Source organism: Gorilla gorilla, chromosome 12, assembly GCF_029281585.2.
Source record: "Gorilla gorilla gorilla isolate KB3781 chromosome 12, NHGRI_mGorGor1-v2.1_pri, whole genome shotgun sequence".
In the NCBI taxonomy this organism is placed as follows: Eukaryota; Metazoa; Chordata; class Mammalia; order Primates; family Hominidae; genus Gorilla; species Gorilla gorilla.
In genome coordinates, this window is record NC_073236.2 from 139191331 (window position 1) to 139263419 (window position 72089).

Below are 72089 nucleotides of genomic sequence, written 5' to 3' on the forward strand. Positions count from 1 at the left end.
CCATTGGGTTCGAAGAAACAGCGCTCACTGGTTCCTCACTGACATCCTTCATTCTGATAATGCAGATTCCCTTCCTTGTGCTGCTGACGGCTCAATTTAGGAAGATCTCTTCCTTGACTTAGGAAGCTGTCAGTGCACACAAAGCAATCTTGTGTACTACTATGAATATGCCCAAAAGAACAGTGTGAGAAATAATAGGATCCTAATTATATGTTCTTTGGTAGATGGTGACACATAAATACAAAATCAGTTCCCATTTCCACCTGCCTGTAGAATATATCCCTTCACTGATAACTGTTCTTCAGCAGTACCTAGGTTATTTAAGTAGTAATATACTGCTACATATTGTTGATGATTTCTTATTGTTTTTGTTGCTTGTGCTTTGGGCATCATGTCTAAGACAGTAAGATATTATCCAATATCTCTGTTTTTTTTTCTAAGCCTTTTATGGTTTTACCTCTTATTTCATGTCTTTGATCCATTTTGAGTTGTTTTGGTAGAAAGTGTGAGATACAGGTCTACTGTCATTCTTCTGCGTCTGGATATCTGGGTGTTCCAGCAGTATCTGTTGAAGAGACTGTTCATTGTCAGGGCCGTGCTGGCCACAAAAACAAACAGTCAACTACAAATTTATCAAAACTAAAACCTTTTTGGTTTTTGCATCAAAGGACACCATTAGTAAAGTGAAAAGACAACCCACAGAATGGGAGAAAATGTTTGCAGATTGTGTATTTGAAGAGGGTCTACTGTTCAAAATATATAAAAAGACTCCTGCAACTCAAAAATAAAAAGACAACCCAATTAACCAATGGGCCAAGGACTTGAATAGACATTTCTCTGAAGAAGATATACAAACAGTCAACAAGAACATGAAAATATGTTCAATGTTAAGGAAATACCAGTCAAAACCACAATGAGACACCATTTCACAACCACCAGGGTGGCAATAATAGTAATTATAATTATAATAATAAAAGTGAGGCCAGCCGCAATGGCTCCCGGCCCAGCCGCAGTGGCTCACACCTGTGATCCCAGCACTTTGGGAGGCCAAGGCAGGCGGATCACTTGAGGTCAGATACAACAGCAGCCTGGCCAACATGGCAAAACTCTGTCTCTACTAAACATACAAAATAAATAAATAAATAAATAAATAAATAAATAATAAAAATTAGCTGGGCATGGTGGCAGGCACCTGTAATCCCAGCTACTCAAGATGCTGAGGCAGGAGAATTGCTTGAATCCAGGAGGCAGAGGTTATAGTGAGCTGAGATCGCACCACTGCACTCCAGCCTGGACGACAGAGTGAGACTCCACCTTAAAAAAACTAATAAATAAAGCCGGACGCAGTGGCTCACACCTGTAATCCCAGCACTTTGGGAGGCTGAGTGGGGTGGATCATGAGGTCAGGAGATCGAGGCCATCCTGGCTAACATGCTGAAACCCCATCTCTACCAAAAATACAAAAAAATTAGCCAGGCGTGGTGGTGGGCACCTGTAGTCCCAGCTACTCGGGAGGCTGAGGCAGGAGAATGGCGTGAACCTGGGAGGCGGAGCTTGCAGTGAGCCAAGATCGCGCCACTGCACTCTAGCCTGGGTGACAGAGTGAGACTTCATCTCAAAAATCATAATAATAATAAATAAAATAATAATAATAATAAAAAAACTGTTGATGAGAAACAGGAGCCCTTGTACCTCGCTGGCTGGAATGCAAAGTGACTCAGAGACTGGTAAACAGTGACGTGGTTCCTCAAAAAGTTAAACACAGAATTCCCGTGTGACACAGTAATCCCACTTCTAGGTATATATCTAAGGGAAATGAAAACATATCTGCACAGAAAAATGTACCCAAATTATAGCCACGTTATTTATAATATCCAAATGGTAAAAGAACCCGCACATTCATTAGCGGATGCATGAATGAATAATTAAGATACATATGTACAGAGGAATACTGTTCAGTTATAAAAAAGATTTAAATAGTATACCTGCCACGGAGTAAATGAACATCAGAAACATGGCAAGTGAAAGAGATCAGACACATCTCATTTGATGCTTTGCATATCTGCAGAGACAGAAAGAAGATTAGTAGGTGCCGAGCCTGGAGGAGGCAAATGGAGTCACGGGTCCAGGGTGTGCTGGGCTGATGAAAAATCTTGAAACTCGAGGGAGATGGTGGCTGTAGGACACTGGACACTGTAAAGTGGATAATTGTGTCTTTTATGAATTCAGTTTCAATTAAAAAAAAACAAAAGAAGTGGCAAATGGTGAAAAGAATTTTCTGTGAGAAAAAGAAATTGATGAATGTTATAAAGGCTCTGGTGTTTTTAAAAATAAGAATGGTAGAATGAATCAGTGCTTTCAATTATGTAAATGTGTACATGATTTAAAAGTAAACATTTAAAGATTAATCATTAACAGAGACAGACGTGGATGGAGACGCAGGACACAGGTTTGGGGGAGAAGACCCTTCTTCCTGCGTGGTGGACTGTGCAAGGCTCTGATGTGTGGACACCAGAAGCTCCGTGGCTGGCTTCTCAGCCTCCACTTTCTCTTGTAGAGCAGCAGCATCTGTGAATTTTCACAAAGTGGAGCTCCTGAAAGAGACCGGGCAAATGGGAACTAAGGAGGAAAAAACGAAAGGCGGACGCACTCAGTGACCTCAGGGGCAGGTGAGCGGTGGCCTCACCTGACACCCGCCCGCGGGGATGCACCCAGCATGACGTAGGGAGCTCGGCATCGTAAGCTCTGACTCTCAGATCAATGGGCACTAGAACTATGAACGCTTATTCATTAGGAATAAAAGTGTCCCAAGCGGGACTTTCTCAGCTGAGAGAAATGCTCCGTGTCTTGATGGGAATGTGAGTTTGTCGGCGGCCGCGTTGCCAAAGTCACTGAGTCACGCACAGAAGCACTGAGCATCTCACTGCGTGTAAATTCTGTCTCCACAACTGAGCAAGGGCTGAATACTAGTCACCTGTTTTGTGCAGGGGAGTGAGTTAGCAATTCTGAAGCCATCTTGTTTAACACATGGGAAGTATCTTGAGGAGAGTGGTCTGTCTCTGACTGCTGGGGAGGACGTGGACATGCGTGGACTACGTTACATCGGAGAAGTTTCAGCCTCCTAAACGCCTATCATCTGGCTCTGCCCACTGAGAGGGCCCAAGAGCATCGAGCTTGCCAAGGGTCCGGAGCTTGGTTTCCAAATCTCATTCTCCACTGACGAGAACCAGGGTCCTGGAGAAAGAGCCGAGTCCAAGACCAAGGCGGGGGAGCCTTGATGCCTTAGAGAGTGAGAAAGTCTTCAGAGAACGCTGGTGCGTGTTCAGAGACACTTAAACAGCTCAAAGAGGCTCCCATCAGCCAGAGCTGGGACCATTTTACAGCCAAACTGAGTGACCGTAGTAAAGTATTGTGATAATTAACACGATAAAAATCTATGAGTTTAGCCTGGTGTGGTGGCACCGTGGAGGCCAGAAGATCCCTTGAGCCCAGGAGTTTGAGGCCAGCCTGGGCACCCAGCCAGACCTGTCGCTACAAAAAGGAAAAACAAAAAAGACTCTATAAGTCTATACTGATATAATTGAAACAAATAAATAAGTGGTGTTAATAAGTGACTGATTAAATAAATAAATGAAAAGGAAAAGTTTTCACTCACAGCAGAATGACAGCAAATAAATATAGAAGGAACGGGTGGTGAGTGTAGAAAATCATGAGTGAAAAGTAACAGGACAAAAAGTATCTTCCCATGAGTTACTCACTTATTAGTTACAAACGGAAATGTTATAACTTTGGTGGAGAAAACTGGCCAACGGCCCCTTAACCACGTGATCAAAGTCAGCATCAGCATGGAGGCAGGACAGCCTGGCCTGCACCAGGGTATTAACAGGAAGCCTGGAGAGGCCACTGGGGCTTCAGCGGTGCTGCTGCTGCACAGACAACACCTGGATGGGACGTGGAGGAGGCATCAGCAAACCCAGACTGAGGGGGCTGGAAGAAATCACTGGGCTGAACTTGGAGTGTGTCAAGGTAGGAGAGATAAAGACCTCCTGAGGAGCTGCTCCAGGTGAGAGAGGACGGCAGGTGTGACCACACAGCAGACAGCAGGTACAACCACACGTGCAGCAGGTGACCCTGCCCCGGGTCTTCTTCCAGGACTCTGAAAAGAGAAGCTGTCAAGGGTATTGTTGTGTATTAATAAATCGGACACTAGATAATATAGTACTTAATTCAGTATATAGATAGTGGATTTGATCATAGTATTGCATTACAATTAAATTTCCCAATAGTGATAACTGTGCTCAGGCGGTCAGGAAATACACAATGAAGTATCTAAAAATTAGAGAACCACTATGTCCACAACTTACTATCAAATGGATCAGAAAAAGATAGATAGATAGATAGATGATAGATAGATGATTAGATAGATAGATAGATAGATGATTAGATAGATATTAGATAGATGATTAGATAGATAGATAGATAGATAGATGATTAGATAGATAGATAGATAGATAGATGATTAGATAGATAGATAGATGGATAGATGATTAGATAGATAGATAGATAGATGATTAGATAGATAGATAGATAGATAATGTGATGGGGCAAAATGTACCAGTTGATGTGTCTGGGTAACACATTGTCTACAGTTGTAAAAATTATTCTTATAACATTTCCGTAAGTTTGATATATCAAAATTTCAAAAATACAAATAATTTCATCCTCCGAAAATGGCGACAATAAATGAAGGAATGAATAGATCGAACTTGAGTAAAAGTTTACTTTTATTTATGAAAAGACATATGAGAGTGAGAAAGCAAGGCGATGTCTGTGTGCATGTGTGTTACAAAAGAGATGTCCATGTAGCTCACAAATATATAAGCAGCTTTGCATCACCCATGGGCATAGAAATTGGTGCAACCACTTTGGAAAAGTGTTTGGTGATATCTACAATGGAGAAACACACACACATACACACATACACACACACACACTTGTGAGTTAGTAGTTCCACTACTCCCAATATAAATGACTGCTATGCCCACCAAAATACAGACACAAAAATGTTTATAGCAATTTTATTGATAAGCGCTAAAAAACTAGAAAGAATCTAACTGTTCAGCTGTAGTTAAATGGATAAATATGTTGCACAATGGAATATTATGTTGCAACAGAAAATATAACAAACTGATTACACTGCAAAACTATGAATCTCACTGCTATAATGTTGCTTGACAGAAGCCAGAAGCAAGATAATACATATGATAACATAAGATGTGTATTCACATGAAATTCAAAATAGAAGTGAAATGAATCTTCAGAACAGGTTGTGGTGATGTTTGCTCCCAGGGCTGCTGGCTGGGAGGGAGCAGGGATCAGCCTTTGTGGTAGATGTGTTTAGTATCTATACCCAGGTAGTGTGCACACAGTTGTGTATATGGGGAAAATCCACTGAGCTTCATGTTTGAAATTTGTGGTCATTGCTTTATGTAAACGATACTTCAATATATAGAAAACTAAAGTTAAAGATAAGGCATCCTTAATGTATTGCCATAGAATGGTGACATATAGAACAACTAGGGCACAATAACTATGTTTCATTAATTTTTCATATTTCTCTCATCATAATACATAATGATTTCATGGCATTTCATTTTATGCATATGCCATAACATTTTTGATAATTGCCTGTTCTTGAATAGTTTATTTCTAATATTTCATTTCCAATAGTTTCTCTAAATAAACACTTGATCAATTGTCGCCTCTGTTACAAAATCTCACCGTACATGCTTTTTTTTTTTTTTTTTTTTGAGGCAAGGTCTCACTCTGTCAGCTAGGCTGGAGTGTAGTGGTGTGATCACAACTCACTGTAGCCTCGACCTCCTGGGTTCAAGCGATCCTCCTGCCTCAGCCTCCTGAGAAGCTGGGATGACAGGAGCACGCCGCCATGCCTGGCTAATTTTTTCTTATTTTTTGTAGAAACAGAGTCTCATTATGTTGCTTAGGTTGGCATGCTTATTCTTTTGGTAAAATGCCTGGTTGTTAAATTGCTGAGCACATGGTAGGAATCATGCTAAAGTTGTTCTAATGCATTCAAAATGTCTTCTATCAAAATTGTGTACTAATTTATGTTCCAGCATGACAGCCCCTGAAGCATTCTGATTATGGAGACTCTGTTCCTCTCCCCACCACACAAGCTCTTTTCATCTTCCACTTTTCAGTTTCCAGTATCACATGTGGGTCACTTACTTGGCCCACCCACATAGGTATTAATAATGTAGTTATGTCCCCAACTTTTCCTAAAGGGCTCATATTTAATGTCCAACCACGTGGATGACGTTCACCAGCTGACACCGGAGGGGGTTGATGTTGACGCCTCTTATTTCTCTTCCTCCTCCTCATCCTCTTCCTTGTCTTGCCCCTTCGTGTTGCTATGGCAAAATAATATTCAAGGCGGTGTGACCTTGTGAAGTAACCAATATAATAAATCGGGCTGAAAAATCCAATCTAATTTATAGATGACCAATCAATGCACACATACTTTTCAAGCAAACATTTATAACTCTCTTCAATGAGAAACTTTTTTTGGCAAAAAAACCTTTGGCAAAAATTTAATAATGTTCATATTCACTTCATTTTCCTGAAGAAATAAAGGTCATAAGCATTCCCACAATATATCCCTGAGCCTACTGCTGGTAATAAATCAGTATTCTGGTAAGTCTCCAAACTTCTAAACCATAGAATAGACCAAGATTTAGGATTGAAAATAAGTTTTTCCATTGCATTTTGAAAAAAACAATTCACACGTGCAAGGATGGCATAGAAGGCCTTTGTGACAGAGCCACTGTTTAATCCCCAGCCTCATCTCCATGACCAGCGCCTGCTGCCCCTCCACCACCCAACACACCCACCCCAGCAGCCACTTCAGCGTCCTGGTGTGTGTCTTCTTGGGATGGTCTGCCCCTTCCACCCTCTATCCCACACCTGTCGCCTCTTCGTCTGTAGAAGGAGTTATTTCAGGCCCCACCTAGAATAACCTTCTTCAGGAACCCCTTCCCACCCCAAGGCCTCCCCTCCTCCTCCCCTCATCCCCAGGGCTCGCTGACCTCTGTGCAGCTGTCCCATCCCTGTCAACGTGGCTGTACTGTGGGAGCCCAGCCACGAAGTCAGCCTCACTGGCCCCACGGACCCTGCCCCTTCAGAAACCCTCACACGGAGGAGATTTGTCTCTAAAAAGATGTGGAGAGCTCCCTCCTGAAACTGCTTTTGAGCTGCCTCTAAGGAGCAATGTGACCTTGATCAAAGGGCTGCCTTGGCCTCTAGAAAGGAGGAGTGTGGAACTGAGGAGGCCCAAATCCCCTTCCCCGTGTCATGGTTTCCAAGAAGGACGAACAAGCTCCCCCCACACCCTTAACGCTGCTGCGTGTCCCCCACGCTGTACCTCGGTGTCACCGTGTTTGAAAGACAGCGTAGATCTGCCTGCAATCACACAGGCTTCTGCTGACGCTGGCCTAAAAGTGATCACAGCTGCAGTCCCGACCCGATCCGCCGGCCCCAGCTTTCACAGCTTCAGCACTTGACGGCTTCACGAGGGATCCCATTAAGCTGTTGCTGCATGATAGATACCCAATATATTTTTACCAAATGAGTCAATTTGAATAATAATCTAGACTTGAGGTTAAATGAAAGCACAGAAAGGGTCAAGAATTATTAAAAGAACAGTTAACAAATATTATACAAATTCACCATTCAAGGAACAGGGGGAGGTGGGAGAAAAGGTGCAGAATCCTTGTAAGTCTTTTTAGGACTGAAAGTCGAGAAAACTAAAGTGAGGTGGTCATGCATCCATCTAGTGGCCAGGCTCAGTAACAGGAAAATTCCCCTCAGTCCCTACAGCAAGGTGATTCTCAGGGAAATCATCGGGTTCCTGAATCCCACGAATAATCAGTGATGGCTAGGTTATTTTTCTAATTATTGATTATTACAATAATAACAAAAATTAGTTAATAGAGAATAAATCTAAGTAAGTTGAAAAGATATAAACAAATGATTAAAGGAAAATTATGCATTCCTTAATCGTGTTTTGAAATAAAAGCTAAAATAAAATACACCATGATCATTGTTCCCTATGGATTAATAGTTTATAATATATTTTACTCGGCTCACAAATGTGCCAAGCAAGACCCAGGAAGGCCAGACACTTTGCCTGAAGCCACACAGGAGCTTAAGGAACTCACGCAGGGTCAAGTAAAAAAGCAATGGAGCTGGGATCCAAAGCCAGAATTAGGCAACTCACACCACCAACTCGGGGGTTTGATGTAATAAGAGACAAGGTTAAGTTGAGTTTATTTATTATGCTTCACATGCTTCCAGCTGCATCTGAAAGGTGAGGGTGCATGGGATGGAAGCAGATCTGGTGGGTGGACATGATCACAGCAGCTGCATCTGAAAGGTGAGGGTGCAAGGGATGGAAGAGGATCTAGCGGGTGGACGTGATCACAGCAGCTGCATCTGGAAGGCGAGGGTGCATGGGATGGAAGCAGATCTGGTGGGTGGAGGTGAGGACTACTGCAGCTGCATCTGGAAGGTGAGGGTGCATGAGATGGAAGATCTGGTGAGTGGACATGAGCATCCTGGGTATACTGAGTAAACTCAGCCAAGGATGCGCTGCAGGAGGTGAGGAAGCTGACTGTGGTTTGGACGTGGTTTGCCATCTCCACCAAGTTCCATGTGAAACGTGATCCTCAGTGTGTTGGTGTTTGGAGGTGGGGCCTGGTGGGAGGTGTTTACATCCTGGCAGGAGGTGTTTATGTCCTGGGACTGAATCCTTCTTTGTGAGGTATTGAGTGTGGCTTCACTCTCAGAGACTGGACTGGCTCCCACTGGAGCTGTTACAAGGTGCAGATTCTCCTTCTGCTTGGTCCTCTCCGCATCTGTTCACTTCTCCTCTGACCTTCTCTACCATGTTATGACCCAGCTTAGAAGCCCTCACAGGGAGCCAAGGCCAGGCCCTTGAACTTCTCAACCTGCAGAACAGTGAGCTAAATAAATATTTTTTCTTATAAATTACCCAGTCTCAGGTAATTCTCTTATAGTCACACAACAGGGAGATGGAACACGCCTGACGGGCCTGCCTCTGTGACAGAGCAAGGCTTGGGCAGCTCGGGCCACTTGCGCAGCCATGCAACCAGGGTCCCTTGAGCATGCAGGCAGGCCCTGAGGATGAAGTGTTGAAAGAGACCAACGACTTCTGTCTTTGGCCTTGAACAATTTCTCGCCCTGGGTCCTCATTTCTTCTCTACAAATTCCCCTGGTACTGTGTTCACTTACTGCCCTGACCATGCTCCTCCAACCATTAAACCGCTACCCAGCTGGTTTCCCCTAAGCAATCTGGGGTTTATTCTCTGCTTTGCAGAATCCTTGATGTCCAGCGATGCTTCTGGTTCTCCTTCTTCTGGGCACCTGTTAAAACTGCACTCTTCTGCCCCCTTGAGGTTGTGCAAGGGCATCTGACTTGCCTTAGCCAGTGAAAAGTGAAGTCTGCCATCGCTGGGAAGAAACCAGCAAGAGCCGAGTTCTTTGTCTCATCAGAGACACCAGACACGTTCTAGACCTTTGCAGTCCAGTACAGGAGACACCAGCCACATGTGGCTATTTAAATTTAAATTCATTAAAATGAAATAGAATTAAACATTCAGTTTCCCGGTTGCATTTGTCACAGGTCAAACGCTCAGAGCCATATGTGGCTCGAGGCTGCCATGTTGCACAGTGCAAATCCACAGAGCGTTTCATCCAATGGTATTGCCCTTGAAGGTGGGCATTCCACAGCCCGCTGCCCTGACGAAGGAAATGCACAGAGCCTCCTCCTGACCCGCAGCGCACATGTGGTAAGAAACAGAGCACACTTATTTTTAAAGACACTAATATTTTGGAGTTTTTGTGTCAGTAGGACAATCTGTCCTATCCTGTGTGTTGCAAGTTTCTCCCAAATTGCTAAAAAATAAAAGAGTAGCTCAAAGCCATACAAAAAAAAGATAAAGAACATTGGTAAAGTAATCACATAGGTAAATATAAAAGCCAGCATCCACTGGGTACGGTGGCTCATGCCTGTAATCCCAGCACTTTGGGAGTCTGAGGTAGGTGGATCACAAGGTCAAGAGTTCAGCCTGGCCGAGATGGTGAAACCTGGTCTCTACTAAAAATACAAAAAATTAGCCAGGCGCGGTGGCAGGAGCCTGTAATCCCAGCTACTCAGGAGGCTGAGGCAGGAGAATCGCTTGACTCAGAGGGCGGAGGTTGCAGTGAGACGAGATCGCACCACTGCACTCCAGCCTGGGCAACAGAGTGAGACTCCGTCTCAAAAAAAAAAAAAAAAAAAAAAAGCCGGCATCATTGTATTTTTGTTTGTAACTCCCTTTTTTCTTTCCTACATAACTTGAAAGGCATAGGTGAGAGTTTTAGAGACTGGAGAAGCAGCTGTACATTCTGGACCCTCAGTGATACAGGTGCCCAGAGTGTGGAGATGAACTAGACGTGGCTCCATCGCAACCCAAAGCCACGTGATGCTTTGTAAAAATGTTTCTCTGGAATTAAGTTTCAAAATATGAAGCAAGAATTGTCCAGAGCCGGCACCATTTACACATGTACCTCTTTCCACCATGATCTTGTCTGTCCAGCTATTACTAAAACCAGGGAGGGGATAAAACAATAACTGTAATTGCTGTTAACTTGGTGCACGCCACACAAGGGCATCCTTTGTGACAGTAACATCAGGCTCTAGAGCTGTGTAGGAGCAGAGTCTGTATGCTCCGGAAGCTATGCTGGATCAATTCAAAATAGATCGCTGTAAGATTAGAATGTTACTTGTAATGTCAAAGGTAAGCATAAAGAAAATAACTAAAAAGTGTATACAGACAAGAAATTAGTCAAGGATCAAAGGAGTAGAGTACGTCAATCAAATACAAAATAAGGCTGTATAAGGGGAATTGTGAACAACAAAGACTTGAAAACAAATAGAAAAATGGCAGAAGATCCTTCTTGTAGTTAATTACTTTAAACATAGAAGCATCAAACTCACTGGCTAAGGTACAAACTTGGCAAAATTTTTAAAATGACCTAGTAATCACAAGATTTGCTTTAGAGCCAAAGGAATAGGTAGGGTGAGGGGGATGGCAGAGAAGTCGTCCTGCAGGAAGATATGGGGAAAGAGCTGGGGTGCCGCACCAGGACCAGAAAAACAGACTTTAAGTCAAAAAGGGTCACAAGAGATGAAGAATAATTGATAAAAGAGTTTATTGATCTAGAAGATAGAAAAATTAAAAGCAAATATACATCAAACAGAAAAACCCCACACTATATGAAGAAAACATTGACAGAATGGAAAGGAGAGTTCATAAAAATGTCAATATTCACTTCAGTAGTGACAAGAACAATATTCAGAGGAGTGATAATGACCTAGATGACGCCCGCAGAAAACCCCACCCGCCAACAGCTGAACCGACATTCATCTCAAGCGCACACGGAACATTCTTCAGCATAGAAGAGATGTTAGTCTGTGAAACAAGCCTCGACAAATGTAAAAAGACTGAATTCATACAAAGCCTTTTCTCTGATCACCAATAGAATGAAGAAATCAAAAAATTAAGCAACACACTCCTCAGCAACTAATTTGTAAAAGAAAAAAAATTGCAAGGGAAATTAGAAAATACTTTGAGATAAATACAAACAAAACCAAGATTTACCAAAACTTATGATCTGAAAAAAAAGCAACCTTCAAAGGGAGATTTATAGGTAAAAAGGCCTAAAGTAAAAAAAATAAATAAATAAAAGATCTCAACTGATAGCCTAACCTTACTAGAAAAAGAAGAGCAAACTAAACCCAAAGCTAGCAGAAGTGCGGAGATGCTGAAGGTTAAAATGCTGATCATCATAGTAGATGAGAGGAAAAAAATAGAATCAACAAAACCAAAGATTACATTTTTTTGAATAAACAAGATTATCAAACCCTTAGCTCATTGACTAAAAAAGGAGAGATGGTCTAAATAGCCAAATTCAGAAATGAAAGTGGGTACATTACTACCACCCTTTCAGATGTTGAAAGGATCATAAGAGAATGCTGGAAACAGTTGTATGCCAACAAATTAGGTGTCCTGGGGAAATGGAAAGAGTTCTGGGGACAGAAATTACCAAGCCCAACTCAAGAAGAAATACAAATCTGAACAGACCTATAAGGAGTAAAGAAATCGATTCAGTCTTCAAAAATTCGTCAATAAACAAAAGGCCAGGACCAGATGGTTTTATTGGCTAGTTCTAGAAAACATTGAAATAATTAATACCAATCCTCAAACAAAGTACTCTTCTTCCAAAATACACGCAAGGAGAGAACACTTCCTAACTCATCTTGTGAAGCCATCATTACCCCAACACCAAAGCCAGACAAGACACAACAGGAAAAGAAAACTGCCAACCAGTGTCTCTTATGAATGTAAACACTCGTAAACTCTACAACAAAGGCAGCAACCCAAGTTCAACAACATGTTAAAGGGATTATACACCCTGCACAAGTGCGACAGATGCCAGAAATGCAAGTGGGGTTCAGCCTCAGAAAATCGATGAATGTAACACATTACATTAAAAAAAGAAGGAAAAAATTATCTTGATGCAGAAAAAACATTTGACAAAATTCAATATTATAAAAGCACTCAGCTAACCACAGGGAAGGAGGTCTCTCTTCCTTGGCCCAAAAATGTCCTTTTGGGGCTGTGAAAGTATAGATACAACCACCCGGGACACAAGCTGATAGTTGCTGAAGCTGGAGTTAAACACACAGGAGTTCACTATGCTTCTGTCTACTCTCGTGTTCTTGAAATTTTCTGTCATAAATGCTTACATCATCACTTGTAAAAGGTACATTACTTTGACTACTTTCATCAAAATAACAGGTCTTTATATTCTCAGTACACCTAAATCATCACAGGACAAATTTGCCTTCCATTCTATGTCATGTCATTTAGCAAAATGTACATTAAGTGCCAGTCTTTGGGCTAATGCATAAGCAATGTGTGAGAACACTGTCTTAGTGAATTTGAGCTTCTCTAAGAAAATTCCATAAACGTGGTGGCCTCTAATAACAGAAACCTATTCTCCCAGTTCTGGAGGCTGGAGGTTCGAGATCGACATGGTGGTGGATCTGCTGTCAGGTGAGGGCTGCTTTTCAGTTCCCGGACGGTGCCTTTTTCCTGTGTCCTCACACAGCAGAAGGGACAGGGGAGCTCTCTGGGTCCCTTTCATAAGGGCACTAATCTTATCATGATGATTCATGAGGCTCCACCAGCAAAACCTCATCACCTCCTAAAGCTCCCACCTCCTAATACCATCACTTTGGCCATTAGGTTTCCAACTGTGGATTTGGGGGACACATTCAATCTATGGCAGGTACACATGGAGATGATTCTTGAATCTGAGCTTCAATCTATTAGGGTAGAAAAAAAGCAATGAAAATATGATATAAAATATACTTCATACACACACACAAACTTTCATACCCAGTAAGACAGCTAATATTTAAAAATGTACAGACAAAACATATAATGACAAGCGTTTGTTGGGTTGTGGAGGAATCAGAACAATTAAGCATTCATGGTAGAAATACTGTGCAGTCACCAAGAGAACTGTGTAAAGAGGAATATAATATAGTCCAGTCACTGTAGAGAGTTGTATGGAGAGGAATATAACATAGTTGGTCACTGTTGGGAACTGTATGGAGAGGAATATAATATAGTTGGTCACTGTAGGGAACTGTATGGATAGGAATATAATATAGTTGGTCACTGTAGGGAACTGTGTGGAGAGGAATATAATATAGTTGGTCACTGTAGAGAACTGTGTGAAGACTCCTCAAAAAACTAAACAGAATTACCATATGATCAGCAATTCCACTTTTGGGTGTATTCCAACAAATAGCAATGGAAACCAAAGGCTGGGATTCAGATAGGAGGGATCCGTGCACCACTGCTTCTGGCAGCACCACGCAGAGTAGCGGAAATGTGGCATCAACCCAGGAGCCATCGCTGGATGAACGGGTAAACACGGTGTGGGGCGCACAGATGGTGAAATGTTATCCAGCCTTAAAAAGCACGTAAATGCTGGCACATGCTTCCACATGGATTCAACCCAAAAACATCGAAAACATTATGCCAAGTCACAAAAAGACAAACGCTGCAGGATTTCACTTCTACGAGGAATCTACAGCAGTGAAGTTTCTAGAGACTGAGGGTAAAGCGAGGGCTTCCGGGCTGGGGGGTGGGCAGGGGGCGCTGTCGTTTAACTCGTTTAATGGGTGCGCAGTTTCCGGGGGAGAAGAAGGTGGAACGTTCTGGAGATGGAAGAGGTGTCCGCGGTACCACAGCGTGAATGTGGTTATTGTCACTGAACGGTGCACTTCAAAATTGTTAAAATGGCCAATGTTGTGTGTATTTTACACGACAGTGTGTATAAAAATACAGCGTGGAATCTGCTGATGGTAAAGGAATGCCCAGGGCTGCACAGGAAGGAGGAACATGAAGACGCCTCAGAACAAACAGTGCCACTCATGTGAGGTAACACAGCAGGAGGGCCAGCGCCGTCTGTTAGAAAGACCGAGTCAGGAAGGGAGGAAAGAGGGATTTCCATCCAGAGCCGCGACACACAGCCCCGCATCTCTCCAGCGGGGCTCAGCCACGGGCTGGGCGAGGCCAGAGGTGCTGTCTCCATTCCAGGCTTTGCTCAGCGGACATGGCCCCGTCTTGCTCTGTGGGTTCCCTGCACCGTCTCCCCTCAAATCCCCCAGCCCGTGGCTCATCACCTCAACTTGGCTTTCGACACCGTGCCAGGCGCTGCTTATGCTGTGGTCGTTCCCACCCGTGACTTGCAGTTAGCAGACGCTGACTGGCCTCTCCCCATCACCCTGGAGGAGGCTTGGAGAATCCTGCCTGCCCCGGAAACCAGGAGCAGCTCTCAGGCAGGACTCGGAGCTCAGTCCGGGCTTTTCCTTCGCGGCTTGGTTTGCGTGTGAGACGCGTGTGTGCACCCACTCAGGGCTCACAGTGTGCACCCACCCACTCAGGGCTAATGCAGGCTCTGCATGGGGGACCCAGACGAGGAAGCTCTTCCCCGGAGGACTCCCATTGTTCCTACAAGATAACAGAAGCCCCTAAGCTGCAAAAGTGAGATTCAAGGCCAGGTCAGAATGAGTTTAAATGATGTCCTTTCCACCACTAGTTTTTAAGAACTGAACATTCTGTGATCCATGAATGAACAGCTTGTAATACAGGCACGTAAATATTTGGGCCTGTTGAAGGGACCCTCACCTTAAGCGTATGTATCTATGCATACACGTATCTTTAACTGGGTGATTAATGCTCTAGTTATCAGGCATGAAATAGCCTTAGATTTTGTGTTTTCATCAGCATTTTAGAAACTTTATGTTGTATTTATCATTAGAAATCATGGTGCCAAACTATCCTTATGAAATGAACTATCCTTTTGAAATCTAATTACTATTTGTCAAATTGCTTCAGCAACACTGAAGATGTAATTATTAGAATCACATATTGGAAAAAATATGTGATTGCAAAGAGATAGGACAAAGGGTTGCTGAGGTAGCTGAAGGCAGAAAGGTCACTGCTGTTTTCTCAAGTCTTGCCCATAGACTGAAAATGTTGGAAAAGAACACATTTCATTCTGGCTAGTATCAGCCGACATCCTGATGTCAGGAGAAATACGCTTTTAAGTTTGATGCTATTTAGCTTTTCAGCAGACAAACTCCTTCAAAAGCATTCGAAGGTTCAGCACACGTACTGAATTTTAGATACCTCTCAAAACTGTCTGAAAAATAAATCTGTTTTTCTATGATAAGATTCAGCAGGTGATTTGTTAAACAATGTTTCAGGGGCTGAATTCCTGCCACATTAAACATGATGTTTCCCTTGTTATCTAAAATGTCTTTAAGAAATTCCACTATCATTTTATAAATTTCTCAGCTAGCCCATTGAAAGAATCAGAGAAATTAAATGATCCTTCACTTTGTTGAGAAAAGAAAACCTTTGGGTACAATTGAGTTCAGAAAGTATCTGTCTCCTCAAATTTTCTTCTAACTATGTTTTGAAAAAGTAAAAATGTAGCATGAAAGAGCTAATGTAAAATAAAGATAAAATGTAAGAAAATTTATATTTTCTGCATGGAAAAATAACTGATTTTAATTGTTGACAGTGAAGATGGAAGAACAAGATGAAAATTATCCCGGTAGTGAATTAGAAATCAGTAGATAGGAGCTGTGCATTCTAGAACATGGCCAAGTGATCAGGAGACCAGGTCTGGACAGGAGGCTTCCACAGCAATGGGAGTGACTTTCAGGGGTGCATTTCAGCGGAGCGGAGCAAGCAGAAGTCACTGCAGTGACCCCAGGAGAGGGAGGGGAGAAGATTACATCCGTGGGGTGAAGCCTGCAGAACCCAACTTTCTAAATGAGGGAAGTACATTCTGCCGTTGTCATGATGGGAAAAATCCATTAACTCATGATTTATTATCTACTTATTTATTTACTTAGTTATTCAGCAACTGTGCTGAATACTTGCTATGTCCCAGGGATACAATATTGGCCAAGTCATTAAGTCCAACAATAACAGCATTTACAGTCCAGTAAAGAGAGAATTAAACAAAAAAATGAATAAGTGTATAAATACAGTAACTGCATGCTGGGAAGTGCTGAGGTTTGCACACTGTGGTGGACAGTGGCCCTGGCACGAGAGGGGCTCACGGAGACTCACCCAAGTCTGTGGGTCGAGGGTGGGGACCAAGAGCTGAGTGGCCGTGGGACCACCAGGTGCATACGCTGGCTCTGGGCTGCAGAGCAGAGGTCTGGTTGAAGATAGAAATCTGTGCACAAAGGTGGTAGTTGAAGAGAAGGGCCTCGATGAGGTTACCAGAGAAGAAAGTCCAGAAGGGAAAAGGTACTAGAGGGAGTGCTGAGAAGTTCCAGTTCTGACCAGGTGAGCCCTGTGTGCTGGGTAAGCAAACAGAGGGCCTGGAAGGCAAGAGAAGGCCTGGGAAGTAAATACCACAAAACCAAGAGTGGGAAGGAGGAGGCTTCCTCGAAAGGCCGAGTGCCCCTGCACGGTGGATTCAGCTGAGTGTCACAACTGCATGATGACCGTGGAGGCCTCAAAACCTTGGAGATTCGGGAGTGAAGTGATAAAGGCAGAAGCAAGGAAGCCAGGAAATTCCCCAAACATTTATATTTCACTCCTCACCCTCTCCCGTTGTCACCCACAGACCTTCAGATGGGCCTCCCACATGCTCAATGTGGTCACTGTGCTCTCTTGGGTTGGTTCTCACTCTGTATCAAGCCAGGTGGAATCCTTGTTTGGTTTCAGGGAAATACAGCTCTTTTCTGTAAGTGTTTATTCTCTCAACCTCAAACCACAGGGAATAATTACTGCAATTTCACTTTAATGCCACCTCATACCAAAAGCTTTCTCTATGTGTATGACTATTGGTTGGGTATCCATCTAGCAGTAGAAACTCTAGGTGATATGTGTATGTTGGGATTCAAGAGAGAATGGCAGAGTTTCACAGAGAAGTGACTCAGCTGACGCTCTCAGCAGCAGGCTTTGATAGTGCAAGTTGCTCACACCCTCACCTGCACTTCCTGTGGTCAACAATATTAATAGAGCATTTCTGATGGAATGTAATTTTGTTTCATTTTGGTTCAATTGTCATTCTCCTAATGGTCAGTGAGATTGAACAACTTTTCATTTATTCATTGGTTATTTGGAGACATCCTTTGGTGAGTTGCCTGTTCATGCTTTTTGCCCTTTTATTGACACTCTTTCTTTATTAATTTATAAATATTACTGTTATTATCACTACAATGATTCCCTTGATAGTCATGGATATTGCAGATGTTTTCTTTACGTCGGTGACTTTTTAAACAAGCAACCTTAGTGGGGTCTTTGATCAATACAAGTTCCTTTTTCTTTATAGCCAAAGCTTTTTAATCCAATTTAAGATTTTTCCCTCCTACTCTAATAACATAAGAGAGTATCTTTCATTATCTTCTGGTAGCATGATAGTTTTACGTCTCACATTTAGATCTACAATCCATCTAGATTTTATTTCACTGTGTACTTCCATTTGATCCAGCAGCACTCACCCAAAAGCCTTTCCTTTTTCATTGCACAGTGCCAGCTCTGTATTATTTATTTATGTATGTATTTTTCCATAGGTTCTTGGGGTACAGGTGGTATTTGGTTATGTAAGTAAGTTCTTTAGTGATGGTTTGTGAGATTTTGGTGCACCCATCACCCGAGCAGTATACACTGCACTCTATTTGTAGTCTTTTATCCCTCATCCCCTGCCCATTCTTCCCCCGAAGTCTCCAAAGTTCATTGTATCATTCTTATACGTTTGAGTCCTCATAGCTTAGTTCCCACATATCAGTGAGAACATATGATGTTTAGTTTTCCATCCCTGAGTTACTTCACTTACAATAATAGTCTTTGATCTCATCCAGATTGCTGCAGATCCCATTAATTCTTTCCTTTTTATGGCTAAATAGTATTCCATTATATATATATACCACAGTTTCTTTATCCACTCATTGATGGATGGGCATTTGGGTTGGTTCCATGATTTTGCAATTGCAAATTGTGCTGCTATAAAATGTGTTTGCAAGTATCTTCTTGGTATAATGACTTCTTTTCCTCTGGGTAGATACCCAGTAATGGGATTGCTGGATCAAATGGTAGTTCTACTTTTAGTTCTTTAAGGAATCTCCACACTGTTTTCCATAGCAGCTGTACTATTTTACATTCCCACCAGCAGTGTGGAGGTGTTTTCTAATCACCACATCCATGCCAACATCTATGTGTTTTAATTTTTTGATTATGTCCATTCTTGCAGGAGTAAGGTGGTATTGCATTGTGGTTTTGATTTGCATTTCCCTGATCGTTAGTGATGTTGAGCATTTTTTCATGGGTTTGTTGGCCATTTGTACATCTTCTTTTGAGAACTGTCTATTCATGTCCTTAGCCCACTTTTTTATTTTTCAAAATTTCAGAAATGACTTATTTATGTATTTATTTTTATTTGACTTTAAGTTCTGGGATACATGTGCAGAATGTGCACATTTGTTAGATAGGTATACATGTGGCATGGTGGTTTGCTGCACCTATCAACCTGTCATCTAGGCTTTAAGCCCTGCATGCTTTAGGTATTTGTCCTAATGCTCTCCCTCCTCTTGCCTCCCACCCTCCAACAGACCCTGGTGTGTGATGTTCTCCTCCCTGTGTCCATGTGTTCTCACTGTTCAACTCACACTTATGAGTGAGAACATGCAGTGTTTGGTTTTCTGTTCCTGTGTTAGTTTGCTGAGGATAATGGCTTCTAGCTTCATTCACGTCCCTGCAAAAGACATGAATTCATCCTTTTTAATGGCTGCATAGTATTCCCTGGTGTATATGTGTCACATTTTCTTTATCCAGTCTATCAATGATGGACATTTGGGTTAGTTCTAAGTCTTTGCTATTGTGAATAGTGATGCAATAAACATACGTGTGTATGTGTCTTTATATTAGAATGATTTATAATCCTTTGGGTATATACCCAGTGATGGGATTGCTGGGTCAAATGGTATTTCTGGTTCTAGATCCTTGAGGAATCGCCACACTGTCTTCCACAGTGGTTGAACTAATTTACACTCCCACCAACAGTGTAAAAGCATTCCTATTTCTCCACATTCTTGACAGCATCTGTTGATTCCTATCTTTTTAATGATCGTAATGATTGCCATTCTAACTGGTGTGAGATGATACCTCATTGTGGTTTTGATTTGGATTTCTCTAATAGCTCCCCCGCCTTTTTTGTTTGTTTGTTTTTGGGACAGAGTCTTGCTCTGTCACCCAGGCTTCTGGAGTGCAGTGGTGCCATCTCAGCTCACTGCAACCTCCACCTCCTGGGTTCAAGCGATTCCCCTGTCTCAGCCTCCGGAGTAGCTGGGACTACAGGTGCACACCACTGCGGCTGGCTAATTTTTGTAGGGAAAAGAAAGAGAGATCAGACTGTCACTGTGTCTATGTAGAAAGGAAAGACATAAGAGACTCCATTTTGAAAAAGACCTGTACTTCAAACAGTTGCTTTGCTGAGATGTTGTTAATTTGTAGCTTTCCCCAGCCACTTTGACCCAGCAACTTTGACCCAACCTGGAGCTCACAAAAACATGTGTTGTATAAAATCAAGGTTTAAGGGACCTAGGGCTGTGTAGGACGTGCCTTGTTAACAAAATACTTACAAGCAGTATACTTGCTAAAGGTCATTGCCGTTCTCTAGTCTCAATAAGCCAGGGGCACAATGCACTGTGGAAAGCCGCAGGGACCTCTGTCCTTGAAAGCAGGGTATTGTCCAAGGTTTCTCCCCATGTGATAGTCTGAAATATGGCTTCGTGGGATGAGAAAGACCTGACCGTCCCCCAGCCTGACACCCATAAAGGGTCTGTGCTGAGGTGGATTAGTAAAAGAGGAAAGCCTCTTGCAGTTGAGATGGAGGAAGGCCACTATCTCCTGCCTGCCCCTGGGAACTGAATGTCTCAGTGTAAAACTCGATTGTACATTTGTTCAACTCTGAGATAGGAGAAAAGCTGCCCTGTGGTGGAAGGCAAGACATGTTTACAGTAATACTGCCTTGTTATTCTTTACTCCCCTGAGATGTTTGGGTGGAGAGAAACATAAATCTGGCCTACGTGCACGTCCAGGCATAGTACTTTCCCTTGAACTTAATCATGATATAGATTCTTTTGCTCACATGTAATTTGTTGACCTTCTCCTTATTATCACCCTGCTCTCCTACTACATTCCTTTTTGCTGAAATAATGAAAATAATAATCAATAAAAATTAAGGGAACTCAGAGGCCGGTGCCGGTGCAGGTCCTTGGTGTACTGAGTGCCGGTCCCCTGGGCCCACTATTGTTTCTTTATACTTTGTCTCTGTGTCTTATTTCTTTTCTCAGTCTCTCGTCCCACCCGACTAGAAATACCCACAGGTGTGGAGGGGCAGGCCACCCCTTCAATTTTTTTTGTATTTTTAGTAGAGACGGGGTTTCACTATGTTGGCCAGGCTGGTCTCAAACTTCTGACCTCAAATGATCCACCTGCCTCGGCCTCCCAAAGTGCTAGGATTACAGGCATGAGCCACTGTGCCAGCCAGTAGCCCACTTTTAGATGGAATTGTTTGTTTTTTTCTTACTGATTTGAGTTTGTTGTAGATTATGGATATTAGTCCTTTGTCAGATGTATAGATTGTGAAGATTTTCTTCCACTCTGTGGGCTGTCTGTTGACTCTGCTGACTCTTCCTTTTGCTGTGCAAAAGCTCTTTAGTAGTTAAATCCCAAGTATTTATCTTTATTTTTATTGCATTTACTTTTGGGTTCTTGATCATGAAATCCTTGCCTAAGCCAATGTCTAGAAGGATTTTTCCAATATTATCTTCTAGAATTTGTATACTTTCAGTCTTATATTTAGTTTCAGGTCTTTATATTTCCCCACTTTATGTTTTTGTTTTCTTTGTCAAAGATCAGTTGACTGTAAGTATCTGGGTTTATTTCTGGGTTCTCTATTCTGTTCCATTGGTCTATGTGCCTAATTTTATACCAGTACCATGCTGTTTCGGTGACTATGGCCTTATAGTATAGTTTGAAATCAGGTAGTGTGACGCCTCCAGATTTGTTCTTTTTGCTTAGTATTGCTTTGGCTGTGTGGGCGCTTTTTGGTACCAAATGAATTTTAACATTGTTTTTTCTAATTCTGTGAAGAATGATGTTGGTATTTTGATGGGGATTGCATTGAATTTGTAGATTGCTTTTGGCAGTGTGGTCAAAGACCTCTACAAGGAAAACTACAAAACACTGTTGAAAGAAATCATAGATGACACAGACAAATTGAAACACATCCCATTCTCATGGATGGATAGAATAAATATTGTGAAAATGGCCAGCTTTGTTTTAGATGAAGTTTCCCAGTGTGCTTTCTTTTCTCCTGACTCTTCATCGATCTGTTTTTAATCCCTTTCACTAGTGCCACACTGCCTTAAGAACTTAGTTTTCCAATAAAACTTGATATTGGGCAATGTATGTTCTTATCTTTGCTCTTCCTCAAAATTTTTTGCTATTCTTGTTTCTTTCTGTTTCTACATAAATCTTATATTAGCATGTCTGTCATCAACACACAAATAAAAATAGCCAACTGGAATATAGGGAGAATTTTTACTCTCACAATAATGCTTCCTCCAATCTGAGAAAATAGTATGTTCTTTCATTTGTTTAGGTCGTCACCCACTTCTCTCAATAACCTTTTTATAATTTTGGTATGGAGGTCTTACACATATTTAGATAGATTGTTTTCTAGATGTTTGATAACTTTGGATACTATGGTAAATAGCATGATTAAATTTTTTTATATTAAGTGCTAGAAAATAAAATGGTTTTTGTATAGTGACATTGTATTCAGCAAGCCTAACTTAACCTGTTAAATTTCATAATTTATAAAAAATTAATTTTATAACCATGTGTTATCTGTAAATGAAGACACATGTATTTCTTTACTTAAAACATTTTACCATGTATTTACATGCCTTATTTCACTGACAAGAAACTCCTATAAAATGTTGACTAAAATTGTTAATAATAAATATCTTTTTCTTATTCCTGATCTGGAGATAGAAGCTTTTAATATATTAATAATATTGGATCTAAGATTTGTTTTGGCTCTGGTGATACCATTTATCAGAGAAAGAAGGTAATTTTTATGGCAAATTTTTGTAAGGTATTTAAAAATAATTAATAAATATTGAATTTTATCAAATGTTTTTGTCATTGACCTAGATAATTTTTATTTTATTTTCTTAATATATAAAAATACATTAATATAAACTCAGTTTTTATATTTATCTATTTTATATATCAAAGACCCCATTTTACTTATATTTGTTTGTCATATTTGAATCCACATTTAAGATATAAATTGTCCAGTAATCCATATTGTCAGATTTGTGAATAAAGGTAATACTGGTATCATAAAACCCATTACAATGAATTCTATATTTTTCATTTTACCATGAAGAATTGACATAGTCTTGGGTTATTATTATTATTATTATTATTATACTTTAAGTTCTGGGATACATGTGCAGAACGTGCAGGTTTGTTATAGGTATACACGTCATAGTGGTTTGCTGCACCCATCAACCTGTCATCTACATTAGGTATTTCTCCTAATGCTATCCCTCCCCTAGCCCCTTACTCCCTGATAGGCCCCGGTATGTGATGTTCCCCTCCCTGTGCCCATGTGTTCTCATGTTCTCATTGTTCAACTCCCACTTACGAGTGAGACCATGTGGTGTCTGGATTTCTGTTTCTGTGTTAGTTTGCCGAGAATGATGGTTTCCAGCTTCATCCATGTCCCTACAAAGGACATGAACTCATTCTTTTTTATGGCTGCATAGTATTCCATGGTGTATATGTGCCATTTTTTCTTTATCCAGAAATACCATTTGACCCAGCAATCAACTTACTGAGTATATACCCAAAGGTTTATAAATCATTCTACTGTAAAGACACATTCACATGTATGCTTATTGCAGCACTTTTCACAATAGCAGAGATTTGGAACCAACCCAAGTGCCTGTCAGTGATAGTCTTGGTTATTTATTTAGTAAAAGTTTGGAAGAATTTATCAATGAAGCCATCTGACACATGAGTCCATATTGCACTAAGGTTTTATTAACAGCTTCTGTGTCTTTAAGAGCTAGATATCTATTCAAATTTTCTATTTATTCTTGTATAATTTTGATGTGTGGTGCCTATCTAGGAAATTGTTTTATTCAAATTTAAATATATTGACATAAATTTATTCATTGTTTCCTCTTATGGTAGTTTCTATTTTGTTTGCTGGTAACCACTTTATATTCCTCATATTGGCAATTGAGGAATACAATGGAAAGAAGTGCATATCTTATACTTTATTTAAGAAGAAGTCTCTAGGGAAGCCCCAAGACAATATGGGACAAAAACAAAAGCACAAGAGAAATATGAAGCATCTGGCATATATAGTTAGAAAAAAAAAAACACAACCCAAATCCTAGCCAGATTAACAAAGAATCACACAGTAAAGACATTTTTGCCTCAGTTTCTATTATCTGATAATTATGTCTGGCTTTTGACAAGATAAAATACTATGTGATAAGCTAGAAAGTAAGAAAAAATAGTCTAAAGAGACAAACATGAAAATGAACTCAGATATTGCATGGATTTTAGAAGTATTAGATAGAGTATTTAAAGTAACTATGAATAATATGTTAAAGGCTCTCATAGAAAAAGAAGGCAATACTCAAAATTGGATGGACAATGTAATCAAAGAGATAAAAATACTAAGAAAGAATAAAAAGGAAAGTCTACAAATCGAAACACTCTAATAGGAAATAATGAATGTTGTTGATGGGCTCATCAGTGGAATGGATTCTGCCAAGAGTCAGTGACTTAAAAATATGTCAATAGGAACTTCACAATAAAAATAACTGAAAATTTTAAAACAATAGGAATTCGAGAACTGTAGAAAAATTTCAAAAGGTATACGTAACATATGCACAGGGGATGGAAAAAGATGCACAGGGGATGGATTCATACTAATACTAATCAGAATAATACTGGACTAGAGAAATTAGCTTAGGACAAAGGTGACTTCAGAACAAGAAAAAATATTCAGAGATAGATCGGGGCAGGACGGGGCATTACATGATAGATGGTTCAATTATTCAATAAAGCATAACAATAGTAAACATGGACATACCTAACAACAGAGCATCAAGTTATGTGAATCAATACTCAATAGGACTGAAAAGATAGAGAGACGAATCTACTACTGCAGCTGGAGAATTCAACACCTCCCCTTCACTAACCAAGAGATACGGCAGGCAGAAAATCAGTAAGGACATAGTTGAACAGAACCTGAACAGAACCATCAACTTGCTCTAATTGCTGTTTATAAAATACTCCATGCAGCAATAGTAGAATACACATTCTCCAACTCATGGAACATTAACCAAGATGGACCACATGCTCGACTGTAAAACACACCTTAAAAATGTCAGAGAACACAGCATATGCTCCCAGATCACACTGTAATTGACTGCAAATCAATAGCAGAACAATAGATGGAAAGAAAAAACCCGAATATTTAAAGATTAAACAGTACACGCTTAAATACACATGAGTCAAAGAACTTTCAAGAGAAATTTTAAAATATTTTGAGCTAGATAAAAATGAAAATACAACTTATCAAAATTTGAGGGATGTAGTGAAAGCAGTACTTAATGGAAATTTATGGCATTAAATGCACATCATAAAAAAGCAAAGATATAAAATTAATAATCTAAGCTTCCGCCTTAGGAAGAAGAAAAGAAGAGCAATTTAAGGCCAGAATGATCATCTGGACATGGATTAGGAGTGGAGAAAGCAGTGTGCATTCATGTGGTCCTCAACATAGGTTCCATAAAGAAATATTTATAGAAATATGTATGTACATGTGTAGATTCCTGCTCTGTCACTCACTAGGGCTAAAAGCAATGACAACCCAATATCAAAGATAACATGAAATACCCAGATCTTTGCTTCAGTTGCTAATCTCCAGTAAAAGGAACCAGGGCTCCCCAGAGAAACTGTGGATTCTAGGAGTAGAACAGGAAATAGACAAGGTAAGCTGGGGGCACCTTGTAGTGCTAGGAAATTAATAACTGCTGAAAAAATAAAAATGAACAGCCACATTGCCAGGGCACGTCAGGGCCACAGGAGCCAATGGAAAGATCTGGCCTGCAACTGAAACTGGAAAGATTAAACAATAATGATAACAAAAAGCAGCATTGGCTCATAATCCAATTATAAAATAAATACCTATGAGTTTATCGTGATATGAACTAATGGGTAAATATGTAAATATTTAACAGACAAATCTCCCTTGCAGAGGAATTCCAAATAAAGTTGCAGACTCCATGTTCTTAGGGGAAGAGAGCGCAACTCCCGCTGCTTAAGTGAAGCCCATGCATAGTGACTTTGCTCCAGTGAGTCTGGAAAGCGGGACCAGGGAGTAACTTTCCTGTGGAGAAACCTGGCAGAGGCCACGACCGCCAGGTGAGGCGGGTGATTTAGTGATGAGTCATTGACAGAAGGCTCCTTGGCAGGGTGTAATAAAAATAGCACTTTACTTCTATGGTCTTCTTCCCCAAATTCCATAATCCCAATCGGATCATCAGAAAAACCCCAACTGAGAGAAATTCTACAGCATGCCTGACCATTACTCTTCAAAACTATCCCAGTCATGGAAAACAAGGAAAATCTGAGAAACTGCCAGCAGAGGGGGGTCCAGGGAGATGTGACAGCTGCATGCACAGTGGCGTCCCGGATGGGGTCCTGGAACAGAAAGATAACATCAGGTTAGCAACTAAGGAATCCCAAATAGGCTATGGACATTAGTCAATGATACTATTATGCAAACATATGATCATTATGTCAAGATGGGGAACAAATTTCTCATCTTGTCAAATAATTTATTGAGCATATTTATCAATTGTTAAGTCTGTCTGGTAGCCTTGTTTGATTTCTGATCTCCTGATATTTGATTTTGATTGAAATTAAATGTCCTGATTGTGGGGAGTCAGTGCAGTCTCTGTGTGTGCTTGGTGACATCTGAGTGAATGTCACGTGATTGTGTAAATGATAGCAGAGATAATGGGGGCTCCGGATGATACAGTCTTTCCCCAAAGCGGAGCCATTTGACGCTGGCTGGTGGCCCAGCTAGAGGCAGATGACGCCTGCTCACCTAGGGACTGAGGTCACCCAGCTGTGTCTCAGCCTCTCTTTGAGGTCACCCTTCTTCTCACTAACCCGTGCTTCTGGGGGTCACATGTGGAGCTCCAGCTTCAGCCCCTTGAGATTAAAATCAGTTTCTGTTCCTCTTCTCTCCAGGGCCAGCCTCCACTACATCCCTGGCCGCACCAGCCACCAGGGATTTGGTCTTTATGGGGAAAGACAGGAAGAGTATTTTAAGACATTTAAAGTAGAAAATATTTTTGGCCTTGGGGAAAAATATTAAGGCTCTGAGAAAGAAAAACAGCCTTAGATTCCTGATGACACTGACTTCCCAAAAATGGCAAATGTTGTGTGGAGAAGGAGAGAGATCTTCCCTGTGAGCTGGCAGGACAGTCATGTGGGCGATGCCTTGGATGCAGTGTGAGAAGTGGGTAAATTCTGTGGCACACACCAGTGATTTGAACAACAGTTTATGGCTCTCTCCCCTCTCTCTTAATTTTTTCGTTACAGTTTTATTCCCGCTGGTTCATAGTACCCTTTTTTCTAAAACTAATGTGATTTTTGAAACAACAGATGTGATAAACCAAGATTAAATTATGTTCCCAAATTTTAAAAAAGGTTGAGGAGAAAGTAGTTTCATAATCAATGTTTGATAAGCACAAGTATTTTTTAACATGTAAGATGATACCAACTTAAATCTAGACAGTACATTAAAGTTTAAAAGTTCAGTTTGTAGGGGTGTATCAATAGTTAAATTAATAATTTAAAAGTCTTTTTATTTCTGGCATAATATTCTATTTTTATTTTCACTTGTAAAACATACTATAATTTTGTATGCAGAATGTAAGGTGCCAATACCTTTGTTGAGTTTTGAAAATATTTATTAATTAAGGAATATCAACATATAAAATTATCTTCTAAATAAGCTTTATGTTGATCGATAATTTCTGGATCAAATTAACTTTAAGCAAATGAGAAATATGTACAGCTGTCACAGTGTAATAAATTAAAAAATGATCATTTCATCAATTTGAGTCAACTAGCTATTTTCTGCATAGTTTATAATGTACAGAAGGTGGAAGATGCATTATCATCTCTGAAGCTATTATGGCTCTAATAAGGAACTCCTCATGCTTGCTTTGGAAATCCCACTTAAGATGAAGATAGTTTTTTTTCTTTCCTCCAGTGTGATCAGCAGTGCTGGTAATTACCAGGCTTCTCATGCCTGTTTCTAACAGACCAACACTTTTCTAGGAAGTGCTAAGCAACTTGAATCTCACTCCTGGAACACAAGCCCCAGCCACATGGATAACAAACATTTATCCTGTTTATATGGGAAGTCATAGGAACACATGGTTTCCTAACCTGGACATCAAGGTCTTTGGAGGAATCTTGCAGCCTGTTCCTGGCAGCTTTCTCTCCCCTCCTTCCTAGGCCACCAGAGCTGGCATGGAGCCCAGTGGGAAGGTGGCATTTCTGCTCAGCAAGCAACTAAGAGAAGCCTGCCCTTGGCAACAGAAAGTTCTAACGAGGACCCAGGTTTTTAGACAGCTAGAGTCTCCGTGTTTCTTCTGATTGTGGTAGGAAATAAGGCCAGGAAAAATAAGTCTTTATAAAAACAGCATGGGTGTTTTTGTGATAGATTTCCAACGGGTAAAAAAGGGAACTATGTTAGAAATGTGAGCCTGGCAAGAGGGAAAAGCTGGCATTAAGGACCTGCCGAAATTCTAAATTAACTTTCTTTTCTATGCCAGAGTGAATTTAAAATAGATATATAAAAGTCTGTTTCATTTATATTCTTTAGTGAAAGGCAAATATATAAGCAAAATAAAATTTAAAATACTACTATTGAATAAACAATTTGAATACCACTATGAAGTAAGACATAATAGATTATTGAAGAAAAGGAAGCCTGGACCCTCCGGTAAAGTAAACGGAGGAGGCTGCAGAGAGAAGGGTCTCTCGCCGAACTGCAGGAGAAAAGCATAGCCCTCCAGCAGGAAATGGAAGATGGTGATTTCAGGACATTTGTCAGCTAAAGCTTTCACAAAACAGCTTTATGCAGCCTTTTGAATAAATGCTCTGCGTGGTTGTGTGGAGGAGATATTATTAGGAGGGCCTGAACTCTTAAGATAATGAAATTGAGCTTACTGTAAATTTGTAGAGGTAGAGGAAATAAAAATATGCTTCTGTAAGTTATATGGGAAAGAGAACTTCAAAATCAAGAGAGAGAAGTTTTAACTTCCTTACGTCTGTTTGTTTAGGTTCTCTTGTGGAGGTCGGTATTATTACACACTACGTTAAACATCTTGCACAGAAAAACAAAGTCAGCATATTCTCTGTCAGCCAATGGAAGAGAGTGGAGTAAACCAGTAATTCCTTAACACACATGCTTTAAAACAGCAAACTATTAGACGCAATGTGGAGTATGTTTATGGTCTGTTACATTTTATGAAATGGTTTTGTTTATTTTTTAAATACTTGTCATGTTAGCAATCTCCTGATAAGATGGTACATTTAAAAGCCCAGAACAAAATACACATGGAATGATCATCTTCTCTAGGAGCAACGAAACCCAGGCTGTCTGGTTTATTTCTATCCTTTCATTAATGAAATCATTACAATTTTGTTAGGTCTAATTCAAAGACCAAGAAGGCATTTGGACGGAAAATAAAGGGAGCAAGTTTTGTGTCTTTTTAATGTGTTTTCGACAGCCAGGACCAAGCCCTTGAAAGCAAACTTCGACAAAGAAGTGTAATTTCATAATAAAAGAAAGAACCCTGTAAATACCTAATTCCAGACTTTCCTTTGTCATAAAGTCAGTGATCTTCATGCACCCAATTTCACATACAAATTCCCATTTCTTACGTATAACCCCTTTCTATTTACTGATGAGGTCATCTGATGTGGTTAAAAATACGTGACTCTATAACTATGATTTTTCTCATAATAAAAGTGAGATGCAGGACAAGTCAGCTATTATTATGGGATATATACAGATGTGCTGGGATGGAGTCCTCCACAAGAAATCACGGGGGCAGAGCACGCTCTTAAGTCTCGGAGCTTCTTACCTGAGAATGTTGATTCCGAGTCGCTACAGTGGCTTCCAGGAGTTGTCAACTTTTAAAAAATTGGGTTCCACTATTCCAAATCCTGGTCTCCTTCTTTGTTGAGAGAGAAGGAAGGCGGATGGCAAGCATGACGTGCGGGCTTCTGTAGAGGCTCTTGCTGTGGGGTAACCCTTGATAAAATAAAAACTTCAGCCAAATTAAATTTAAAAGTCTTTGAGCAATGAATGAATTGCGAACCAGGCTGCCTTCTGAGTCAGAGTAGGTTCAGAGGCTCCAGCACAACCATTTGGTGGAAGAAGATTTATGGACATTGAAGGGACATTGGATTGGTTATGGCTCAGTATTTGCCTTATTTGAACACAGTTTGAACAGTTGGCTATGTTTGATTGGCCGAAACTCAGGGACTGGCACAAGTGTAGGCTACGGTCTACTTACACCTCTCCTTGTTATGGTTCATGATGTGCAGAAAAACCTTTAGGCCGAACTTAAAATATGTGAGGAGGCAGCTTTAGGCTAAACTTGATTTAGCAACCTCAAGATACCCGAGTCTCTTGCAGATTTGAGTCAGGATGGCTTCAGCCTAAGGAAGAACTTGCTGGGCTCCTGGTAAGTGTGGGAGGCTGGAGGAGCCGCTGCCTGGGGTAAGTGTGGGAGGCTGGAGGAGCCGCTGCCTGCAGTGCACAGTGTGTAGTTGTCCAGCTGAATCTTCTCAGATAGTTATGGGATTGGGGGGGTGTCGTTTTTCTGGCTGGAAACCTCTGTGGCTGGTGGGGCCTTTGCCTGAGTTTTGCTCTGGCCTGCTGAGCTCTTTTCGCCCACTCGGCCTGGCAGGCTGCACTTAGCTCACACTACCAGCCTCGGTAGTTGAGAGGGCAGTATTGCCCACCTGTGACTCTGGGTGGTATTTTCCCGCCAGCCGGTGCCGCAAGCCCCAGAGGCCGTGGTGTCAGGAGGGTCATGGCACAGGGGCTGTGTGGGGAGGTTCTGAACCATGGAACGTGGGCAGAAGGGGCGTAGACAGTGTTAGGCCAGGCCCTTTCCACTTTCTGTACCATCTCCCAGCCCTCTTCCTCCTATAGAGACAGCCGTGAAAACCTCGGGAGGCCTGGCAGACCCAGACTGGATGTGTCATGAGCCAGAAAAGGCATGACGCCACTGAGACCCCGGTCTTTCTCTATTTCCACAGCCAATATAAATTACCCTCAGCAAGACGACACCAGGGAGAAATGCTCCCACCAGGCACAGAAATGGTTCCGGGGGCTAGAGATTGAGATGGTCCCCAGCCACTGTGCAGTTCTAAGCACTTCAGGGCCCACAGAACAAAGGGGCTAATAGGGGGCCCAGATGACCGTGAGAGAATGGAGTTGCTGCTGCCCGAGGGAAGAGAGGACTGTCTCCCATGCCCAGAGGCCCCGTGGGAGTGGTCCTAGCATGCCTGTCCAGGATAAAAGCCAATAGAGGCCCACACAAGCCCCAGGCAGGAGGGACCCCCAAGGGAGCAGCCGCTGAGGATGGAGAGTCCGAGAGCTGCGGGGCTGATGGGAAGCCCAGGGGAAGCGTGGAGCAGCGTGTGAATTCCAGCTGGGGCCCCGGCGCGGGTGCAGGCATGGCCCTGCGACGCCTGATCTGCGTCCTGATCTTGGAACCGAGCTGGAGAGAGATGCGGGGCGTGGAAAAGGCCAGGGCAGCCGTCCTCTCCCGACTGGCTTCTGATTGCGGCTGAGACCGCTGACACTGGTGTCTGGCGTTGCTCCTGAAATCCTGACTTTGGAAATCCACCGCACGCCTTTGTGCTTAGAGCAGCGAGCCTGCTTCTGGGTCAGCCTCTGAGCCAGTGTGCTTTATTGTAAGCGTTAGAAACATGACTTCTAACATTACAGGTAAATGGATGCCTTTTCATAAGTTGTATATTTATAACTGTAAATTTGTAACCTATATGACTTTAACATCTATATTTTTGATAATTTAGTTTTTTTTTTTTTTTAAGTGCATGAGCATCTCATTTCACAATGATCTTTGCCCAAAGTAGTCTTGGTTGGACATTTACAGTCAATATAAACATAGTTTCATAGACATCTACGTCAACTTGAGTTATAAATTATTTGAGAAAAATACACTATATAAAAATTAAAGCCAATTTCAAATCTTTAAAATCAAGATATGAAAACTTCCAAATAAATGCCAGAATGCATAATGAAGTAAGTTTTAAATGCTTTATTTAGAGTTTATTAGTCACTAAATCTAAAAAGAGGATAGAAAGTACTCACATTTGATAAGTAAAACATATTTAATTGAATCAATAAGTAAGATGGTAAATTAGAACCTAAATGTTTTATTTGATTTTGGTGAATATGAAGTATACTGTATCCATTTTTACATAATTTTTAGTCACATTTTCAAAGTTCTGAGAAAACTGTGAAACATGAGGCAACGCTTTCCTGGGTATCTGCTTTGGCACAGGAGAGTTTATGATTTTTTTATTTCAAGTTAAAGGAGGAATGATATATTTCAGTGAAGAATCCCAGCTCAACGGGGCTCTTCTGAGAACTGCAGAAAACAGCTCTGGGCTCCTCCCTCGGAGCACCCGCCCAGCTTCCCTCTCCTGGCGCAAAACCTCGATGCAAGCGGCGTGTGCCACAGTCCCAGGGTTCTCTGGCTCATTTGTAAATCTGTCAGCTGAGGTAGTTTTTTGTTAGTTTGCTTGTAAATATGTTAAAAATAGATCATACAAACAGAAAAACAGGACTTCAACTGACTTCTACGTTACCGTTAAATTTCTTTTCCAAATGCCTTTATCTCCTTTTCATTCTTTTTTATGCTATGAGTTATTTGTTCTCTGAAACAAGGCACATTGCTGTTTACCTTCGTATTCGAGTCTTGATATATTTTTCTAAATAATCTAACCTTATGCTTTTCTCCTATGATAGTTCAAGTTCTATTGCCCAAACTATTTTTCTTTTCATAGCTAAATCATTTGTTGTGAAATTTCTCACTCTTGGACTCAGGCCTTCCTCATCTTGCTTAACATTTTTTGTCTACTGTCATGAGTAAACATGAAATGTGAAAAAGGTTTTCATATTTTTATTCAGAGATCGCTTCCTCAGACAAAACCGTCTGCGTGCTAGTCATTTTGATAAGCGAGTGTCATGGGCTTTTTCTTCTTTAAATTTACATTGAATAAAATCTCCAGTCTACCAACAAGTTCAGAACAAGTGCTGAACGCAGGGGACAGCGCGGCCACAGACACCCAGTGAGGGTGAGTCTTGTCTGGCAGAGAAGGGCGAGGCTGGGATGTGGCAGCCGGACTCAGCTTGACCACAAATCTCTGCCCAGTGAAGGCTGCCATGCCACTGAATCCTGGGAAGAAAGCAACACAAACGCCTAAACTGGGAGGAGTAAAGGTGCCCTGCAAGGTAGGTCAAGGCTTCAACGGGTAAATCTAGGTGGAAATGGATCCCAACCATAGCACGGACCTCACAGGGCAGCATGTGGGGTTCAGCCCAGCCTCCACCGATGGGCAGGGACATGGGGCTCCGGCAGCCCTGGGGCAGAGGAGAAATGCAGCCAGCCCAGGGCCACGTGCTGGCTGAGCCTGAGAGCACCACGGGGACAGCCTCAGCCAGGCACTGCAGCTTCCGGCAGAGGAGCCCACGGGCACAGGTTGTAAAAATAAAGACTGAAGAAGCAGAAAGAGAAAGTATTAACAAAAATGCCAGTGATCAACAAAGTGGAAAAATTGAATTTGTGTTCAAAGTAATGATATTAAAAGGCATCTGAAAAATGCAACTGTCAAAAATAAGTTTATAAAATAAAGGACATAATAGAAAACTCATTATAGTAATAGATTTAAAACACTTTATTTTGCTTTCATGGAAATTGGGGGTGATGGGGTTAATGAAAAAATTAAAAATAAGTATTTTGTCATTCATTTAAGAATGCTAATAAATATTTTACTGTTGGCATTAATGAGAGACAGTGGCTCTTATTTTAGATGTAAATAGTATACAGTAGAATAAATATAAAATGCTAGTTAAAAGGGAAAAAATGAGCAAAGAAAATACTTCTAATGTAAAAGCTAAAAGTGGAAACTTTTGTCTTCACGCTTGTTAATTAAAAAGAGAGCTAGAGAACAAACATTACATATTACATCTTGGAATGTTTTACTCCCACTAAGAAAAGAAAAATACTATCGGGTCAATTCCAAAAAAACTCTGAGTAATTTTTTTTTTTTTTTTTTTTAACAGAGTCTCGCTCTGTTGCCCAGGCTGGAGTGCAATGGCACAACCTCAGCTCACTGCAACATCCACCTCCTGGGTTCAAGCGATTCTACTGCCCCAGCCTCCTGAGTAGCTAGGATTATAGGCACGCACCACCACACCCAGCTAATTTTTGTATTTTTAGTAGAGACGGGGTTTCACCATGTTTGCCAGGCTGCTCTTGAACTCCTAACCTTGTGATCTGCCCACCTTGGCATCTGCCCACCTTGGCCTCCCAAAGTGCAGGATTACAGGTGTGAGTCACCGTGCATGGCCAACTCTGTGTATTTTTAATAGAACAAGTGCTATATACATATTGATACTCAAAACTTCAGCATAAAATAAAGGGGCAAGATATACGTGGAAATTGCAAAAAGCTAAAGGAGAAAGGTGTGGGGATGCGTTCATTTCCTGTGGCTGCTGCCAAATTACCAAAAACTTAGTGGCTGAAAACAACCCAGACGGCCCCACAGTGCTGCCTGTCAGAAGGCTGAAGGGCTGCACTGGCTGAAATCCACAGGCCACAGGCTTGGTCTCTCTGTGGTTTCCCCGTGGTCCATTTGTGTTCTCTCTCTGGTCTCTCTGAGGTGTCTCTGAGGTCGGCCGGTGGTCTCTCTGAGGTCTCTCTGTAGTCTCTTCAGCATCTCTCTATGGTCTCCTCATAGTCTGTCTGTGGTTTCTTGTGGACTCCCTGTGGTCTCTCCAAGGTTTCTCTGTGGTCTCTCTGAGGTCTCTGCAGTCTCTCCAAATCTCTCTATTATCTCCTCATGGTCTCTCTGAGGTCTCTCCGTGGTCACCCTGTGGACTCCCTGTGGTCTCTCTCTGATTGCTCTGAGGTGTCTCTGTGGTCTCTCCAAGGCATCTCTATGATCTCTCTGAGGTCTCTGTGGTCTTTCCAAAGTCTCTCTGAGGTTTCTCTGAGGTCTCCCCATGGTCAGAAAATTCAAACCACAAATATTGCAGATAAATATCAAATAGTGCTCAATGATGATTATAACCTTGTTTATATATTTCTACTGCCTACATTCATGATTCCTGTGCTAAGGTCTGAATGTTTGTCCCCTGCAAAACTCACGTTGAGTCTTAAATGGCATTCCATCAGTATTTAGAGGGAGACTTTTAAGAGGTCGTTAGGCCACAGGGGCCCTGCCCTCATGGTGGGATTAATGGAGTGGTTCTCTCCTTCTCTGTGCGTTCTGCCATATGATGGCACAGCAAGGAGGCCCTCGCAAGATGCCAACACCTTGATATTGAGCTTCCAGCTTCCAGAACTGTGAGCCAATACATTTCTGTTTATTATAAGCTACCCAGTCTCAGGTATTCTAATATATCAGCACAAAACAGATCATGACATCCTGTGTCTTAAAATGTAATTTAGGTTTTCCAAATTTCTGAAAATCTTTAAATATTTTTGCTTCATGTGCTCAGTTTTCCATATTTGCTGAGTTTTTATAGGAATATTTCTCCTGAATGTGGTTACTGCCATAAATCATTCTTTGTCTAACTCACTGAATTAGTGGATCCCTCCCAGGACCTCTATTTTGATTTGCTGTGTCCAACAGAGTTAGAAAGTCCCAAGGCCAGCATGTGTGTGTTCCTAGCCAGGGATTCACCTATTTATGGAAAGTAAGCTGTATTTCTTCCCAAGCCAATATAGTTTTGCTTGTCATTATATCATTTAACTAAATTAAATACTAATATTCATAATTCCTGAGTTAGGACTAAATTGAATACTTCGGAAAGATTTGTAAATATTGGAGTCCATTTTGATTAAAGGAAAAGCAAAAATAAATAAATAAATAAATAACTTAGAAATAGCCTATACTAAGATAATTTTTCAAGTGTCTTTAAAGTTATGTTCACTTTGAATTGGAAATCTCTGAGAAACATTTTAGGTGAAGTTTAAGTAGCAAAGACTATTCCTACCTCTAGTCATCAACCGATATCAAAGAACAGGAATAGCACTTTTATTTAAATATTGGCCAATTAATAATTATTTGTATGGTATACATTTCTAATGTTCATGATATTGATATATCATTATTATTCTTTTCTGTAAGTGACTTATTGAACTGTTTCTAAACATTTTTTGGTACTTTGGAGAGAAGGGAGTATTAACAGGAAGGATTTGTTTAATCCCTTCATCTGTATAACAAACAAAGATGACACTGGATTATGACTTCTTCTGGCCTCTAACATGGGCATTTCATCAACTGCCATGATTTTGCCAAGTGACTATTTGGAAATAATGCCATCTGTATTAGTCTGTTTTCACACTGCCATAAAGAACTACCAGAGACTGGGTAATTTATAAAGAGGTTTAATGACCCACAGTTCCACATGGCTGGGGAGATCTCAGAAAACACAATCATGGCAAAAGGTGAAGGGAAGCAAGGCATGTCTTACATGGTGGCAGGAGCAGCAGAGGAAGTGCCGCACTCTTAAACCATTGGATCTCATGAGAATTCTCTCACTATTATCATGGGGGGGGGGGAATCCACCCCCATGATCCAATCACCTCCCACCAGGTCTATCTCCTGACACATGAGGCTTACAATTCCACATGAAATTTGGATGGGGACACAGAGCCAAATCATATCATTCCAACCCTGCCCCCTCCCAAATGGCATGTCCTCACATTGCAAAATCAACCATGCTTTCCCAACAGTCCCCCAAAATCTTAACTAATTCCATCATGAACTCAGAATTCCAAGTCCAAAGTCTCATCTGAAGCCAAGCAATTCCTTTCTGACTATGAACCTATAAAATCAAAAACAAGTTAGTTACTTTCAAGATACAATGGGGGTACAGGCAAAATAAAGGCTTCCATTCCAAATGGGATAAATTGGCCAAAATGAAGGGGCTACAGGCCCCCATGCAAGTCCAAAATCCAGCAGGGCTGTCATTAAATCTTAAAGCTCCAAAATAGTCTCGTTTGGTTCCATGTCTCACATCGAGGGCATGCTGACGCAAGAGGTGGGCTTCCAAGGCCTTGAGTAGCTCCACCTCATGTTTTGCAGGGTTCAGCCCCCACAGCTGCTCTCAAGGACTGGCACTGAGTGCCTGCAGTGTTTACAGGTGCACTGTCAGTGCACTCTCATGCTGCTATAAAGAACTGCTCAAGACTGGGTAATTTATAAAAAAAAAAAAAACAGCTTTAATTGACAGTGCAGGCTGTCAGTGGATCTGCCATTCTGGGGTCTGGAGGATGGTGGCCACCATACCTATGGTGGCCCTCTTCTCACAGTGCTACTAGGCAGGGACTCTGTGTGGGGGCTCCAAACGCACATTTCCCTTCTGCACTGACCTAGCAAAGCTTCTCCATGAGGGCCCCACCCCTGCAGAAAACCTTCTGCCTGGATATCCAGGTGTTTCCATTCATCCTCTGAAATCTAGCAGTAGGTTCCTAAACCTCAATTCTTGCCTTCTGCACACCAGCAGGCCCTACAGCATGTGGAAGATGCCAAGGCTTGGGGTTGCACCCTCTGAAGCCATGTCCCAAGTTGTACCTTGGCCCCTTTTAGTCATGGCTGGAGCTGGAGTGGCTGGGATACTGGGCGCCATGTCCTGAGGCTGCACAGAGCATCTGTGCCCTGCACTTGGCCCACAAAAACACTTTTTCCTCCCAGGTCTCTGGGCCTGTGATGGGAGGGCCTGCTGTAAAGGTCTCCAACAGGTCCTGGAGACATTTTCCCCACTGTTTTGACTGTTAACTTTTGGTTCCTCATTACATATGCAAATTTCTGAACGTGGCAGCTTGAAATTCTCCCCAGAAAATGGGTTTTTCTTTTCTACCACATAGTGTCAGGCTGCAAATTTTTCAAATGCTCTGCTTCCCTTTTAAACATAAGTTCCAATTTTAGATGTTCTCTTTGTGATGCATATGACTATATGCATTAGAAACATCCAGGTCACATCTTGAACACTTTGCTGTTTAGAAATCTCTTCTGCCAGATACCCTAAATCATCTCCCTCAAGTTCAAAGTTCCACAGATCTCTAGGGCAGGGGCAAAATGTCACCAGTCTCTTTGCTAAAGCATAGCAAGAGTGACCTTTACTCCAGTTCCATGTAAGTTCCTTTTCTCCATCTGAGATCACCTCAGCCTGGACTTCATTGTCCATATCACTATCAGCATTTTGGTCAAAACCATCTTCAACAAGTCTCTGGGAAGTTCCAAACTTTCCCACATCTATCTGTCTTTTTCTGAGCCCTCCAAACCTCTGCCTGTAACCCAGTTCCAACGCTGCTTCAATGTTTTCAGGTATCTATAACAGTACCCCACTTCTGGTACGAATTTTCTGTATTAGTTTTTTTTTTTCACTCTTTTATATAAAAAACTACCTGAGACTGGGTAATTTATAAAGAAAAGAGGTTTAATTGACTCATAGTTCTGCATGGCTAGGGAGACCTCAGGAAACTTACAATCATGGTGGCAGGTGAAGAGGAAGCAAGGTATATCTTACTTACATGGCAGCAGGAGAGAGAGAGAGAGTGAGGTGGGAAGTGCCACACTTTTAAACCATCAGAACTCATGAGAGCTCACGAGACCACCGTGATCACATCGCTTCCCACCAGGCTCCTCCCCTGACATGTGGGGATTACAATTTGACATGAGATTTGGGCGAGAACACAAAGCCAAACCATATCACCATCCAAAAAATAAAGGAAGCAGCACTGTGTTTTCCATTTACATTACATCAACATGTGCAGAAAATATTTGTAAATAAACAGTGTTGGTCTCATGAACTAAAAAGAAAAGAGATAAAAAGAGGACCCCCTGAGGAAGGCAAGATAAACACCTTCATCTTTAGAGGAGGCAACAACATTCGAGTCCTAATGGTTGGTCTTTATTAGGCATGTGCCATGTGCCTGGCACAGAGCTGGGCATTTAAGGCATTTCATCCCAAATCCTTAAAACCACACATTAGAAAAGTATTATTGTCCTTATTCTCACAAAGGCAAGCTGAGGCTTTGATAATCAAAAAACAGTATTCTAAGGCCATTCCAAGTGAGAACTCATATTCACATAAAATCTTCCCTGATCTAAGGTCCATTTTCTTTTTGATATTCCACAAGCTCATAAAATTTGAGAGAAGAAAATGGAAAGAGAACCAAGTTCTGTCTGTGCTCAGTGGTACCCTTGGTGGTGTTGTGGGCCAACTTGTGTCCCCAAATTTATATGTCAGGTCCAAACCCCGCATCTCAGAAGGCTGCAGTGATTGGAGACGAGGCCTTTGAAAGGAAAGTGAGTTAAATGAGCATATAAGGGTGGGCCTCAATCCTACCTGACTGGAGTCCTTATAAGAAGAGAAGATCAGGACACAGACACACACAGGAAGATGACCCTGTGTGCACATGGGGAGATGTGTCTGCAAGCCAAGGGGAAAGGCCTCAGAAAGAACCAACCTGTCAATGTCTTAGTAATATTAGACGTTTGGCCTCCAGAACTGTAAAGAAATAAGTTTCTGCTGTTCAAGCTGCCCAGGCTGTAGTGTCTCATTATGGTGGCCCAGGAAGTCATACAGTAGTGCAGAAAGTCAGAGAACCACAGCAATTCCTAAGGAAGGACCACTTCACGTGAAGATTGGCATAAACTTCCCTGAATACCAACATCATTACAAGACACATCAGCCTAAACTTATCAACATATGTCAAGATGTGAATTTGCACCAATGAGAAATGTACACTGGGCAGGCTAAATCCTGCCAGCTTCATTCTCTATGAGTGTGCAAATTTCTGAAGACTAATTTTTATGTCAGAGAAACTGCCCTAACAATCAATGAACTCCAAAGACCAATCTGCATATTAAAGCCTCAGGAATAATCCCCTGATTTTGGCTTCTCATCTCAAGCAGGCGTTTCATACTTGTACCATCCATCCTGGGGACTTTTGTCTCTCTGTGATGCCAGGAGACTAGCAGGTACCCCTAAGCGAACACAAGGTAAACCATACCCAGCAGGGTAGCCTGGGTCTATTAATTCAGTAAGAATGAGCTATGATTGCTTTAAGTGGAACTGGAAATTTCATTGCCATTTAACAACTGCATTTAAAATTACACTTGAGTGAGCTAGAGTGCATTACAAACAAGTAGGATGGTAAACCCCAGTAATCACTGTCCAGTGCCTGGGACACCCACAAGTCTTCCCTACCTGCCCTGAATTGTTAGAGAAAATAAAAGTGGCTGCCTTGAAGGTAGCCAGAGGCCCCGAGGTTATAGGAGAGCAGAGATTTGCCCCTGCTGGCTCTCTGAGAGGGTTGCCATAGAGACAGAAGGAAAGATGAGTCCAGCCTGTATAAGTTGGGCACAGCCAGTCAGGCATAGAACAGACATGGGCAGGAAGCTGCAAACCTTGCCTTCGTGTCCCTAGTGTGAGCCATTTTCAGTGATCAGAAAAGTTGCTTTGGAGTCCTTGATGTTTCTAACCCATTGTATTAGTCCATTCTCATGCTGCTATAAAGAACTGCTCAAGACTGGGTAATTTATAAAGAAAAGAGCTTTAATTGACTCACAGTTCCTCAGGGATGGGGAGGCCACAGGAAACTTACAATCATGGCAGAAGGGGAAGCAAACACATCCTTCTTCATGTGGCGGCAGCAAGGAGAAGTGCCCAGCAAAAGGGGGAAAAGCCCCTTATAAAACCATCAGCTCTCATGAGAACTCACTCACTATCAGGAAAACAGCATGAGGGTAACTGCCCCCATGAATAAACTACCACCCATGGGGTCCCTCCCATGACACATGGGGATTATGGGAGCTACAATTCAAGATGAGATTTGGGTGGGGACACAGCCAAACCGTATCACTCATTAAGGAGGGTTAGAATAAAAATGTTATGACAAACATCTTGGAATTTCTGTAGGCATGAATTCAGAGGTTGAAAGGCCATATTTGGGCAAAACCCTCAGATACTGCCTCCTCAGTGTGTTACTTTTGGAGAGAAATGATTATTTCCTAATAATCTCCTACTATACAAAAGAATTTTCTAATTAGAGGAAAAGGGAGGGATAGCATTTTTCTTGGGTAGGGAGGGAGAGGGAAGAATGCATCTGAGTGCTGGTGCAAATCACACAAGCTTTGGAATTGGCCAAGTCAGACACCAAACTATGCTTCCAGCACTCACGAGCTATGTCCTTTCAGACAAAGGATGCTACTTCTGAGCCTCAGTTTCCTCACGGCAACGTGAGTAGAATAACACCTCTCCTACAGGGCAGCATAGAAGCATTTAGGGAATGTGTCCATCTCTGGATTTCTGCTTCCCATGGTGGCCAAGTGAGCCCGTCTAATGTCACTCTCCTGCAGGGAATATCTAGACAATGAGCAAATATAAAATGTGAGTGGAGATGAAAAGCATGGATTATGGGAGGGGAGTATAATGTATGGAAGAAACAAAGGGAAAGAGGGTTTTTATGGTTTTTAGCTTAGGGTGAGTCTGACGTCATGCAATGCGGAGTTGCCAAAACACCAACAGGAAACCCTTGGTCTTTCCCTCCTGAAGAAATTGGGAATATGCCTGCTAAAAATTGAGAAGGAAGGAGAGAATCAGAGATGGAGAACCCCAAATTCTGTGTATAACTTCCATCCAGAATTCCAGTTGACATCTGAACGCTGAATGTGTGAGGCAAACTCCACAAAACACAAGAAGGATAAAAGAACCAAATTAAGAATTCAGCTGCTGTTCAACAGGCATAGTTTGCAGTCTGTCAAACCAACTTAATGGTCTCATCACACACACACACACACACACACACAAACACACACACACACAGAGCTGGAAAAAATAACAGCCCAGACTCTCCACGACATGACATTTGCAATGCCCAACAAGTCATGCTAAATTATCCACAATTGCAGAACCGGGGAAGTGTGGCCACCGCTCTAGCGAACAGACACACTCAGAATCAGAACAATCCCCTTGCTGTGCTCAGAGGTGGAGCTTCCTGCTGTATCCCTGCTCAGAGACGGGAATCAGGGCCTGCACCCACCACCAGGATGAATCCTGCCTTGCCGCGATTTTACAGCTGCAGCGAAGGACAGTTCTGCAATCATGGGAAGTCTAATGTTCAGTCCTCATCTAATAAAGAGAAGAAAAAGAATGAGAGAGAAAAAATGAAGAAATAATGCTAAAAATTAACAATATAAATTCACAGAATCAAGAAATTTATCAAACACAAGCAACGTGAATACAAAGAAAACTAATTCTAGGCACATCGTGGTCAAACTGCTGAAACCAAGATAAACAGAATATTCTGAAAACAGAAAAATGACATGTTATCTATGGGAAAATGAGGATTAGAAACATCACTGCTTTTCTACAAGAAACTATGGCAGACAGAAAGCTGTGGAATATCTCTCATGTGGTCAAAGAAAAGAAAAAAAGCAGTATTCAACAATTCACAGAAAAAATATCCTTTAAAATGAAGACAAAACAAGAGCATTTTTCAGATGAAGCCAATTCATCCCCAATGGATCTGAACTGCATGGGATGCTTATCGCAATTCTTTAGTCTCAGAGGAAATGATACCACCTGAAAATGCTCAGAAAGGAATGAGAGCTTTGGAAATGGTAAATTAAGCATTGCTGTCAAACGCTTTATTGTAAACCGCATTGTGCAAACTGACAGAGGAATCAGATTTCACATCAGGGTCAAACTGGTGCAGCCCAGAGGCACAAAGGGAGGAACCAGGAACCTGCACAGAAGCCGCCCGGGGTCCTAGACCCAGCCCGTGAGGTTGGTGTCCTGCAGGCTGTTGCTGAGCTTGGCAAGTTCAATGGGGATAAATGGAGAACACAGTGGTGGAGATAAGGGCACTTCTGTGGCCTGATTCGCATCCAAGACATCGAAACTGAGGGCGCCCAGAGTCCAGCTCTCAGGGATCTCAGTTATTGGCCGTGATGTCTTCAGGAATGAAACCTCTGGGCTCACACCATTCTTTGGGTGTGCTACAGTGTTTAAACCTTTCCTGAGATGCACCCTGCCGTCCCCTAGGGTCCGACCCTCCTGGGCTTTCTGGCACTGTCTGAGCTGTCACCAGGCCAGGGGTCTGCACCTGGCACCCAGGCTGGCATGGGGCTATGGAGGCCAGGTCCAGGGGGTCCTGCCCACGTCAGCCTGGCTGTGGCTCTTCCTAGACAGACGCCCCTCCCAAGGCTGCCTCTGGGTCACAGGGCATAGACCTGGTCTTGGTTCCTCTCCTTTCCTCCATAACTCCTCATTGCTCCCACAGCAACGGGTAACTCTCCCCTGTGGTCTCTCCATCTAAACAATCAGCTGCCTGCTGGGACCTGAGCAATGCAAAGAACAAGAAAGCTATCAAGTACTGGCTTTAATTTGTAGAATACATTACAGCTCACAAACTTATTTTACCCATTAATAAAGCTCTTGAAAACCAATTGTATGTGGATTAAATAGCTATTTTAGAAATAAACAAAATTGGGCCAGGCGTGGTGGCTCACGCCTGTAATCCCAGCACTTTGGGAGGCCAAGGCAGGCGGATCACCTGATGTCAGGAGTTCGAGCCCAGCCTGGCCAACATGGTGAAACCCCGTGTCCACTAAAAATACAAAATTAGCCTGGCATGGTGGCACACACCGGTGATCCCAGCTACTCGGAAGGCTGAGGCAGGGAGAATCGCTTCAACCCAGGAGGCAGAGGTTGCGGTGAGCCGAGACCCTGCCACTGCACTCCAGCCTAGGCAACAAGAGCAAAAAAAAAAAAAAAAAAGGAAGGGAAGAGAAGGGATGGGTGGCTAGGGAAGGGGAAGGGAGGGGAGGGGCTTCATCCAGTCCTTTCTGGAAGCACAAAATTCCAGGTAAATGGAATAGAGTCCACTTCAGCATTCACATACCAACAGAGAGAGCAGGCCATGTTCTAGCGGCCACATTAAAATAGCAAAGAGAAAGAGATTAATTTTATTGATATATTTTATTTGGTCCAGTATGTCCAAAATATAATTTCAACATATAAGCAAAATAATACAATTGTTGATAATATATTTTACATTTTGGTACAAAGTCTTTGAAAGATGGTGTATGTTTGAAATTAAAGCACATCTCAGACTGGCGACATTTCACAAGCTTCACGTCTAAATGTCCGGCAGCCTAGCGTTGTTCAGAACGGCAGGGCAGGAGAAATGTGGAAGATGAATGTCCTGGGACTGAGAGTGAAGCTGCTGAGGGGCAGAGTTTTAACAATTTTGGAAACGTGGGTGCCAGGGCGCACAATATGTGAAAGATCTGGGAGGGGCGGCTGAGGGGAAGATGAAGAGAAAAAAATGCCAGTGACCATAGATAGTCTGTGGCTAATATTAATAGCAAGAAGAGTTTGACCCCAAATTACAGAAATTACAAGAAAACAGACACCACAAAAGAAAGGCAGGCACCGGACAGGACTGACGATGAAACTAACCCATGGAAATTAATAAGAGTGATGTTTCACATAGTAACGAAATATCATCAGGGAGATACACAGTAACAGGCCGAACTGAAGAGGACAGATCTACTCCCTGTAACTGAAAGGTCCTGTTGAAAATAGCTGAACAAGCACAGGGGAGTGAGAATGGACACAGATGAAAACCATCACACCAGCTGGGTGCGGTGGCTCATGCCTGTAATCCCAGCACTTTGGGAGGCCCAGGCGGGTAAATCACTTGAGGTCAGGAGTTCAAAACTAGCCTGGCCAACATGGTGAAACCCCGTCTCTACTAAAAATACAAAAAAAATTAGCCAGGTGAGGTGGCGAACGCCTGTAATCCCAGCTACTCGGGAGGCTGAGGCAGGAGAACAGCTTGAACCCAGGAGGCGGAGGTTGCAGGGAGCCGAGGTCGGGCCATTGCGCTCCAGCCTGGGCAACAGAGCGAGACACCGTCTTAAGAAAAAAAAAAAAAAAAAGCAGGAAAGCCAAGCCCGAGATTTCCCAAACTCAGCAACAACAGTCGTGATGTTTTGAGAGGAAGGTTGAGAAACACAAAAGAGAGGAAGATGCACTATCTACCTAACGGGATGTTCCTGGAGTTGAATACAGGAAGAATAGAGGAAAATATCAATGAAAGAAATGTTTTCCCATAAGAAGAAACCATGACCTTCTACACTGAAATGAGAGAATGCATGTTAAGTAGCATAAGCAGAAATGACCACACTGTGGAAAGATTTTAAGAAAGATCTGGGAGGGGTTAAAGCTATTTAAAAAAAAAAAAGTCCACCACTAGAACTATTTTTAGAAACATTAAACTAGTTCAAGAGCTAACATATGCAATTAAAGTATATACACTTAATAACTCATGATGTTAAAATAATAGAATGTTTAATTTGAAAATCTCAAAGTTGGGGTATAGATGTTAAAGGGAAAAAAATTTGCTGGAAGAAAATTAACTTTATATTTTTGTATCTGTCGTTGAACAACGAAGTGAAGCGTAAGAACATCTGGTAAATCTCCAAAGTGAAGACAGATAACCCTAAGCTGACCCAGACCAAGAGTGCACTGCCCTTAGGGTCGCGAGAGCAGACACCTTCCCAAGTCCTGCAGGGTCCGAGGAGTGGGCAATGTCCCCGGCTCCTGCAGGGTCTCGGGGCGGACACCGTCCTCATTGAGGCTCTGACCCTTCTAGGGAGTCCCAGGTGGGACAGGGCTGGCGTGGCGGTACAGCGCCCTGATCCTTTGAAACAAACTTCCTAAATTCCACCCGCCTCCGCCTGCTCCTCTGTTAACGAACTAAAGACGCCCTCGGCCTCCCGGCGGAGCGAGCACAAGTACCACAGCAGCGTATTAAGTTTTCCGTATTACAGCGAACACCAGGAAATATCGCGATATCTGGACCTACCAATGCCACGAAATTACCGCGAGAGGAAGCAAGCGCAAGTTTCGTGAGAAGGCCAGATCTCACGAGAGAGGATTTGGCGCCCTCCTCTGTGGATTCTGGTCAGGCCGGGTTCGGCGCTTGCTGTGAGGGTGGGCTTCCCAACACCATGCCGTCCGCCTTCTCTGTCAGCTCTTTCCCAGTCAGCATCCCAGCCGTGCTCACGGTAACTCGCGGCCCGCGTAACCACCAGTTCGGGGGAGGACAACGGAGAGGCGTAGGGTAGGCCCCACAGAGCACCTGGCCTGTGGCCAAGAAGGCCCCGGCCGCGGGCGGGGTCTTGTGGCGGAGCGCGCGCGCTGGGCAGTGTCCTGGGACCTGTGGGAGTGGCTTGGGGCCGGCGTCGGGGGCGCGCGCTGTGGGCGGGGTCCTGGGCCCTGTGGGAGGGGGCCGGGGCCGGGCGTCGGGGGCGCGAGCGCTAGGCGGGGTCCTGGGCCGTTGGGCGGGGAGGGGCGGGGCCGGGCCGGGCGGGGCGGGGCCTTGTGGAGGAGCGTGCGCAGTGAGCTGGCTCCGGGGCTCTGTGGCCCGGGCCTGGGCTGGGCGGGCGTCCTGCACCGTGCGGGCGTGGCTGAGTTGTGTGGGCGGAGCGCGAGGGGCAGGGCTTTGTTCGTGTGGGAGGTGCACGCCGGCCGGTCCAGCGTCTTGCGGGCGGGGCTTGGGCCATGTGGGCGGATCCTGGCAGTGTGGCGGGGCGTGCGTGGTGGAGCCTGATCGTGTGGGGTGGCACGGAGGAACCCTGCCCCCGTGTGGGCGGGGCGTGCGTCGTGCCGGGTTCGTCTGACAGATCCCAGGGGAGCCCACGCCCCACGTGGCCGCCAAGGGGTGACATGGGCACTCAGTGGGGTCTGGGCAGAAAGCCGTGCTCCCCTCACCTCCGTGCCTCTGGTTTTCTGGTGGGTGCATTGATGGGAGTAGATGCGCTTGTGTCCTTAAGTCATGGCGCGGCTCTGGAGAAGCCGCTGCGGTCCCCAGCAGAGAGCAGTGACACTTACAGGAGTTCTGGAGGGCTGTGCGGGGCTGCAGCTTGGAGGGCAGGGCTCGTCTCATGCAGGAGGGCGCTCAAGGAGGGGATGGGGAGGGTTGAGGACTGCTGGGATTGGCATCTGAGCATCAGGTGGGGACTGGGCAGCAGTGGATCTGAGCCTGGCTACTTCAGGTCCCTGAGCCAGACACTATCCCCAGGTACGGCAGGGTCCCGGGGAGTCCAGGAGGCGGCGGAGTGCGGCACTGTCTGGAGAGTTCAGTGTATTGCAGAGAGGTTGGAGAAAATCAAGTCTTGCACGTGGCGATGGCTCAAGATTCCCTGAGGTCTTCAGTGCTGACTGAGGAGCCTGAAATGATGATTCATGTTTTACCTTTGGGGCTGAGCCAAGTGCATCTCTTTGAGCAATCGACTTAATTTCCTTGTCGTCACCAATTATCATAACCAATTATCATCGTAAAGGATGGTAATTCCTTTAATTATACCCAGCTTAAAAACATGATTCTGTTCCACAAACGAAAGGAGCACATCAGAGATGCCTTCAGTTCTGTGTGCTTGAACTTTGAATTCCATGAATTATAGTTGCACTGAGGGGAGAATCCTGTTTCCATCCTCCTGGTTCCTTCTCCCTTTCCTGTCCCCATGTTTCTCTGAGGCCTGGCAATGCTCTCTGGATACTTGGTGAGTAGCCCAGGAGGACTCAGGAGTGAGAGGCCCCTGCCTCCTGCCCTGGGAGAAGGCTGTGGGTGGGCCGTGAACCCGGCCTTGTGTGGCAGGACAGTGAGTGTCTGCTGGTGTGTTCCTACAGCAGACGGACTGGACTGAGCCCTGGCTCATGGGGCTGGCCGCCTTCCACGCGCTCTGCGTGCTCCTCACCTGCTTGTCCTCCCGAAGCTACAGACTACAGATCGGGCACTTTCTGTGTCTAGGTGAGTAAAACAACACAAACTCCACAACTCAGATCACTGTGTGAAATGAAACTGTGTATGTTCTGTCTGTGTCTTCGAAATATATACATAGTTTTACAAGACCTCCCAACCCTCTGTCATGTGCCTGCTTCCAGGGCACTCCCGTTTTTCACTCTTGGAAGCTATAAAGAAAACTACTTTTTGGATGTTAGAGTTGAAAGGAATCTGTTGAGTTCCTGTTGCCTACCAGGGAGGTGCTGAGCACCAGCTGCACACAGGAGAGTTGGGTTTCCGGAAGTGCTGTCATTTATACAAGATGCGTCCTCGGTGGCAGCTGTGCTCATGCACTGCTTTGAATGGGAGGAAGATTGCAAACTGGGAAAGAAAAGTTCTGTGCATAAAATAAGGCATTGCCCAACTTGGTTTCAAGGATAAGGGCTACAGAACTTAGAGAAGTTAGGGAGTTGCACAGGATGACTGAGAAAGATTATTCAGAAAAGCTGAAATCATGGCACAGGGTGTGAAGAGTGAGTAAAATGTTAATAAGAAAAGAGAGGGAGCAGGTGACGGCCCTGGGAGGGCAGGAGCCCGACATGCAGAGACTGAGATGGATGGAAGGTGTGGATCAGAGGCAGAGAAACTGCAAGCCCTGGAGGACCTAAGCACTTCTGATGCTGAGCGTTACGAACACGTGTGGGTAGAAGAGGCGAGGAGGGCCTGGAGGCCTGGCTCAGGCTACTCTTGACTCTGAACATTGGGGAGACACCGAAGATTTTGCTTGGTAGTTAAAAATAACTAATTTCAGATAAGTTTAGTTAGCTGGCTGTGTGCAAAGCGGGAAATCTGAAGAAGAGATGATCTTAGAAAGACTGCAGAAGTGATGAGGGTTTGCATCACAGTGGGGGCCTATGCAAGTGAGGCACTCAGAGCAAGCTCTGTATTGAGGGTGCCCTGAGCAGTGCTGGAGTGGACCAGGCAGACAGGGCTCCTTTGCCTCCCACAGCTTCCTGGGGGACACCAGCACCAGTGATTCATCACAGACCTATGTTATCAACAGTGCCAGGTGTTGCAATGGAAAAGCCAAAAACACAGTGAACCAGGAGGAGCGGCCTGATTTAAATCACACAGTCCCCTGGGAACCCAGGGGCAAAAGGTGCATAGGCAGGAGCCAGGCAGTGAGATGCTGGCAGAGGGCAGGAGCAAGTGCCCCATGCAGAGGCCCTGAGGCAGGCACCTCAAAGAAAGGTGATGGCTTCACCAGCTGAGCTCCTGGATCTGAATAGCTTTGTCAGCTGGAGAACTGCACAAAGGGTTTGATGTTTTCTAGGATAAGGGGAAGGATGACTGCTTTCACACCGGGGTAATACTAGACACTGTGGTGCCTGCCATTACATTTCCTGTGATTCATTTCTCAAACCAGCCTAAGAGTTGGATTTTATTTGCCCATTTTTATAAATGAAACATGCAGAGGTTCTCTGACTCCCTCAGCTACACAGCTTATAACCAGCACCATCAAGATTCAAGATTCAGACTCTGCTCCAGCGTGCATTTCAGGAATAGCTGAGGAGGAGCACCTGGTGACACCCTCCCTGCCCACCTTCCTCCTGTGCCTACCGCCCTCCCCACCCTCCCTCTGTAAGGTCAGCCCTCCACACCCTCCTCCCTGCCACCATGCCCACCACCTCCTGTGTTAGCCTACCCTTCTCAGCTGCCTGGCTGTCCTGCTTCTCCTGGCCCTCCTCCTTCCCCTCCTTCCTCTCCTTCCCCCCCTTCCTCCCCGCATCCTCCCCCTCCTCCTCCTCCCTCCCCTCCCCTCCCCTCTGGTTCTTTCCCTGTGCATTCTTTTCCTCTGCTTTATTGAGTCCATTCCTGAAGGGAGGAAGTGGAGGGACTGCTCACCGTAGCCCGTAGTTTAATCTGCTTTCTGATGTGTATCAAGAAGAATGAAAGGATTTTTAGTTTGATTTACCTTGAAAGTTAAAGCATCACATTTTTCTTAATTTGCTGAATTATATTTTATTTGATTTTATGGTACCATGGGTCACTGTCTCATGGGTTTGAGTACCAGCATTACCCACGAATTAGCTGAAGACCCTGGGCCAGTCCCTAAAGTCTGTGTGCTCCTGGGAGCATGGAGGCCTTGCCCTGCCCCCACCAGCTGCCGCCCTCCCTCCCGTGCCTTTGCCTCCAGCACCCCAAAGCTGTTCGCTCCCCTCCTATGGTCATCTCAGTGGCAGTGTCCCAAGGTCAGCCCGGGAAGTGTGAGCGTGAAAAACCCTTGGTTGTCAGCTCTGGGTCTCGTGGCTCTCAGCTCCTGCTGCCATGTCCTGTGGGGCTGAACTGTGGCCGCTGTCCCTGGGGAAATGTGTGAGGTCCAGCCATGCCTGGGTGAAGCCTGGGGCCTCGGGCGGCTCTGCAGGTGCTGACCTGAGCACGGGCTCTGAGTGAGACCATAGAGCATTGGAGAACTGGAGCACTGTTGGCCTTGATTTTCTTTCTGCTAAATGGGTGAGTCCTACGACTTGACAATGTTAGGATGTTTACCTGACGTTATGTTTAAAATTAAAGTGACATTTCTATTCAGTATTCTGCTGTAAAGAATGTATAACTTTATAACGAGTAATAACGGGCCATCTAAATTCTAACATGACTTGTACCTTTTTTCAGTCATCTTAGTCTACTGTGCTGAATACATCAATGAGGCGGCTGCGATGAATTGGAGGTGAGCCCACGCCTGGGCCTGTGACCAGGTCCCTGCAGGGGTGTCCCTGGGAACGGCCCCACAGCCGGTGGGACTCGCGGAGGAGACAGTGAAGCCTAACGTGGCAGCTGTGCACAGCCCGTGCCCGTGCGTCCAGGGTTGGTGGGCTCCAGGGTGACTCCGTAAATGCTTTACCAGCGCCACAGTGGCCCTTTCTGAGCGTGGCACTGTGGGACAGTGCTGGCTGAGGCCTCTGATGGCAGAGCCAGAGAAGTGGCCGTGGGAATTTGAGCTGCAGAATAGAAACAGCAGCATTTTAGAGAACGTGGTCCGCGCTGGCCTCAGCCATGCCCTCCCCCTTGGACTGCAGGGTGGCTGCTCCATGGGGAGTCTGCACCTGAGTAGGGGGATTCTGGGTGGTCTGGGGCACCTGCCTGCCTCACCCCCGGCCCTGCATCCTGATGTCGGGGGGCACCGCTGGCAGCCCTGGCCCTGCGTCCTCTGCCCCCTCCTCTACCCCTGGCTTCATCCCAGGGGACTCGGAACCCAGCACCTGCCCAGGTTGAACCACACAGCCTCTGTCAAATGAGACCCACTGACTGTTTTTGAGTGGCCTGTGAGCCAAAAATGGCTTTTATGTTTTAAAATATAAAACAGAAAAAAAGTAAAACTGCCAGACTCTGAGCAGGAAGGAGCTGAGACTGGCCTCGTGGCCCATAAGCCCTGAACACTGATCTTGGGCCCTCACCGAAAGGGGTTGTTGAGCACTCCCTGAAATCCTTTGCTTAGACCCCGCCTGGTTTCCCTAACCCTCCCCTGACTCGGCCTCCTCCTGCCTTGCTCCTCCCTGCTCAGCCTTTCCCTCCACGACAGCGTCCCTGCAGCACTGTCTCTGTCCTCCCTCCTCCCTGCCCTCTCCTTAGCCATAAGTGGCTCACTGGGGACCCTGCCTCTCCTCCCGGATGCAGGGCCTTCACATGGTTCAGTCCCAGGAGTGGTGTTCAGTCCCTGGTGACCCTGACCTTGTCCAGAGGCTGGCACAGTGTCATCCTCCCTGAAGCCCTCCAACACCCAGATCCAGGGTGCAGCACCTTTCTGGCCCCTCCCTTCCCTCTGGCCGCAGCCTCCTGTCTTCATGCTTCTCCGAGATCTGGTTTCAAAAGCGCTGGGTTTCTTGCCTGTCCCACCTGTTGGACTGGGCACCAGGACTTCTAACAAACATCTCAAAATTCACACTTCGGTTCGACTGCTCTGCTCCCCACTCTTCATAGGGGCGGCTTCTCCCTCCAGCTTCTTAGACCAGAGACGTAACAGGGCATTGTTCAGGAAGCTCCGTCCCTCCACCTTTAAGATCAGCCACGAGCCCAGTGTGTTCCATGCCCTTCACCCCACCCTCGCCGACCTGCTGCTGACATGCAGCAGTCCCTAAGCCATCCCCCGACTGCCCAGCCTCTTGGGCATCCTGGGGAAGCGTGGGCCTCAGAGCCAAGCACTGCCCCTCAGAATGTTCCAGAGTGTCCCCAGCTCCCCCAGAGTAAACGCGGAGTCCTGCAGTGATGCCCTGCGGCCTCCTGCCAGCTCTGTCCCAGCCGTTCATGGCTGTGCCTACGACTCCACGAGGCCCCCTCACCCCCGACAGGCTTCACATTTCTCTATAGCAGCACTCGCCACATGCTTGGACTGGCTGCCTCTTCTGGGCCTCCCGTGGTATAGAGTGTAAGCGCCAGCAAGGCGGGAGCCCCATGCTCATGAGGTGTTGACCCACTGCCCACCATTACTAGCTTTGTTGATGGCATTTCCTGTGCTGGCTGCTGAGAGAATCATCAACACCCACGTGCAGATCCGCTGCCCTCCCTGGCGCTGTACCTTTGTGCAGGTGGAGATCTTCCGCCTTCCTCAGTCTTTTCTGCTAAAGAGGCACTGGCGCTGACAGCAAGAGGACCTGCTATGAGAACCAAAGGGATGGAAGGGCCTGGCACCACTCCTTCCCAGTGCAGCTGTGGAGCAGACCCAGCTGCTGTCCCTTTGTCATTTACGGGGATTATTGACGTTGTTACTCTGTAGGTTTTAAGGATTTCAAGTCATCAGTGTCTTCCAGCTAAGGTCAGATGTGCTGCTGATGACCCAGAGGGCCTGCAGGGTGACGTCTCTCTGCTGGGGGAGGCCTCGGGGTCTTCCCTGTGCTGCTGGGTGGTGTCTCCCTGTCCTGTGACCCAGTGTGTTTTCTTCATAATGAGCATTCATTGCATTTGGGACAGTACAGTGGAGATTACAGCTGCTCTCAAGGGTGGGCCCAGTGAGGGTGTTGCTCCCACCTCAGTCCACATCAGCTCTCTTCAAAGTCTTATCTAAATAGACAGTGTCACTAGAACTTTTTGGTTGTATTGCCTAGTAATTTTTTGTTTTTGTTTTTTAAACAGATTATTTTCGAAATACCAGTATTTCGACTCCAGGGGGATGTTCATTTCTATAGTATTTTCAGCCCCACTGCTGGTGAATGCCATGATCATTGTGGTACGTAGATGACACTTTCAGTTGTCTTTCTTCATGTGTATGTTTTTCAAATCTAAACATGTCTCAAACAATTGTGTTTAGGTTATGTGGGTATGGAAGACTTTGAATGTGATGACTGACCTGAAGAATGCACAAGAGAGAAGAAAGGAAAAGAAAAGGAGAAGGAAAGAAGACTGAGGGGCAGCAGCTGCTTGGAGTTTGTGTCCTTCCCGTCCACCCAGTGCAGCTCCCAGTGCTGCAGTGCGCGTGGCGTGGGCATCCTTCCAGCTGACTCATGGTTTGAAAAACCATTGTTTTATTTAAATATCCACAGCGGTAGGGCACACACTGAAGTTGGCTTTTCAGCCAGCACTGAATATATCCATCAGGACATGCGTCTTCAGGCGCCTGATCTTTATAGTCAGGCTGTGGGAACGGTCTCTGCAGAGCTTCATAACTGGGAATTTGATTTGAAGAAGTCCATGTCATATATGTAACTAGTACTAATTATAATAAATATAAAATACACAATATAAAATATGAAACTCAATAATAAACAGTGCCACCTGTACATGGGCACCATGCCCTCCTCCTCGTGCTGTGTTTTCTAGTGCATGCCACAGTTCGCAGTAGAGGGTGTTTTCACCTTCCAGGACATGGGGCAAAGTTTGGAGACACCTGGTTGTCACTGGAGCGGGTGGTGCTCCTGGCTTCTCCTGTGGAGCCCAGCGGTGATGCATAAAATCCTCTGTGCCTGGGTCAGCCACAGCACAGACAATGACTTGACATGAAATGTCAGCCGTGCTGGGGCAGAGAGACCTTGGAAGGAAGCTCTTGGAAAATACGTTGTATCTCAGTTTGATGAACCAATTCACAAGAGGCTAGGCCCTCTCTAGCAAAGTTATGGGCTGCTTTACTGAAAACAGAATGGAAGCCCTGAAGTCAACACTCCATGGAGAAGCGTGTCTTTCCTAATGTCCCGGTGTTCTGTTGATTTAGGTGCTTGGGAACACAATGCTCCCAGTTCTGTTAGGACAGGCATACTGTTACTTTGCAATATCCACTTTATAAAATAGCTCCTGCCCAGTGGCTCTTGGTTCCTGTCAAATGTGGACCTGTAGTTTAAGAATGACAGGTGGTTAGAGACCCAGATATTTAAAAATAGGTGTTCAATAAGGGAATACTCATTGTGCATTGTATCTGGATAGCATGCCTAATTGTGCATTTCTGAAAGTTACCGATTCAAAATGTAATTGGAACAGTTATCTTTGATTAGACAAGCCTGGGAAGAGAATGTGGAGGTGCAGAGCTCACCAGCCAAGTTCGTGCCCCTCTCGGGCCTTTGTGGCTGAGAAGTGGGACAGAAAGATGATTAAGGTAATGTGTCCTCCCCCTAGCATTGTCCAGGGCCGTTGTGTAGATATTTGACTTCGCTGACAGAAAAGAAACCAGGGAGTTTGTGGAGACTGTGCATTTTTAGTATAACATTTTCACCGTCTGATACGGTTTGGCTCTGTGTCCCCACCCAAACTGCATCTCAAATTGTAATCCCCATGTGTCAAGGGAGGGACCTGATGGGAGGTGATTGGATCATGGGGGTGGTTTCCTCTATGCTGTTATCATAATAGAGAGGGAGTTCTCACAAGATCTGCTGGTTTTAAAGACAGCAGTTTCCCCTGCTGTCACTGTCTCTCTCCTGCCGCCTTGTGAAGAAGGTGCTTGTTTCTCCCTCTGCCATGATTGTAAGTTTCCCGAGGCCTCCCCAGCCATGTGGAACTGAGTCAATTAAACTTCTTGTTTATAAAGTAATCCAGGTCTCAGGTAGTATCTTTATAGCAGTGTGAGAACAGACTAATAAAACATCTATATGTTATTTGGACTTAATATGGGGCTGTGTGATTGAATCTCAGTTTGCCTGTGATAAAGTAGTGTTAACAGTGTTGCTAGCTTTGCATGAATTTGATGCTGATGACATGTCAGTGTGAAACCATGACGTGTGGTCTTTGATTTTCATTCTGTATGTGTGTGTGTGTGTTTTGGAACAGTTATATTTTGGTTTTGTAAAAACAACCTTATTTTTAACTGTGTAGTAAGTTTATATTCAGTGCCTTAAAGTGCATTGTTAACAATTGTCTTGATATGTTGTCCTCATTTTAGGGAAAGTCATAGAAGCGAAAATGATCAGCAGTTGAGTAATTTACGAAAGCACAGGTGCAATCCCACTTTAAAGCACTGGGGCTTGCACAGAGCACACTGGTTTCAGGCTCCATAAATGTGGATGACTCACTGGAGAGCTTCATCTGTTTAAGTAGAACAAATGTTTTTACTCTACTGATAAAGTACAGGAAAGGAGGTTTGTGATAAAAATTATTTTTCATATTCCAAACCTGTGACACCTTACATTTATCGATTGCTATGCAATAAAATACATCTTTAATAATATGTAGTATGTTTTTTTTTGTTTTTTTTTAAGAAAATAGTATTTGTTTTGCACCTTACCGTAACTGGAAACAGGAGCACCTGGAACTTAGCTCCACCTTTGGCTGGCAGGTCCCTTTGCTGCAGCATCTGGTGCTGAGTTTTAACAAACAAACGCAATTGTGTCATTGCCAGTAGAAGAAAGTCTACTTGCACAGATAATGTATATCAAATCAGAAAGCAATATGCAACCTGAATGGCTAGCTTCTGTGAGAAGTAAAGTGGCAAGGAAATGTTAACATGTTCTTGCCCTTTACAAAATAATAAATGTTAAAAAAAAAAAAAAAAGGGCTGGAGGTGGAATTCAGGGTAAGGAGCTTCAGTGGCGCTAAGTTGAGTGGGATGCTTAAAGACAGACGAGAATTGCCGTCAGAGGTATACCGGTCAGGCCCAAGCATCTTTTCTTTGGAAAAGAACTTCAGGCTTCCTTGTCTGGACTTTGGTGGAGCACCCTTCTTCTTTCACCACGTTAACCAGAACACGTTTTCAGTGCAGCCTTCCCCTCTTTACTGAAGCCCCTCTTGCTGGTCGACTACACCAGCAAGTCGGTCCTGGGGAGGACGGGGCTGGGCTCCACATGCAGAGTTCTCGGAGGCAGGAAGGGAGCAAGCCAGGGCAGAGAAGAGGACCCAGGGGGTGGCGCTGCCCAGTCCCAGGATGGTGCGAAGATGTCTCCAAGCCCTGGTTGCTGCACAGGGAAGGCAGGATGGGGCGGCAAGGCCCACGCAGGCTGTGGGTGCCGTGCGTTGGTGGCAGCTTGTTCCGAGTGGGGCTGGAACAGTTGACAGCAAGCATCCTCATTGGCCTGGTAAGCTTTCTAGCTCCTCTTCCTCCGATGTTCCAGTTTCACAGCGGCCTGTACAGTTAGATCTTTCCTCGCTTTGGGGAAAGGTGTAGCTATTATAGTCTCCGAATCATGCTGTCATTAGAAATTGCACAAGACCTATGCCAGGGGAGGTGCTGACCGGCACAGACCCTGGCACAGGCCCTGAAAGGAACCTGAGGACAGAGAAGGAGCTCCCTGCAGCCTTCAGGCAGCCAAGCAGAGGCCTAAGTCCAAGCATGTGGCCATAGGGTCTGCTCTGTAAGCCTCAGGGCTACCGCCTTCTGCTCCAGTCCTGGGCCAAAACAGCCTTCAGCAGCTCCTGCTCCATCTGAGTGAACTGGATGTCAGCCTCCATGGGCCCTGTTGTGCATGGGGTTGATGCTCCATCTGAGTGAGCTGGGCATCTGCCTCCATGGGTCCTGTTGTGTGTAGGGTTGATGCTCCATCTCAGGGAGCTGAGCATCTGCATCTCGGGGTTCTGTTGTACATGGGGTTAATACTCCATCTGAGTGAGCTGGGCGTCCGCATCTCTGGGTTTTGTGTGCGTGGGGTTAACACTCCATCTGAGTGAGCTGAGTGACTGCCTCCATGAGTCCTGTTGTGTGTGGGGTTGATGCTCCATCTGAGTGAGTGGGGCATCTGCATCTCTGGGTCCTGTTGTGTGTGGGGTTGATGCTCCATCTGAGTGAGTGGGGCATCTGCATCTCTGGGTCCTGTTGTGTGTGGGGTTGATGCTCCATCTGAGTGAGTGGGGCATCTGCATCTCTGGGTCCTGTTGTGTGTGGGGTTGATGCTCCATCTGAGTGAGTGGGGCATCTGCATCTCTGGGTCCTGTTGTATGTGGGGTTGATTCTCTATCTGAGTGAGTGGGGCATCTGCATCTCTGGGTTCTGTTGTATGTGGGGTTGTTGCTCTGAGTGAGTGGTGCATCTGCATCTCTGGGTTCTATTTTATGTGGGGTTGATTCTCTATCTGAGTGAGTGGGGTGTTTGCATCTCTGGGTCCTGTTGTATGTGGAGTTGATTCTCTGAGTGAGTGGAGCATCTGCATCTCTGGGTCCTGTTGTATGTAGGGTTGATTATCTGAGTGAATGGGGCATCTGCATCTCTGGGTTCTAGTTTATGTGGGGTTGATTCTCTATCTGAGTGAGTGGTGCATCTGCGTCTCTGGGTTCTATTTTATGTGGGGTTGATTCTCTGTCTGAGTGGGGTGTCTGCATCTCTGGATCCTGTTGTATATGGGGTTGATTCTCTGAGTAAGTGGGGCATCTGCATCTCTGGGTTCTGTTGTATGTGGGAGTGATGCTCCATCTGAGCTGGGCGTCTGCATCTCTGGGTTTATGGATCCCTAAGCCAAACTCACTCACAGCCTGGCCCTCCATGTGCTGGTCTTTCCTCTGCCTTACCCATGTTTGGTTATTTCTTATATAACATTGGATATATTTGGAACAGGAGAAAATTGTTAAATGTCAATTTGCTGCCCCTTTTTTCTGTAAGTCTATCTTCTATAAAGTAATGTAGTCCCTATTATCATGATGCTATTTCACTGTATAACATTATTTTCAATGCCTGCATAGTAAACACATTGTAGGGGTATAGGTTGAATTTACGTAACCAGTTACTGATATTAGAGATGCAGAGTTTTTCTAATTGTTTTACTGACATCAGCAACACAGAAATCTCCAACCTCACATGCCTACATTTCCACTATTGACTTGGAGTAAATTCTTACAAGTGAAATTTAGTCAACATATATAACTTTTATGTGACAGTTGGTAAATGTTGCTAAATCAATTTTCAGAAAGCATATGCCAATATTGGTTGTACGTATTTCCTGAAATCCTTGTCTGCACTAAGTAGCAACATAAAAAAAGAAACTTTTCTGAGTAATAGGTGAAAGTTTTATCTCACTGTTTTAACTTGTACTTCTGTGGTTACCTGTGAGGTTTAACACTTTTCAAATGATTGTTGGTGTTTTGCATTTTTTTAGTGAATAATCTGTTCATATTCTTCTTTGTTTTGCAATATGGGCTTTAAAAAACCTATTTCTAATTTTATGTGTTAAAATTGGTAACACATATAGGGCAGAAATATGTGTTACTAGTCTGTAGTTTGGCTTTAGCTTGTGTTGAAAAGGTTTTAGAAAGTCGAACGGTTTTGTGCTTTATGTATCATCAGGAACTGTGAAGAGCTGAGGTTCCACCTCCTCCCAAGCTGACAAGTGACTCTCGGAGAAGAACTGTGGAAACCTCACAACAGTGAAGTTAGTTTAAACAAGTTACAACGACAAACACATTGTGCCATCCTTATGATTTCACCTGTTACTTAGTTCACACTGATGGGTGGCTGGTGTTTAAATGCTTTCCAAGTTCATTTCATTTATTATACAAATGCCTTGGAAATATCCAGGCAGCATCATTGATTCCTTCTCTAGCCTCCAAACCGAATATCCTTTTGCTCAAGCATCCAGGTAAAAAAAGGGGGACCTTAGAAATTGTGAATTTGAAGCCAGAAGCCATGGTTTTCCTAGGAATGGATTTACTTGCTAAGAACTGTGACACCTTTATAAATAAAGTTACTCATGTTGGCTTTTTTGCTCTTTAAATTCTTCTCTGTAAGTTACTGATGTGACAAATCAAATAATAAATTTCAGACAGCTTATATATTGACAATACAAGAAAGTCCATCCAAGAGTCTCTCAAAGCATACCTGGCACATATTAGAAGCATGTAAGTTCTGAAAAGTACTGAGTGGACATTTGTGGGGCCTTGACTCCCCTGCCACTGTCCTTTGTAACAGATGACCTCAGGTTGGGCTGGGATGGGTTTGGGTCTCCCACCAACCCTAGGCCGCACACGGGGCTCTTGGGTGAGTGAGAGGCTTCCCCGCTGCAATCACAGTCCTGAGCAGAACAACAGACCGGAAGCAGCGCGGAGCCTGGGAGTGGAGGTGCAGCCTGGGTGGATGCGGGTTTCCCGGCTGCTTAAGGGCACACAGTGCTTTCTCATTTCTTACCCTCCCGAGTCTTCACCATTGTCCTGGCAGGTTTATGACCCCCATCCTACAGGGTGTCACCTTTATGTCGACAGCACCTTGAAATACGTATGCAATTAGTGGATTTTCCAGGGTAACAGCTGCAAGCTGTTGTGGAATTCTGCACATTAATACGTGGTTATTGTAAAAATGTGTTCATGAGAACTCTTGAGAGGTACTGACATGTCTGACGATAGATTCCGAGTGAAAACACTTCCTGTGATGACCACAGAACATGATCAATTTTATAAGAGCCTTGGTTCTCACTGGACATGGTGATGATGGCCTCGAATTTCAGTTTCCCTTCAGGAAAGGTATATAGGCATACTCGACATAGTTATTTATAAGATCGCTGTAAGGATCAAAAGATATGTGTTAGATTCCCTAAACTGCACGTCTGTTAACGGCTTTGGTGGGGCTGGCGATGCGGTGGTGCTGATCTGATCCCCAGAATGATGTGGAGCATACAGAATGCGTCCTGTGCTGCTCACTCCAGGACCAGAATAGAGAACGGCTTTGGTGGGGCTGGCGATGCGGTGGTGCTGATCTGATCCCCAGAATGATGTGGAGCATACAGAATGCGTCCTGTGCTGCTCACTCCAGGACCAGAATAGAGAACAGGAAATGTGACACGTAGCTGCTGCGTGAAAGAGATGCCCGGCCCGACGTGGGGCCAGAGTCGTGGATCCTGCACAGGTCGGTCTCCTGAGCTGTGAAAGGGGAACGTCAGGATCTGGGGCTGCATACCTCCTTGGCTCTGCAGAGCTTTTCCAGTTTGTTCCCAGTTCTGTCTGAGGAAGACATCTTTTCCACTAACCCTCCAGAGGGCACCACAGCACCATGCCAGAGGCCCCTGTTTGGCTGCTTGGGGAAAATTTCTGTCACTTATTCAGAAAGAGAAGTCTAATATTTTTGATTGAGGAACGTCACCCGGAGCTGAAGGGAATGAGCCGGGAAGCACAGTGCTTCGGTTTCCTGTGTTCATTTGAATGAGGTTAACCACATCCCAAATCAGCTGTAAAGTCAGTTTTTACTGTCCAGAAACAGACCTAAACACATACACAGGTGAACACACAGAGACACACGTGCACACATGTGAACACACAGAGACATGCGCACATGTCACAACGCAACGTGCACAGTGCAGGTTTACATATACACGCTCACGTGTGCATGTATGCTCACACTCATGCACATACCCACACGATACATGCAGCAGTGTACTCTCACGTGTGCACACATGTGCACACATGTAGGCGCCTGGAGACAACATCACTGATTTCATTTTTCCGTTACATTAGAAAACACCCATGCTGCACCTGCACCCACATAGATGATGATGTGAATGAATAAGTGCATTTACATGGTTCTAGTTCCAGAACTGCTTTTTTTTTTTTTTTTTTTGAGACGGAGTCTCACTCTGTCGCCCTGGCTGGAGTGCAGTGGCATCTCGGCTCACTACAACCTCCACCTCCTGGGTTTCAGCGATTCTACTGCCTCAGCCTCCCGAGTAACTGGGATTACAGGCACCTGCCATCACGCCCAGCTAATTTTTTAGTATTTTTACTAGAGTCTGGGTTTCACCATGTGGGCCAGGCTGGTCTCGAACTCCTGACCTCAGGTGATCCACCCATCTCGGCCTCCCAATGTGCTGGGATTACAAGCGTGAGCCCCCGTGCCCGGCCCACGAATGCTTTTTAAAGAAGACCTATCCAGTGAAGTAACATGATGAGAATGGAGGGAATGAGAGGCTGCTCTGTGGCGAGGAGCTCACCACTTCTGCCTGCTGGACACTGGGAGGCTCAGACACACGAAGAGAAAGGATGAAGGGCCCCACCCTGGCCCTTAACGCGCTGCTGGCCTCAGGAACTACTTTTAAGTAGAGAGTAGAAGTCGGAAGCTGAAGTGATATGTCCTCCTTCGCTTGACCTTATCTGTGGGCTCAGAAGACTCGGGCGGCTGGAAACGTCCACGGGAAATGGGGGCGAGGCTGCACTCTACACCCAAGGCCCGCCTGCACCATCCAGGGCCCAGCCTCGGCAGCTCCGGGTGCACAGCAGGGAGCGGGAGCACTGCAGGTAGCGGGAGCACTGCAGGTAGCGGGTGCACGGCAGGGAGCGGGAGCACAGCAGGGAGCGGGAGCACTTCAGGGAGCAGGTGCCCTGCAGGGAGCAGGTGCACAGCAGGGAGCGGGAGCACTTCCAGGAGCTGGAGCATTGCAGGGAGTAGGCGCACTGCAGGGAGCGGGAGCACAGCAGGGAGTGGGAGCACTGCAGGGAGCGGGAGCACTGCAAGGAGCGGGAGCACTGCAGGGAGCAGGAGCACTGCAGGGAGCAGGAGCATTGAAGGGAGTGGGAGCACTTCAGGTAGCAGGTGCACAGCAGGTAGCAGGAGCACGGCAGGGAGTGGGAGCACTGCAGGGAGTGGGTGAACTGTAGGAGCAGGTGCACAGCAGGTAGGAGGAGCTCTGCAGGGAGGGGGAGCTCTGCAGGGAGCAGGAGCACTGCAGGGAGCGGGAGTACTGCAGGGAGTGGGTGCACTTCAGGGAGCGGGTGCACAGCACGGAGTGGGTGCACTTCAGGGAGTGGGTACACAGCAGGGAGCGGGTGCACAGCAGGGAGTGGGAGTACTGCAGGGAGCGGGAGCAGGAGCAGTTCAGGGAGCCGGTGCACAGCAGCTCTGTCCTTAGATAGAAGCCCGACTGGGAGACCCGCTCCTCGTTCCCCTGCTCTCAACCGAGGCCCAGCCGGCGTCCCTGCAGCTTCTGCCTTACATCCCGGCCCTGCTTCCCGCTCAGAGGCTTCCACCGCTGCCTGCATCTCCCTGCGGCCAGGCTGAGGAGCAGGTGGGCTCCGCCTCCCATCAGCAGCATTGCCTCCGTCCAGCACAAAGACCAAGACTTGTCTCTGAAAAGCGTCTGCAGCACGCGTGGGAACCGCCGCTCAGCAGCTCTTCTTCTGGCACCCACAGGGCCTTCTGGGATTTACAATGTTTCAAATAAAGAGATAACATGAAAAATAAAATGCTGACCAGTAAATGACGCTATGAGGGCAACCACTGTCTATACTCAAAAAACCTCATGCTGTTTCTATAGTATTACATTTTAAATGTATAGACTTCATTTTTTAAAATCCGTTTTAGGTTTACAGAAAATTGAGTGGAGTTCCAATACTCCATCCAGTCCCGATTTCTCCTGTTACTTACTTATTGGCTTACTGCCCTGCATTTGCTAAAATCAGCAAACGTACACGGACACTCATCGTCCCCCAGAGTAACCCGTAGCTTCCATTAGGCCTCCATCTTGCTGTTGTACTTCCTGTGGGTTTGGACAAACGTGCAATGCTGCGTATCCCCCATGGTAACATCACACGGAGGAGCACCACTGCCCTAAAAGTCCTCCCTGCTCCACCTGCTCCCTCCCTCCTCCCAACCCCTGGTAACCACTGATCTTTTTTCCGTCTCCATAGTTTGACCATTTCCAGAATGTCATAGAGTTGGAGTCACGCAGAGGCGGCCTATTCAGATTGGCGGCTCTTACCCAGAAACATGCATTTAAGGTTCTTCTGTGTCTTTCCATGGCTTAGTTTTTTTGACACTGAAGTATGTTCCCTTGTCTAGATGAATCATAGTTTATTTATCCACTCACTGAAGTTATTTATCCACAGTTTTTATCCACTCACCTCCTGAAGGTTATCTTGGTTAATTCCAGGTTTGGGCAATTATGAGTAAAGCTGCTATAAACGCTTATGTGCGGGTTTCGTGTGGACATAAACATTCAGTTCATTTCGGTAAATGCCAAAACATGTAATTGCTGGATTGTCTGTTTAGTTTTGTAAGGAACTGCTGGACTATATTCTTTCTTTCTTCCTTCCTACCTACTTCCTTCCTTCCTTCCTTCCTTCCTTCCTTCCTTCCTTCCTTCCCTCCCTCCCTCTCTCCTTCCTTCCCTCCCTCCTTCTTTCCTTCCTTCCTTTCTTCCCTTCTTCCTTCTTTTCTCCCTCCCTCCCTCCCTTCCTTCCTTTCTTTTTTTTTTCTTGACTATTCTTGGCAAAGCAGAACATATCAAAACCATGAATGAAGCCCGTCAGGTCTCACAGATGTAGGAGACATGCAGTGTGATAGCAGATCCACTTCAGACCACGTGCTGTGAGCATATCTGAGAAAGGCTGGAAGACAGCAGGGTCAACATAGCTTTGGAGCGTTTGTGTTTGAGGACCTGGGAAAATGGTGAAGCTGTGGGAATCCCAGGAAAGTCACAGGAAGGGTTGGTACGACCTGTGTGAGAGGAAAAGGAAATGAGTGAGGAACGTGGAAAGAAAAATGCAGGGTCTGGGGAATGGTTGGGGAGGGCTCTGTCTGTGGAACTGCCGTTAAGAACGAGCGTGGTTCATATGCGACCACCGACTCCCCCACCCCCCTCGACCTCTGGTGAAAGCCTGGAGGACAATGCGATGGAATAAGAAATAACATATGTGGACCTGAGATGAGGCCACATTTTGGTCTGTTAGACAGCGGGGGGGAAAAAAAACAAAGAAAAAAAGAGAGAGGGAGAGGGAGAGACAGAGAAAGAGTGAAAGAAAGAGACAAAGAAATAAGAAAAGAAAGAGAGAAAGAAAAAAGAAGGAAAGAAAGAAATGAAACAAAAACCTGAGGTCACCCCTTGCAGGACCCTTAGCTGGGCTCAGCTGGAGTATTGGGTTCCACACACTTCTCCTCTGAACACATTTACAACATGATGAATGTTTTTATTTCCAAGGTTAATTTTCAAGTTTACATTCCAAATTATATTTCACATTCTATAGATGTCAGTATTTTTCTAGTTTCTCCAATTTTCTGATGTCAATGAAAACTATCCAGAAGGGTGGCAAAGGCACCCATTCTATGGGTCTGAGACTGACTGCAGGTGGGGAGAGGAGATGCCTGCAGGGACACTGCCTGTGATCTGTGCAGGGCGCCCAGAAGTACGGACAGAGGGTGGCCTAATGACTTACTAGAAACTGAATAGGAATTGAGAAAAGGGATCCCAGCACATGGAGACTGCATCCCTCGGTTCCAGGAAATGCACGGTGCAGAGGTTTGCTGTTGAGTTATCATCCCTGGGTACAGAGCTATGGGTCCTGGAGCTGCCACATGCCTGGATGTGGCACAGGCTTCGGTACACGGGGGGAGTTGATTAATAAACGAAACTACAGGGATTAAGGATGATTTGGGTTTTATTCCAAGGTTCAGTTTGCAAATAAATAAATAAATAAATAAAAATAAGTTAAAGTTCAATTTGGTTGTTTTTGTTACAACAACTGCACTAAGCAATAATGATAACTAGCAATTCAAAGCTTATGTCTCAATTGAAATGTAGATGATAATCCACACACCATTTCAGAAAAAATAATATGTTTCCATCATAAAACATGGAGGTTTAGCAAGAATAGTGCTTTAAGTTAATAATAATTTCTTGGACATTTACGGAGATCTATACACTAATGATTAATTTTATCTAACTAGTTCCACTCTGTTTGTTGAGAACACCTCTATTTCTAAAAATATTCCTGTAGTTGGTTTCTGGAAGAGCCCGTGGAAGGCGCCTACATCCCCAAGGCAGCTCCTAGTGCTGTTGATGTGGCGCCCTGGCACGTGGTCACCCAGTCGCAATCTCTCCTGTGGGCCATCGGATCTAAGTTATGCAAGCTGTAGGTGTTTACCCAGGAAGGTTTTCAGCAAGGCCTGTAGAGACCCGGGGGCCAGCAGGGGGGTGACCCAGATCCTCCCTGCAGCACCAGCCATGTGGTCCATAGAGGAGGCTGTTGAGAAATACAGAGAAAGGAAGATGAAAAATGTGGGTTTATTAAAATTCTCTTGATAAAGTGAGAAGATTCAGTACATATCGAATGTAATTACAATAGGATAGAACAAGAAGAATTAGAGAGAGTATATTTGCAAAAAAATGAGTAAACAATTTGATTACAAAAGCATGCTGTCTATCAAGCAGAATAAATACAAAACAAAGATACATCTGGACATACTGGAGTAAAATTGAGAATAACCAGTCTAAACGTAAAATATGTAAGACAGAGAGAAAACTTTGGCACTGTCTAATAAGAATGACAATTTGGTTGACTGCAGACCTCCAAAAGCAATACTAAAAGTTAAGAGAAGTTTGGAATAATCCCTTAAAACGCTGATAGAAAATAATTGTCAACCTGGTGTGTGTGCCCTGTAAATTATATTTCATGAATAAGAACAAATTTAAAACATTTCAGCTGAAGAAAATTGGGAGGGTTTACTACACACAGACTCCCTGAAGAAACTACTAAGAGATGTCCTCCTTCTTTTACCAGGTGATAGTAAAAGAAGTAAGAAGTTATGGAAGAAAATGAATTGGTTATTTGTTTAAATCTAAAACACATTACAGAAAATTATGATGATTGTGACATTAATGATATTATAATAATAACATGCATTTGAGAGAGAGAGAGAAAGATAAAGTACTGGACAGCAGTAACCGATAATTCAGGAGAAAACAATTGAACATAATTTAATTGTTCAAGCTCTTTATTCTTTACTTTTTAGGAGAAGGCTACAGATATTGCTATGGGCTGGATCGTGTGCTCTCAGAATTTATACGTCCATTCCTAGCCACCGGTGGGACTGTATTTGGTGGTGGCTCCAATAAGGAGATCATCAGGGTAGAAGGAGGTCACCGGGCGGGGCATGGTCCCATCAGGCTGGTGTCCTGATAAGAGGAGACACCACTGAGCTCTCGACTTACAAGAACACAGGGAGACCCTCACAGGAAACAAATTGGGTGCCTCCTTCCTGCCCTGATCTTCAGTGCCCAGCCTCCACAACTGTGAGAAAATAAATTTTTGGTGTTTAAGCCACTCAGTTTGTGGTGTTTGTTAGAGCAGTCTGAGTTAAGACAGATACTAATTAACTTCAGGCCTTGTTAAGTAACTATTAAAGAAATGCGAATGTAGTATATAACCATCAAATCTGTAGAGATAAGAAAACAGAAAAAGAAAACAATCCAAAATAAGATAAGAAAGAAAAAAACTTAAAAAATAAATACATATATACATAAAATAATGTTTTAAATAAAATTTAAAAATAAAAACATACACACAAAACCAAGTTCATTATTTAAGTTTATTGTGGCAAACTTGATTCTCAAACTAGACAAGAGAAGCACAAGAAAGAAAGAACACATAGAGACTTCTATAAATGCAGATGGAAAACTTGCCTATGTTAAGAAAATGAACCCAGCTGTGTATTGAAGAGAAAACACAACATAACTCAGTTTACAATTGTGAAGAGTTCAATGGCTTCATAAAAAAACATTTGATAAAATTCAAAACTCATGAACTGAAAAACAAAATGAACTAATCGAGCAAAAACTATTGACAAAGTAGGAAAAAAGGAAAACTTTTGTAACTTAATAAAGGCTATCTAAACAGTTAAGTAATCGCAGCACTTCATCCTTAGTGTGGAAAATCTAGAACATTTCCTGTTACAGACACTTAAGGCCCTCAGGTGCCTCTCACTTCCCAGCACTAAGGACACGTGCATTGGGTTTTATTATGGCTGCACCCCTCTCTTGGTACCAAATCTCTTTTACTTACTAGTACCTTGTGATGAACAACCTTAAGCCTTAGCTGATGAAAACAGCAGCAGTCACAGTGTTGCTCACAGATCTGTAACTTGAGCAGAGATCCCAGGAGACAGCTTGCCTTTGCTTCATACACTTCAGCTTAGGGCAGCAGGAAGTTTCACTTTCCACATGGACTTGCCCTTGTGACTAGCTAATTGGTGCTGATCAGCAGCAAGGGCTGTGGGTTGGGGCCATGGCAGGGCAGGCCATACAGGCCTCCTCATGGCCTCTTGGGCTGCCTCACAACAAGGTGGCTTGTTCCAAGAACAAAAGTCTCAAGACAACAAGATGCATCACGTTTTCATCCCATGTCATCCCACTCACAGGGGAAGTCACAAAGACTGCCTGGGACACAGGACAGTGACATGGCACCCCATATCCTGGTAGGTGTGTCAAAGTCAGAGTCCCACTGTGAAGGAGCAAGTGTGATGAGGGCTTGTCTTGTGCTGTCTTTGGAAAATGCAATCAGCCACTGCTGATTTTTTCTGTGTGAATTAATTATGTGGTTTTCTCTTGGGGGAGGAGTGTCCAGGTATATTTTAATGGTTTGACAATGTTCTACTTGCCATAGACAACACAGTGTTCATTTTTTCTTAGGCTTTATAACTTTGATGTGTAATACATATGTTCTTCTGTGAGACTCAAATACTTCACTTAGAAAATCCCATCATCTGACAACCTCCTTTGCCTGTGCAGAGCTGTGGTGAATTTTCCATCGCTCTTAGGTCCTCAGAATAAAACCCAATGCCTGCACCATGTGTATAACAGCCTTTGTGACGTGGCCTCCACGGAGAGCCTCATTTTTAGGATGGTAACTTACTCAGGGTGCTGCACCCACACTGATCCTGCAGAACAAGTGTCTTTCCTCGTAGTGGCCCCAGCAGGTTTCCGCCTCTGCTCAGAACATGCCTCTGGCTGAGGTTTACATTGATCTGCTTCTGCACGGCCATCACCTCCTCAGAGGGGACTTCCTGGGCCCCCATCTAAAGTGTCACCCACTCATCTCCACCCAGAAGCCCCACTTTATATTATGTTATAGAAGTTTTACCTAAACTCATTCTGCTCCCTGATGAACTCGCTTGCACTTCCTTAAATGCACACCGGAAGGTGTGCATCCCGAGGGCAGAGCCTGTCCTCCCTGTGCCCCAGTGCTGGGAGCCATGTTTACATCAGAAACCTCCTGGGAAGTGGTTTTGCGTGAACCATTTCATCACAACCCTGTAAGGTAAACGATATTATCTCCATATTTTAGATGAAAAAAGAGATTTCCAGAAAAATGAAAAATTCTGCAGTCCACAGTGATGTTGGTATGGGATCTGGAGCTGTCGTGGCCCAAAGCCAGAGTCCTTTTCTCCTTCCTGACTCAGTGCTGTCAATCTCTGATGTCAGAAGGGCGAGCACCGAAGACAGAAAACAGCGTCCTACACTCAGCGGCAAGGAGAGTTTGAGGAACACACAAGGAGATCTGGAAGCCCGTGTTGTTGCCTCCTCACCAGGAGGCCACGGTGGTCCTGGGAGGTGCCCATGCTCTACTCTGTGTGCCAGCTGAGCAGGAAGTGGACAGGGAAGCAAGGTTGGGTCACATTCTCTGTGTAGAGTGTTTCTCCTTCTCATCATATATTTACACACTTGGAGGGGATGGGTGGAGATTTCTTGCACGCATGGATTGTGTGGTGGTGAAGGTGGGGCAGCTGTCACCCGAACAGTGAGCATCATACCCCACAGGCAATTCCCCAGCCCTCAGCTACTCCCCACCTCCCACCTTCTCTGGTGCCTGTGCATCCGCTCTGCACGTCCACGTGTGTTCCCACCTTTTCCAGTGCCTGTGAGTCCACTCTGCACGTCCACATGTGTTCCCACCTTCTCCGGTGTCTGTGTGTCCGCTTTGCACGTACACATGTGTAAAGAACTTGACACTGCGACCCGGTCAGGAGACAGCGGCAGGTGTGTGAGGCACGAAGCCAGGAGGAGCCGGGGCTGCAGCACAGCAGGGAAATAATAAATTTGTGCTGGAAAAGGGTGCTTGGGAGGAGAATCTAAGAACCTCATGGAGAAACATGGTTTGGGTATGAGAAGGAATTTGTCCCACATTAAGAAGTAGATAGAGGCATATGTTCTGCGAACCCTGGGAAATGGATGGGAACCCAGGCCCCAGGTGCCCCATGCTTCCCACAGTGGACGCCATGAGGACAGCCTCAGCTCACTGTCAGGGCCTCCACCTCCAGTGGGTCAGCTCCCTGGCACCCAAATATGCGAGGCTACTACACGCCGGGCACTGTGGCTGGTGTTTCAAGAAGCTGTCAAGGTCATACAGATACAAAGTCCACAAGCTGGAAGCAGAGACTGGTTCCGGTGATAAAATGTGACCACCCCTTCTGTGGCTCCCCACCCCTAGCTGAGAGTCCAGGTGGAAGTGAACCAAGCTCCTAGACAATGTGGAATGTACCGTTTAGGCGTTGAAGGAACGCATGAACACTTGTATTATCTCAGCCACGGGGAAGACTTGACAGAGCCACTGATTTACAGCAATCTTACTGTGGCCTGTACCCAGTCTGTGAGAAAACTATGCAATCATACAAGATTGTATTTAAGGTTCAATATGTTTTTAATTTTTCAAAAGACATCACTTGGCGGGTAGGCCCAGATTGGAGAAGCAGGAGGTTTAGGAGCTGATGAAATGGAAGGTGTGGATGTGGGAGGACACTGCGGAAAGACAGCTGAGCCTGCAGGTCTCATTCTACGCACCTCAGGTGGGTTCTGTGGCCGTGCTGGGCTCCTGGGTCAAGGTGGACAGCTGAGCAGCTGTTTCTCTCTGCTTCTTCCAAGTCCCCATTAAAATTACGATAATAAAATGGAAAGATGGAGACCAGCAGTCAAGTGAGTAGGGCAGGGGTCATGAACTTGAGCCCAACACAGGAAGCTTGAAGAGCGTGGAAGCCACAGAGAGAGTCTCCCTCCCTGGAAAGGAACAGCGACTAGGTGAAAGGCAAATTCTCACCAGCAACAGAGACAGGAAGCCTCCAGCTGCTCAGAAACCATGTCCATCAATTCAACTCTTGAGAATAAAGGTTGAATAAGGACATTCTCAGAAGAAAAGAAGAAATCTTATGAAAATAAAAACACTATCCTAGAGTAAGATAAACAAAACAAACAAAAGTTTTAAGAATTTGAAAGAATAAAAAAAGTGTTCTTAATCGTAGATGATATTTTCTACAGAGAAATCCCAAAATAAGATATAGATAGATGACAAATACTAACAAGAGAGTTGGGGGAGATCACTCGATATAAAGATCAATGTACATCAATTTGTTTTTATAACAAAATAGACAGCTAGAAATGCATTTTATAAAAGATGTCTTTTACAATATCAACCAAAATTGTAAGTTTCCAAGAAACTAATCTAAAATATGTGCAAGATTTTTATGAATAAAATTACAAAATTGTTTTAAAAGATGTAAAGATGGCTTAATGGAAACGTATGACATATTGACAGGTAAGAAAAGCTGATGTCACACATAAGGGGTTTCCAGATTGGTCTGCGGAGTCAAGCCCAGCCCAGTGTGACCTGAAAGTGACCCTGAGTGCAAAGGCCCTGGATCTGCCAAGAGACTCCTGAGGACAGGAGCGGCCCATGCTCTGACGGACACCACGGCCGCTCACGGATTCTTGGCAATTCCTGCACTGCGGTCTGGGTGAAGTGAACGGAAGCACTCATAGGTGGCCCCACAGGCCCAGGTGTGGCCCAGCGGGTGTGGGCTGTGGTGGGAAGAAAGGGCTGCAGCCGGGGGACCAGGCCTTCACCGGGCACCGCAACAGCCCATGGTTCCTGGAATGAGTGTACCTCGGACCTCACAGCTCAGCAGCCATTAATTCCCACACGCCCAGGTGTGGCCCAGCTGGGTACAGGCCACAATGGGAAGGATGGGCTGCAGCTGGGGGACCAGGCCTTCACCGGGCACCACAACAGCCCATGGTTCCCGGGCTGAGTGCGCCTCTGACCTCACAGCTCAGCAGCTGTTAATTCCCGTGGCTCAAGGACTTGTGGATGCTGAAACCCTAAACCTTCTACAGGAGAAATGAGAGAACAGATTTCTGACTTTGGTGCAAGGACAAATGTTCTAAACAAGATCTAAAAATCCATTAACAATACAGGGAAAATGGACAAAGTTGACTACATTAAAAATACGAATTTATCTTTTCAAAGTTCTATTGTTCCACACCATTGTAGGAAGATTATAGTAAACAAGAATAGACAGTTTCAAGTAGCTGGAAGGATACTGAGTGTTCCCTACACAAAGACGTGGTCAGTGTTTGCATGGCTATGCTAATTACCCTGACCTGAGTGGCACAGGCATGCATCAAAGCATCACTGTCTACGCCGCAAAGATGCACAAGAATCATGGGCCAGTTACAACAAAATCTACATCTTCAAGTCATTTGAAAACATAGAAACTGGTAGAAGGTTGGCAGCACACAGATTAATAATTAGCAAAGACATTTATGTCCAGAGTATATGGAGAATTTCTAAGAATCCACAAATAACTGAAAAACCAGGCAAGAGGGAACTGAGCAGAACCATGCAGAGCCCGTGCATGAGGAAGATAGAATAAGACGCTCTGGATGAAAATGGACTCATACGCTCTAATTAGCAGCCCCTTGTTTGTTATTTATTTCAACTCCTTATTTTCTGTAAATCCCAAAGGCTGGGTCCTTTGCTGGGAGCAGGTATGAAGGGAAAGGGAAAAAAATGATGGTGGCTCCGAGATGCACTAGAGCCTTCTCCATGGGCCAAGCAGGACCGTCTCCTTCACGTCAGACCATGCCTCCAAGGTGATGGAGCCATTTTACGATGACATCTGCTGCAGTCACAAGGAATAAGAAAACTCAGGTATTGATCTTTCTACCTCATTCGCCTCTAAATGCAGGGACGTGTGGGGGGCCCGTTGCAGCCTCTG

General features: G+C 44.5%; 1 protein-coding gene and 1 long non-coding RNA gene across 5 annotated transcripts; one reads left to right on the forward strand and one right to left on the reverse strand.

Annotated features, from left to right (window-relative positions):
• Nucleotides 1-40607: 40607 nt before the first annotated feature.
• Nucleotides 40608-46373, reverse strand: LOC129531762 (uncharacterized). Its single transcript, XR_008677148.2, has 3 exons — nt 46034-46373; nt 43392-43499; nt 40608-42288 (listed from the first exon to the last, which is right to left on the reverse strand). It is a non-coding gene; the product is annotated as an uncharacterized lncRNA (long non-coding RNA).
• TMEM18 (transmembrane protein 18) lies at nt 45899-55595 on the forward strand. Of its 4 annotated transcripts, none has more exons than XM_055378679.2 (6): nt 46108-46235; nt 47252-47732; nt 47860-47980; nt 50627-50681; nt 53081-53174; nt 53256-55595. In XM_055378679.2, exons 2-6 carry the CDS (start codon nt 47715-47717, stop codon nt 53349-53351), a joined length of 384 nt encoding a protein of 127 aa, XP_055234654.1. In that variant the 5' UTR covers nt 46108-46235; nt 47252-47714; the 3' UTR covers nt 53352-55595. The 4 variants fall into 4 exon arrangements, with proteins under 4 accessions (XP_030864226.1, XP_055234654.1, XP_018877107.2 ...); XM_063696095.1 differs by lacking the exon at nt 46108-46235 and adding an exon at nt 46615-46962; XM_031008366.3 differs by lacking the exon at nt 47252-47732 and having other exon boundaries at nt 45899-46235.
• The last annotated feature ends 16494 nt before the right edge of the window (nt 55596-72089 follow it).

Bases quoted from the DNA above. Each gene is read 5' to 3' on its own strand.
- TMEM18 (XM_019021562.4), top strand. From the start codon at position 46,732: ATGTGGGCGGATCCTGGCAGTGTGGCGGGGCGTGCGTGGTGGAGCCTG. The intron at 47,981-50,626 runs GTGAGTAAAACA...ACCTTTTTTCAG, and splicing joins CGGGCACTTTCTGTGTCTAG to TCATCTTAGTCTACTGTGCT. The intron at 53,175-53,255 runs GTACGTAGATGA...AATTGTGTTTAG, and splicing joins TGAATGCCATGATCATTGTG to GTTATGTGGGTATGGAAGAC.